Genomic DNA, 72,089 nt, shown 5'->3' with positions numbered 1-72,089 from the left:
GACGGGTCATGTTACGACCCATTACTTATGACTTGGTAAAGATAACGGGTCTCCCTGAGCCGGTCATAAGTAATTGATCGTAATATGACCCGTCACTTATAACAAATAATAAGTGACGGGTATTATTATCACCCGTCACTTATTACTTAGATTTGTTTTAAGACCTGGTCAGCCACTGTGCGAGCAAACAGTTGTTCAATAGTTCCACTCGCACGGTGCTGGCGATTTTCACTAGATCCACTAGAGATTTTCTAATGTCTTGTTGATTTGAAGTTTGAATTGGTGCTAGGTCTTTCAAGATTTGCATCTCCACCTTTCCTCCTCCTTTCATCCTCCTCTAATTCATATTTGGTAAATATGTTATGCTTTGAGTTGTAATCGTTCATTTTGCATCTTTATCCAAAATCTTAGTAGAAGTGAGTTGTATTTATGTTAGATTTCATACTAAGTTTGCCCAATCTACTGTGAGATACCACAGATCTAGTGTATTTGTAGGGGATTTTTAATCGCATGCTTAATCACAAAATTAAGGTAATTGTTAATGGATAATGAATATTTTTTACATCAATTGTAGATGACAAACAGAAGTTGGATGTACCCCGAGACACGAACTTGTCCAGAGTACCTGAGCGGGGTGAAGCATTTCATGATTGTTGCCTTAGTGGATATGAAATATCGTGGTAAAACAGCAATGTATTATCCATGTCGCGACTACAGGAATGAAAAGAAGTTTCCAAAACCAAACAATATCCATAAACACTTGGTCATGCGTGGATTTAAAGATAATTATACATGTTGGAACAAACATGGCGAGGAAGGCCTTAAAGAGGGAGAGATGGATCGGGCCCTTCATGCTGACAGTGTTGATCAGTGACTTACACCCAGTGAAATGATTCATGATCTCAGGGATGAGGACATATTAGGTTTGAATGATAATGATCTTGAGGATTTTGTGGAGAATGTGGACCAGATGGTGTGGGATGTCGAGCAGCACGATGAGTATAATAATGGTGACTTTGCTAAATTCCAGGAATTTGTGCAGGATTCCAAGATGCCCCGTTATCCCAACTGTAAGGAGAGGTACATGTGGATATTTAGGAACCTAAAGCTTCTACAGCCAAAGGCAACCCTTGGTTGGACTGATAAGAGTTTTCAAGCATTGATGGATCTGCTAAGGGACATGCTACCGGAGGGAACTTGGTGCCCGAGGTGTCTATGACGCGAAGAAGATAATTTGTCCTTTAGGACTGGAAATAGAAAAAATACATACATGTAAGTAAGATTGTATCTTGTTTCATGGAGAGTGTGCAGAGCTGGACCAATTCCCCGTGTGTGGAACCCATCGATATAAGCATAGAAATGATGCTGTGATGGGGACAGAAGCAAGAAAAGTAAAGGTGGTCCTAGCAAGGTGGTGTGATATTTTCCTGTAATTCCACGTCTGAAGTGTCTATTTGCCAACAGAAAGGAGGCTCAGTTGGTGTGTTGGCATAAGGAAGGTCGTAAGAATGACACAATGATACGACATATGGTGGATTTCGCTCAATGGCAAATCATTGATTCCACATTTGGTTGGTTCACCAAAGAATTGAGAAATATTAGGTTTGCTATGAGTACAGATGGCATGAATCCATTCGGTAATATGAGTACCTCACATAGCACCTACCCTGTTGTATTGTCAATCTACAACCTTCCATCCTGACTTTATAACAAGCGGAAATACAATATGTTATCGATCTTGATATCAGGATCAAAAATAACCTGACAACGATATTGATATGTACCTCATGCCTTTAGTCGATGATCTTAAGAAACTCTGGTCAGAAGGCGTTGAGGTTTGGGATCAGTACAAGCAAGAGTATTTTACCTTGCAGGCCACGTTGTTCATCACCATCAATGATCTGCTAGCACTTTGAAACTTTTCAGGTCAGAGCAAAAGAAAATGTGAAGCTTGCCCCCATTACTTAGATGACACATGCAGTTTGAGGTATAACAACTCAAAGAAAATAGTGTACATGCGGCATCGGCGTTTCCTTCCCAGGAAGCACCCGTACCAAAATATGGACAAACAGTTCGATGGCACAAGGGAGAAAGTGTTACCTCCGAGGCATTTCAGTGGGGAAGATGTCCACAATCAGGTTAAGAATATCAATGTTGTCCTTGTCAAGCGAAATCAATCCTCTAAGGATGATGAACAGTTAGGAATATGGAACAAGAAATCAATACTATTCGAGCTAGAGTATTGGGAAAAATTAAATGTTCGCCACTCTATCGACAACATGCATGTAAAGAAGAATATTTGTGAGAGTCTGATCGATACATTGCTCCAAATGAAGGGAAAAGGAAAAGATCATGAGAACGCACAAGCTAACCTTAAAGAAATGGGCTTAAGGCCGGAGCTACATGCACAAGATACGGACAAAGGAAAACACCTAACCCCAGCAGCTATCGCTCTCTCCAGGAAGGAGAAAAAAGAATTCTGTGAGTTCTTGCACAGTGTAAAAGTTCCCTCCGGTTACTCGTCCAACATCACAACTTGTTTCGGTGAAAGAGCTTAAAATGAATTTTGCTATGATGAAGTCCCATAATTGCCATGTGATGATGATGTCACTGCTTACGGTAGCTATTAGGAACATCCTCCCAATAAAGGTTTGCGAGGCTATCTTGAGCCTGTGCTTTTTCTTGAATGCAATTGAACAAAAAGTGCTCGATCCAGACTCACTGGAGGAGCTAGAAAGAAGAAACTTTGAGACTCTATGTATTCTTGAGGTGTATTTCCCACCATCCTTTTTCGATATCATAGTACATCTCACTGCTCACTTTGTGAAGGAGATACACTACCTTGGCCTCGTGTTCCTGCATCACATGTTTTCATACGAGAGATATATGGAAGTTCTCAAGTTATACGTAAGGAATTGAGCCTTTTTTAGGGATACATTGTGCAGGGTTACAAGACGAAGGAGGCATTGGAGTGGCCTGTTAATTACATTGACCCAAATAACCCAATTGGCATGCCTAAGTCTTGTCATAAGGGGAGGCTCGCAGCTGTGGGAGTTTTGGAGAAGATAGCAAAAATTCCTTATCTGAAGGCTTACGACCAAGCTCATTTCCTCGTGCTGCAGCAATTGAGCAAGGTGTGCCCATATGTAGATGAGCACAAGCAAATGCCACTTGAAGAGAATTCGGAGAAGATCGAAGCTTGGGTTGTGAAGCAACATATGCGAAGGTTCACGACTTGGTTCCGATATTGAATCAGACAATCGAGTACTGCTACAAGTGCTCTGATAAAAAAACAAGCATCGGGCCGATATACACAATTATGACATATCAAGGGTACGATATAAATGGATACATATTTTACACGGTTGCCTAAGATGAGAAGAGCATATACCAGAACAGTGGTATCCGTATAGATACTTATGACAACGACATGCAGAGGGGCACATACTACAGTCAAATAGAGGAGATCTGGGTACTGAACTACTTGGGATTCAATGTAGTCCCGTTTCGGTGCCGTTTGGTAAATGGGGCAAAGGGCGTCACTAATGACAATTATGGATTCACTAGCGTTAATCTCAAACATGTTGGATGCAAGTCTGAACCCTTCATACTCACAAAAGATGTTCGCCAAGTCTTTTATGTGACTGACACAACAAAGAAGAAACACTATGTGGTTCTCGCTGGGAAAACATGTATCGTCGGAGTTGCAAATGTTGTTGATCAGTAGGAGTTCAATCAATTTGATGAAATCCCCCCTTTTGCTACTGCAATCGTGCCACGCCTTTCGCCAACAGAGGAAGCTCCATACATGCACTCCGACCATAAAAAAGAGATCCATGTCAAGAAAGCACGAAAATGGTGAATTTGAATTTGAGTGTCAAATATTAATGTCAAGTTATTTGAATTTGTAATATTAATGTCAAATTTGAATTTTAGGTTTTAAGTTATTTGATTTTTTAAAATTTAACGGGTGATATTATTAACTCATCACTTTTATAACTAATTGGTGATGGGTAAATAACATAACCCATCACCTATGACTTATATGTACAGGCCGAGTCAAAGTACAAGGTGACGGGTTATATTTTTAACCTGTCACCTTTTACTTACAATAAGTGATGGTTGGTACTCATAGGTGACAGTGACAATTATCACCCATCACCTATGACTTGTATGTATATAACCCTAGCTAGTCCCCGCGCATGCACACTAATATTTTGCCTAAGTCTTTTTGCCTACGCGCGGTAGGGTTCACGGTCTCCGTCGCCCACCACAGAGCCGGTCGCCGTCAATGCCGACCCCATCATTGTCGCCAATGAGCCCGTCACCACCATCGCCCCTGAGCCCTCCCTGCCCCTGTCGAAGCCCCACCGAGCCTATCACCACCGTCGCCCCCGATCCCTCTCTGCCCACGTCGGAGCTCGCTGAACACAGAGCACCTCGCCACGAGCTGCCGGCCCCCATCTCCGTCGAGCTCAGTATCCACCTTCCATCTCTGTGGAGCCTGATGTCTACCCACCCCCATCTCTGTTAGGTACGCTGATGCGCGTTTGCCCAATCTTCCGAAAAGTAATATGATAAGTCGACTGATGGAGCTTCGACGTTGATGATCCAAAGGCTCCGAACATAATAGATCGAGAACCCTCGCCACTACTACACCACTACTCTGTGGTTATCAACTATGCTAAGATGCGGTTAACCTCACCAAGAAGGTTTTTCCTGCAAGCGAATCGAGAACACAAGCAAGAATAGGTAGATGCAATCTGAATATTGCCAATGACCAATGAAGTACTCGAGTGGGGGTTCAACAAACTGATAAACGGTGAAACTGTCTAAAACAAAATAATCTAAGCTAAACTCAAGCCTAAACTATGATGACTATTGTGTATATATAGGAGGGATGCGAGGAGGTCGACCTAGGGTTGTGCAGCCATGAAAAGAGGTGTACACAACCTGGACTCCGACCCCGACACGATTACAAGACCCAATAGGGTCCGATACGGTGATGCAGCACATTATTTCTTTTACGCTAACTAAACTATAAAGAATATTTTATCAAGCTCTTATCCATTGGAAAGGTATCATCAATAGCTTTCCAACGAGTCCAAGAATGCCTCAATTGGACTCTGTATGCCAAAGTTATGCCCGTTTTACTGACGTGTTGTCCTCAGACTCGACCACGATCACGAATTCGATCACAACTAGAGCTCAGCCTCGAGTTTGAGGAGACTTGGCCTTTGAGGGGTGACGTCTGGGTAAGGTTATGGTGCTTCTCCCATGTTCCTAAGTAATAAAACATCACAAGAATTTAGTAGGAATCCATCCAAGGAAGCATGAACAACAAAGAACGAGTTCACCTGGTGGTCTAATTGTTGTTGTGCACGTGCTCTTGTAATTGGACTTTGTATGACTTGAAGATTATTAACGGTATTGTTCGTATCCGAAGGAGACATGGGCTCATCATCCTCCCCCTCTTGAATTGGAGTCATCTTCGACTCAAGCTCATCTTCTTCTCCAAATATGGCTATAAATCTGAAATATTAAATGTGGGACTAACCCCAAAATCTACAGGTAGATCCAATTTGTATGCATTGTCATTGATTTTCTCAATTATCTTAAATGGTCCATCAGCTCTAGACATCGACTTTAACTTTCTTAGTTCTAGAAACCTATCCTTCCTCAAATGCAACCAAACTAAATCACCCGATTCAAATTTTATTTCCTTCCTACCTTTACTTCCAGCAATCCTATACTTTTCAATCATACTCTCTATATTCTTTTTAGTTGTATCATGCAACTTAAGAATAAATTCAGCATATTTCTTAGTATCTAAATTAAGTCTTTCAAAAGTAGGCAAAGGTAGTAAATCAGTAGTAGCACAGGGATTGAATCCATACACTACCTGGAACGGACTTACCTTGGTGATGGAGTGTACCGACCTGTTATAAGAAAATTCAATATGTGGTAAATACTCTTCCCACATCCTCAAATTCTTCTTTAGTACTGCCCGTAACATGGTCGATAATGTGCGGCTGACGACCTATGTTTGACCATCAGTTTGAGGATGACACGTAGTAGAAAACAACAGTTTTGTCCCCAGTTTATTCCAAAATGATCTCCAAAAGTGACTCAAAAACTTTGCATCATGGTCCGAGACAATAGTATTGGGCACTCCATGTAGTCGAACGATTTCCCTAAAAAACAAATCAGCTATGTTGGTAGCATCATTGCTCTTGTGACAATGTATAAAATGTGCCATTTTAGAGAATCGATCCACAACTACAAATATGCTATCCCTCCCTCTCATTGTCCTGGGCACTTCTAAAACAAAATCCATGAAAATATCCTCCCAAGGTATACTAGGAACAGTAAGAGGCATGTAAAGACCATGTGGATTTAAATGAGACTTAGCTTTATTGCAAGTGGTACAACGTGACAAGTAGTGCTTGACGTCACATCTCATCTTTGGCAAAAAGAAGTGGACGGCTAGCACATCTTCAGTCTTCTTTGCTCCAAAATGTGCCATCAATCCTTCTCCATGCGCCTCTTGTAACAACAAAAGACGAACGGAGCTAGCTGAAATGCATAGCTTGTTAGCATGATAGAGCAATCCTTCATTCAACACATATTTATTCCATATTTTCCTTCTTTACAATGTTCAAGCACTTCTTTTAAGTCTAAATCAGCAGCATATAAGTTCTTAATGGTCTCTAAACTAAAAATCTTATGATCAAGTTGAGATAACATGGTATAATGCCTAGAAAGCGCATCAGCAATCACATTGTCCTTTCCTTTCTTATGTTTTATGACATATGGAAATGGCTCAATAAATTCTACTTATTTAGCATGTCGTTTATTCAGTTTAGCTTGACTTCTAATATATTTCAACGATTCATGATCAGAATGTATAACAAATTCTTTGGGTCATAGATAATGGAGCAATGGAGCATGGGTGAGCTTCTCTTTCAACAACTTGAATGCTTGTTCTTGTGCAGGTCCCTATTTGAAAACTACTCCTTTCTTTATCAACTCATTTAATGGAGCAGCAATGGTGCTAAAATACTGCACAAATCACCGATAGAAACCCGTAAGACCATGAAAGCATCTCACTAGTAACAGTCTTAGGGGTTGGCCAGCTCTTAATGGCTTTAATTTTTACTTTATCCACTTTTATTCCCTGTGGAGTAACAATATAGCCAAGAAAAGAAACTCGGTCCATGCAAAAGGTGCACTGTTCGAGGTTACCAAACAAACGTGCATCTCTCAAAACATTAAAAACAGCATGTAAGTGAACAAAGTGTAGTTCATATGACTTACTGTAAATCAAGATGTCATCAAAGTAAACTACCACAAATCTCTCAATGAAAGCACGTAAAACTTCGTTCATCAATCGCATGAAAGTACTAGGTGCATTAGTTAACCCAAAAGGCGTTACTAACCACTCATACAAACCAAATTTAGTTTTAAATGCAGTCTTCCATTCATCTCCAAGTTTCATTCTAATATGGTGGTATCCACTTCGTAAGTCAATTCTAGTGAAAATTATAGAACCACTCAACTCATCAAACATATCATCTAATTTAGGGATAGGGTGACGATATCTTATAGTAATATTATTGATGGCTCTACAATTAACACACATACGCCAACTACCGTCTTTCTTAGGAACCAAAAGAACAGGAACAACACAAGAGCTAAGACATTTTCGTACATGCCCACAGTTCAAAAAGTCTTGGACTTGTCACTGAATTTCCTTAGTCTCTTTCGGGTTGATCCTATATGCAGCATGGTTTGGCAAAGTTGCTCCCGGAATCAAATCAATTGGATGTTCAATCCCTCGAATAGGTGGTAATCCTAGGGGTACCTCAGCTAGAAATATATCCACAAACTCCTGCAAAAGGTTAGCAAGAGCAGGAGGCAAAAAGCTAGATATATCCTCGAGTGAAGCTAAAGCATCTTTGCATATCAAAGCATAGCATGGCAGCTCATTATCCCAAATTTCCGCAAGGTTAGATGTAGTTGCAAGCATAACGCAACCTTTTAGTCTAATTCCATCAGACTTAGAAGTTGTTGTTCTTTCTCCTTTTTGGGTGGAAAAACCTTTTCCGCTACTTGCTGATTTTCAGATTCATTCTCAAGCTCTTTTCTCTTATTTTCAGCTATCTCTTGTTCACATTTCATAATTTCATAAGGGGTTAAAGGTAGAAAAGTTATTATCTTTCCTTTATGCATAAGGGTGTACTTATTACTTCTATCATCATGTGTTGCATCAGTATCAAACTCACATGGTCATCCTAACAAAAGAGAGCATGCTTGCATGGGAACTACATCGAAATTTGCACAATCATGGTATGAACCAATATAAAAATGCACCCTAACAGTTTGCATTACCTTCACCTTACCACTGTTGTTGCATTACCTTCACCTCACGACCATGCTCATCATTTGCATGGTTAGCTGCAAGAGCATAATCATCCTCAACATCACTAGCACTTACATATCCATCGTCTTCTGTTACAATGTACGCTCGCTGACTTGGACAATCCTTCATGATATGGCCCATTCCCTTGCATCGGTGGCATGCAATCCCAGTCGATCGGCCTGTGGAAGCAACCGAAGAAGAGCTCTTGGCTGGATCCTGCACACTTACGGATTTGCTTACCTCAGGAGCGTGTAACAGTGTCGAAGGTACTGCTGAACACGCCCTACTCAAAAAGGGGGAAGTAGACCATGTAGCTGAATGTGGGGCATTTTGACTTGTCCCGGTGTTGATTTTGATGTAGTCGTGCTTCTAAAATTGCTCCTTGGCCTCTATTGTCGTCCCTACAATTCTTTTTCTGCCAGACATGCAAGTTGGAAAAATCTATGAGCACAATTGTATTCTTTGTAATCAACTATGTCCTGAATTTCACGTCTTAACCCTCCATAAATGCGTGCCATTGTAGCCTCTTCATCCTCAATAATATTACAATGCAACATACTAATTTGTAGCTCATGTTAATATTCTTCTACGGATCTATCACTTTGGTTTAAGCGCTCAATTTTTTATGCAAATTATGTTTAAAAGAGGGTGGAACAAATCTGTTAAGCATAGCAACCTTTAAAGCATTCCAAGTAGTAGGAGCTAATCCATCGATGCATACCCTATTCCACTAGATAATTGCAAAAAATTTAAATTCACTAGTGGCTTGCCTAACTCTATGCACTTCGGGAACTAAATAAGCATTAAACTTCTATTCTACCATCATCTCCCAATCTAAATACCTTTCAGCATCATAAGCACCCTCAAAAGATGGTATAGTAAACTTAACCTTAGCAAATGGATCATCTTAATACGTGGGTTATGTTGCTAAAAATTATTACCTCTCATACCTTGATGGTTGAAGTTCAATCGGTTCCTTTGTCGTTCATCAAAGGTGTCATGTTCTTATCTCAAAATTTCATCATCCGCGATAGACTCCTCTTGTTCATAGGCTGCACCATGAGGATCCACTCAACCATTGTTCGGTGGCAGATTAACCAATCGATCAAAGCGTGTATTGAGCATTGCAATGCTTTCATTGAGTCATTGCAATGCGGTATTGGTTTCCACAAACTTCTTGTCAATATCGTCATTAATAGTTTATCGATGATCATCCAACAACATTATGAGTTCTTCCCTCAAAACACACTCTTTCGCATCCGATGCTTCTCCTACCATGGTTAGTCGAAGATAGAAAATAATGAAAGATAAATTATCCCTATCGACTACTAGGTTGTGAAGGTGGAGTCACACACTCTCAAGCATCTTACCACGCTCTTGCAAGTGTTCTTACCAATCACCGCAGTTGGCACAACCGGTGGTTGGTTTGTGATACCTTATCAGGTGTGAGTGAGTTAGTTGCAAGGGAAGAAACCATTATGGTCAAGAGAAGGTGTAGCCTGGACAGGCAATATTTAGTAGTAAGGAATGGTAATAATTGAAATCGGATTAGCAAAGTTGAATAAAAGTCCACAATACTCGTCACAGTTGCTGGCCCGAACACGTTCCTAGAACTAGCTCAAGCAAACTAAAAACTATAACAGACACAAGCACAATGGAACAAAATTTGCAATGCAACTGATTCTCCTCTCTTGTTTTGAATTCTCTCTCATTTTTTGCATTATTTGCTTTCTTTTTTTTGGCACTCTTTGCTTCTTGCTTGCTTTTCTTTTCTTTTTTTTGAATGTGACACAAACTCAAATACTCTGCTACTGCCTTTTCTAAGACTAGTGAGGTACGTGGGTCATAAACTTTTTCTAGGGAGCAGGGGTATAAAGGTAATAAAAAGATTCTCTCTCTCTCTCTCTCTGAACTTCGGCTATTCCGACTAGGTGGTTGGAGTGATTGGTCAGGACCCCGAGTGAGTGGTCGGAATGACTATTCGGGACCCCGAGTGGGTGGTCGGAGTACCTGGTCGGACCCAGAGTGGGTGGCCAAAATGACTAGTCAGGACAAGTGGGTGGTCGGGGTGTCTGGTCAGAACCTGAAGGGGTGGTCGAAGCGACTAGTGGTCAAACTCGAGTAGATGGTTGACTCGACTAGTGATCGAACTCGAGTAAATGGTTGAAGCGACTAGTGGTTGAACACGACTTGATGGTCGAGTCGACTAGTGGTCGAACTCGAGTATATGCTTAAAGAGACTAGTGGTTGAACACGACTTGATGGTCGAGTCGACTAGTTGTCGAACTCGAGTAAATGGTTAAAAAGACTAGTGGTCAAACACGACTTGATGGTCGACTTGACTAGAGACACAATCTCGGCTATTGCAGACAAGGGCAGGCCGAGATACACGATGACTAAACAGCAAGACTCGACACTAGAAACTAGATCACAATGAATGAACCAGCAACAAAGACACCGACGATGAACTCAAACTCAACAACAAGAATACTGGAAAAAAAATTGCGAAGGTACAAAGTGTTTTAGACAGCGGAAAAACTAAGATCTAAATATTTTTGTGGGGCAATTTTCTGGACTCTAGGTAATGAAAAACAACGAAACAAAGAGGAGAACTAAGATTACCTAATGGGCAACCGAGGCTCTAATACCACTTGATGCACGTTTGCCTAATCTTCCGACATGTAATATGATAAGTCAATTGGTGGAGCTTCGACGTTGATGATCCAAAGGCTCCGAACAGAATAGATCAAGAACCCTCACAACCAGTACACCACTACTTCGTGCTTATCTACCGTGCCAAGACGCGGTTGACCTCGCCAAGAAGGCTTTTCCTGCAACCAAATCGAGAACACAAGGAAGAACATAGATGCAATCTGAATATTGCTAAGGACCAATGAAGTACTCGAGTCAGAGTTCAACCAACCGATAAAAGTTGAAACTGTCTAAGATAGAATAATCTAAGCTAAACCCAAGACTAAACTATGATGGCTACTATGTATATATAGGAGAGATGTGAGTAGGTCAACCTAGGGTTGTGCAGCCATGAAAAGAAGCGTACACAACCTGGACTCCGACCCTGACACGATTACAAGACCCAACAGGGTCTGATACGATGGCAGCACCTTATTTCTTTGACTCTGACTAAACTATAAGGAATATTTGGTTGAGCTCTGATCCATTGGAAATTTCTCATCAATAGCTTTCCAACAAGTCCAAGAACGCCTCAATTGGACTCCGTATACAAAAGTTATGCTCATTTTACTGACATGTTGTCCTGAGACTCGACCACGAATCACGACTTCGACCATGACTAGAGCTTAGCCTCGAGTCCGAGTAGACTTGGCCTTCGAGGGGTGACGTTTGGGTAAGGTTATGGTTCTTTTCCCATGTTCTTAAGCAATAAAATATCACAAGAATTTAGTAGTAATTCATCCAAAGAAGCATGAACAGCAAGGAACAAGTTCACCTGATGGTCTAATTGTAGTGCACGTGCTCTTGTAATTGGACCTTGTATGACTTGAAGATTATTGGAGGTATTGTTCATATCCGAAGGAGCCATAGGCTCATCATACACCCCCGCTCATCCCCCTCCATCTCCTCCCCATCTTGTCCTCGATCCGTTGTGTGGTTGATGGCAAATCATGATGTTTGTTGGAGGTTTCACTGGTGGATAGTCTCGGTATACTAATACTTATTGTTGATAGTCTCAGTTCCCTTCTGTGAGCTGATGATATGGCTACAGTGTTTATGCTCTTATGTGTATCAATTGTTTGACTAGTAAATTGTTGGTCGACTGTTAATGAATTTGAGTGTTTTGCTGCTAGATTGTTGGCCCCTGCATTGTTGTCTTGCGGTGGATGATGGTTAGCATCTCAGTTATTTGATATTGTGGCCATGTGCTACCCTGTTATGTTGCTCACAAGTATGGCCAACCATTGATGCTTCTTTCCCCTAATGAGTTGATGGTTTGGTGCATCATCAGTAGTCTACTCAATGCCATTTAGGTGATGATGTTCAGATTCTTAGTTGGCTTTGGTACCTGATACTATTTTTGGTTAAGGCGGGAGCTTGTTGTTACCCTCTGGTGGTCAGTACTGCTGTTAGTAGAATGGTGAATGATTTTTTTCTCTTTGCACTGTGAGTTTTTATTCATTTTGCACTGAACAACAAGGTTGTACATTCTTTAGCTCGATCATGATCAAGTACATTGAAAATTGAACTAGCAAGTTGAGTACAATAGATGAGATCTTGAGTAGTTCTCTGATTATTGGATGATCTGAGCAGTAGCTATTTTCGCACTTTGATTCTTGTTGGTCGGTTCTTACATACCGATTTTTTAGGCTTTGTAGTTAATCAGTTTACTACCTGCTATGTTGATCTCTTGGACATGTGCTATTGTTGTCCATAATTCGAGTTAGATCTAGTTGATTGAGTTATTGAAGAGTAGTATATATTATTGATTCACTAATAGAGGTTTTAGCCCTGTTGGTCTGTTGTGCTACTAGTCTTGTGGTATACAGGTGCTTGATTCTTTTTCTAGTGCTCAAGCACTTGCTCAGTAGTCGTGTCTAGGAAGAAGTAGCATTTTCAGAGAATTTGTGCTCAGGATCTTTATCTAGGTGTGATCTCATTTGCTTGTTCAATTTGTGATTTGATTAGGGATCAGCTTGGGAGCAAACTTATATAGTTTTGGAGCTAGCTGATAGAATTTTCTAAGAGCAAAAAAAACGTTAACTTCACATCCTGTTGTTCAGCTCTACTATTATCTATACATGATTGCTTCTCTATCTGTTTTGCGAGGGCAACTTATATTTCCATGACCATGTATATGATATATGTTCAATTTTGCTCTTGTTATGTTATTTGTGGATTTTTAATATTCATGATATATATATATATATATATATATATGAACTCTGATTCGGCTACCTATGATAGTTAATCTCTGAATTACCATGGCATGGCCTAACCACGATGATTCTTAGGATAGCAAGATTGCAAAGTCCACAACTTCTTGATTTGGCTTATCTATTTGTGTTTTTCCGCAACCTCTTTTGAGTGATGACATCTTATGGTGCAAGTTTATCGTAATATGTGTAGTTTGTAGTACCCTTGGTTCCTTTTCTTATGGTGCAAGTTTATAGTAATATGTGTAGTTTGTAGTACCCTTGGTTCCTTTTCTTTCCTCTATTGAGAACAGAATATACTACATTGATTTCCATGGGGCAGAAGAGGCCCGTCACCCAAGAGAAACCAAAAGCATAGAGGATGCTATCATTAGAGGCCACCCCGGTACAAGATGGGTTGGATAGGAGCCCAAGCCCGCACACGTCATCCTCCTCTAGCCGCAGCGAAAGCCAGGATCACAACCCAAGCCCTGTTTCGTGTGAGCGGGAGAGCCGACGTCGGGCAAGTGACGAAGAATACAATCCCTCCGAAGAGGTTTATAAGCATGTCGTGCAACGAGGATTCTTGCGACAGTATTCCTCAGAGCACTGCATCCTCACATCAAGGTCATCCCTTGATATGCGGCGTCCACACTACCGAGGCTATGCAATGCCTTTCAGGGCACCCTGGCATAATTTGCCCTCTGGGTGACCTAGGCATGCTGCGCTACTATAGGTGTGTGGGCTCCACTGCCTACCAAGGCAAAGCCTACCCTCCGGTAAACCTTTTCAGGTGACTTTAGGTTTAGGCAAGCAATGCTTATAGATGCGTGGGTGTGTCACGCCTCCCGAAGAAATCCTTCGGGGGCGCCACAACTACATTACCAAGGAAGACCCTTGATAACCGACATCTACACACTATCGAGGCTACACAACGCCTTCCAGGAAACCTAGGCTTGATGCTTTTACGGTGACATAGGCTTGTTGTGCCCGCGGTGTGTAGGCATGTCATGCAACGAGGATTCTTGCAATAGCATTCCTCAGAGCACCACTTCTTCGCCTCCGAGGACATCCCCCGAGGTGTGGCTTCAACACTACCGAGGCTATGCAATGCCTTCCAGGACACCCTAGCATAATCTGCCCTCTGGGTGACCTAGGCATGAGGCGCAGCTGCAGGCATGGGTTTTTGTATGGTTATGTACTAGTTAAGTTTTGCAATCTATTGTTGGCAATAAGCAGCTAATTGCAGTATAAGACATAGCTAGTTCAGACGACTATTCATAACTCATGTCAAATGAAGATGTAACTTAAGTTCTAATGCTTACTGCCAAACAGGGACGTAATCTAGATTTACCATTTCTACCTAATGGCTATCTGTTGTAAAAACTTCTACCAGTAAGGTTGGGGGCCTCCAACATATTCTGATCTTACTGTATGAAAGATAGACCAACTAGGTAAACTATCGATAGGGAATAGTGGGTGTACGTTTGCCAGAATAAGGCCTCAAAGCCTACTGCTAGGCTAGGAGAGGTGATCCTCGACCCCCTTGACCCTTAGTCATTTCTCGACTTTGGAGGTAATCCGCCCAGAGCCTGGTGATGGCGCGTGTCGGAGGTGGAGCCAAAGGCTAGTCGGGAGAGGTAGTCCACGACCCCCTCAACCCTTAGTCGTTGCCCAGCTCTAGGGGTAACCCGTTCGGAGCCTGGCAACAGCGCATGTCAGAGGTGGAGCTGAAGGCTAGTCGGGAGAGGTGGTCATCAACCCCTTCGGCCCTTAGCCATTGCCCGGCTCCAGAGGTAATCCGTCCGGAGCCTAGCAATGGAGTTCTCTAACTCAGTCCTCGTCGCTGGGATATTGCACCGTTGGTAGCGGAGTTGGTGGCCACAGAGCGGGGTCGGAGAGCCAAGGATTTGCCCAAGAGTTTTCCCCTGGCTTTTGACCCCTGTGCCGTCTTTCGCCGGTTCCCTCTGTGGCCAGGTATCCTGCTTGTCTTCCGAGGTACTCCTCCCGGAAGGTCGTGAGGGTTCGGCAGTCGTTGGTGTTGTGGCCGCGCTCTGGTCCGTGCAGGATGCACCTGTATGCCTCCAGGGGTACCAGAACTTGTGGTTGACGTTGAGGTCGCTGCTGAGGGCTGCATACCCCGTAGCCCGTGGTTTCCCCAAGGCCTCCTTTCCTTTGGGGAGACCGTCGAGATCGTCTGGTGAACCGGTGTTCGGAGCTGGAGTGGCTCTGACTACGCCTCCCTGGACAAGGTGGACTTGGGGTTCCCTGCGCATGGTTGGTGTCATGAGGGATGTATCGGGGGCGCTAGTGGGGTTTGCGCACTCCGGAGCCTTGCGCCTCCTCAGAACCTTCTTTCACCGAAGGGGCTCAAGGAGGATGCTGGGTGGACAGATTCTCCAAAGAAGTTGGCTCATCCGGGGCATCCCAGGTGCTGTCGAAGGAGATACCTTGGGACCAAGTCCAGGTGGGAACATTCCAAGGTTCGACCGCCCAGAACCACTGGAAAGTGGCCTGCTTGGCTGCGACCTTGGCAGCGACCTCTCCTGGTGAACAAGATTTTCACCATGCAGAGGCTGGAAGGGCTCCATGCCGTACGGAGTTTCTGTACCGACCCAAGGTTCTGGGTCAGTCAAGGCCGGAGGAACACCGTCCCATACGGCAGCGGGGCTGGAGGGTACACGTGGCGTGCATGGCTGAGATAGCCACGCATATGGTTGCATGGTTGCAATGGTGGATATGGTGGCTAGTGCATTGGTGGTTTTTCTGGTGGATTCGTACCTCTCTTTAGCACATCTATGTTCGAGATCCCCACGGACGCCGCCACTCTTGGAGCAAGAGTTCGTCTTGCCCCAGTAAGTATGGCGAGAGTTTCTTCTAAGCAGGATACTCAAGCTTGGAGACGAAGTTTGAGAGGAAGGAACACCACAAATGTATTGATAGTAAAAAAATGGATTGGTCTTGGAGAGTGTATCACAGCGTGGTTTAGCACGTGGGTACCTCTGTGTCCTGTGTGTTTCCTTGAGCGTTCTCCTTGTGACCTCCTCTTTCCAAATGACCATGACCCCCTATTTATAGGGTGGTACATAGCTTAGTGTACAAGTTATCACGATGTACAAATATCTAGGACCTGGCCGAATTACTGCTCCTTATCCTGGATAACTACTTTTTACCCTACATAGAAGATAAATATCTACCGTGGTAACTATTGTGATGCCTGCCCCCTGACGGGTGAGCCAGTTGCCGATTGCAGCCCGGCGCGGCTCTGCCGAGGGTGTCAGGACGACTTTCATTGTGCTGGGGTGTCAGGATAAGCACCACTTGCACCGGCATTAATCGCCTATCAACTCGCATCGGGTCGGCTGCATGGGGGTGTCCTTTCTTCCATGATATTATCTCCGGATGCTGGCTGCATCTTTAGGCTTTGAAAGGTCGCATGGGCACTGGAGGGGTGGCCCAAAGGGGTCCGCAGTCTCCGGGGGCCAGGCCTCCTGCTGAGAGTCCGGAGGCCGAAGGCTCTGGAGGGACTTGCTATAGCTTCAAGATTTCAGAAGGCCACGTACATGCCGGAGAGGTGGTCCGAAGGGGTCTGCAGCCTCTAGGGGCTAGGCCTCTTGCTGAGAGTCCAGAGGCCAAAGGCTCTAGAGGGACTTGCTGTAGCTTCGATTCTTCGGAAGGCCACGTACATGCTGAAGAGGCTGCCTGAAGGGGTTTGTAGCCTCCAGGGCCAGGCCTCCTACTGAGGGTCTAGAGACCAAAGGATGCAGAGGGATCTTTGATAGCGATCGTCAACCATTATCCTCAGGATGGTCTATTTTCCCCCAACAGCAACCGTAGCCAGCCAAGGTTCTTTCACTAAGATTAGGGAACAAGATGTTCTCACAATGGCGCTGGAAAACCCGGAGCACCCAAGTCGAGTGTAAGGTGTATCAAGTTCGCAAGGCTGGAAATACGACTTCTTGAAGACATCGGGATGTACAGGAAGAGGATGTGGTCTGCAGTGGACGTGGATGCAATTACACGGGACATCACCCAGAAAGTTTACGCAAGCATCATGGAGCAGCTTGCATCACAGGGAATACAGATTTCCATGTCGTAGGAAGCTAGCCCCGGAGCTACAAGGGAGTAGCTGCGCCTTTAAGGAGGCCGAGCAACAACTAGATGCTACCATGACTAAGTCAAATACGATTGACTTGCTAAAGGGCCCACATCCTGCAGCCTTGTAATCAGGCCTGGTGGGTATCACATCAAGGTTGCAAGGGGCCAAGTGCTTCCAGGTGTTTGTATCTTACATACGGTCCCGATACGTGCAGGCTATGTTATGGTTACGGTGGACATGGTATATAGCAATGCCACCGATCATGTATTGGAGCTCCCTCAATGATGAAGTCACAACTCTAGGTGAAGCTCTTCATCAAAGGATCCAGTGGAAGAGGGGTGATATCGTTGTCTCCAGTGCATCTCAGTCTCGATGAGCTCCAAGTGCACCGTTGTCGCACCCTCCACTTCTAGGGAAGGCAGCTTCACTGCCTTCTCCTCCTGCAGAGAAGCTGGCTTCACTACCTTCTTCACCACATTCGGCAGCCTCGCTTCCAGATCCAATTTCATCTCCCGCAGAGAGTCCAAAGAAGAAGGAAAAGAAGGCTGAGAAGAAAGGCTCTAAGAAGCACCTGCCGAAGATGTCGAAGGCTATTGTACCAGCAAAGAAGTCCACAGACATTGGAGCAATGTCGACTAGTGTCAACACAAAACTCCAATATGGGAAGCCCATGATGACGATTGATGTCCTAATAAGGGAAGGAAAAGCATGTGTCGACTTGTATAATTACTACATGCAGGCTTCTAGAGACAGCAATGCCATATCCATAGTCGTATGGTGCAAACGATGACACCTCTTAAGTAGTGACAACAGGTACTTCATTGTGGGTTTCAATGACTTATAAGACCTATTCAACCTTGATGGCCTAGATGTTTCGTTATTATAGATCTTCACATTGTAAGTCCCTTGAAATTAAATATTCATGAATTAATACCACTAAGTCTTGAATCTAACTATGTTCTTATCTATAGACACTTGATGAAAGAAACAAAGAAGAACAAGGATTCAATCGCATGTCTTGACCCTAAGGCCATTACAATATGGTCAATAAACTTCACCCTGACTATGTGGACAATGTGGCCAAGGCAATGCAACAATATTCCAAAATGCAGTACCTGATGGGCGCCCACAACACCGGTGGCTATTGGATCTTACTGGTCATTTGCATCAAGTGGAACTGGTGTTCTACCTCGACTCATCAAGACTAGTAGGACCAAAAGGCAAACTTAGACAGCATGATTACATCGCTATAAAAGGAATCATCAACACGTAAGTTCTTATGATGATTTAATTGCTTTATCTAGCTCACCCTTTTGCAATGATATTTGTGTTGAGAATGTTGTTGTAGAATCATCTAACAATCTCATTATATAACATAATGATGAGCTTAAGCAAGAAGTAGAAAAGATCAAGAAGGACTTGGCAAGTTTAAAGGGCAAAGAACATGTCCAATCTCCTCAAGATAACCGTACTTTCATAGTGAAGAAGCTTGCGGAAGGGTCAACCGTGACATACTTCAAATACCATCAAGAAGGTTAAAAGTCCATCCAATGCAAATAAGTGAAGAAGGAGACCAAAGAGCATAATAAGATGGCAAACCTCTCCAACAAGACCTCCAACCTTTCCAACAAGCCCAACTACAAGATCAAGACCAAGAGCAACCACTACAAGCTCAAGAAGAAGGACAATGGTAAGGTGGTTGCACACATGGTTGGGAGAAAGGATTGGAGATGAAACAAACCCATTTGGGTGCCAAGGAAGTCATCACCAACATGAAGGGGCTCAATCAGTTTGGGTTCTAAAGAAGACTTGAAGCCCAAAGTGGCTATGGTAATTTGGAGACTTGGCTCACAAGATGAAGTGAAAGTTCAAACAAAGAAATCAAGTATACAAGTTTGGGCACTTTGATGAAAATCATGATCATCGTATACCCAAATCTCCATCCAAAGGTAAAAGAGGTAAATGGTGCTAGACTTATGTTCATGCATTTTGTTTTTTGCTTGTAGCTTATTTTCCTTATCTAGGATTGCATATGTTCATTTCAATTTATTGCAATGCCTAGTGTAGGTTTCATATGGTAGGTTGCTTGTGTTTATCTCTAACCCAAGAGCAACCTACATGGTTTATTAATTGTAGGTTCATTTCTTGGCATTAGTTTTTACAATTGGTATCTTTCTTGTACCATGATCTAATCTATAAGATAAATACTCATTGTTATCATAATAAGTGCATATATCTCACAAGTGTTCAACACTTGTATACACACTTTTAGGGTGATTATATCCTATAGGTTGTGATTTTGAGACTAATATGTGTTACAAGTTGTATCTTTTGTAGTCTCATGGAGAAATCAACATGTCCTCGGAGGTATACAATACTTAAATGCTTCAATTGATATCATTGTCAAATCTTTTTATTCATTTAAGCTACCTCTATGCATAATATAGCTTAAACTTCCTATCTTGACATATTATCTAGTTGTGTATATGTTTCTTTCTCATCATATGTATGCACACATATAGGGGGTTTCAGACTATATTATGTGAGTTTCATAAATTAAGATCTATGTGTTTTCATAGCCTATAATTGGTATCATTTATTTCTAGTCATATCCATACAATTGGTATACTTTTAATTGGATCCTGATTTGTGAAGCTCTCTCCCATATGCTCTAATATTTTTTTTCCTTTGAGTTCAACATGTGCATATAGACTTTTTGGGAGATTGTTGATAAAGGGAGAGAATTTTGATGATTAAAGCAAGATGTAAGTTGCAAGATGAATATTGTGGAGGAGAGAAGAAGAAGCTTTTGCATGGGTCGATCAAGAGAGATAGTGGCAATGGAGAAAAGAGGAGCCACAACAAAAGGAGACTAAGTGGTAAAAATATGCATCCAAGCAATGTGGTAAGATTTTGTGCTCGTTTATGATCTTTACATTTGGTACCATATATTATTTGTCACTTGCTTTGGTTGTGTTATCATCGATCACCAAAAAAGAGGAGATTGTAGCGAAAATAGCCCTATTATGTCATGATTATTATTTTAGTGATTACTAACAATATAGTCAATGGGACTAACATGTTTGTCAAGAATATATGTTAGTAGGTCTCATGGATGCAATACATGAGGAAGCCACCATAGCCGGAACAAAGTTGGACTGAATTGGAGAAGTCCTAGGAAGATTTGTCTCACCGGATGGTCTGATGCTCTGGGTGTTAAACTCACCGGAGCATATTTGACAAATGGGGAGAGAGGCCTGAAGACCTCACCGGAAGGTCCGGTGATTAGCAAGTGTGCTCATCAGAGCAATTCTTCCAGAGAAGGGTGTCGTGTTGAAGAATGAAGGCTAAGCCTCACCGGATAGTCCAGTGATCAAAGCATGGCAACACCGGAGTGTTTCTGTCCAGAAGGCAGAATGGAGCAACCCATCGAAAAGTCTGGTGATGAAAGAAAGATACACACCAGAGCATTTCCACTAGAGAAGGTTTAAGCCGTGGAAGTCGAAGATCAATACGCCGGAAGGTTCGGTGATGAAGTAAGGCTACACCGGACAATGAATAGTGTAAAGAGGCAAAACAAAATTCAAGGCATCGGATAGTCTGGTGATTAAGTGATGTGCATCGGATACTAACACCAGAGCAATTTACACAAAGAGGATGTAGTTGACTGGATGGCTCAGGATAACTCACCGGATAGTCCGGTGACGGAGATGAAATATACACCGGAGTGTCTGGTATTCACATAGGCCTGAGTGAGGTTCCAACGACTAGTTTGTGATAGTGTACTCACTAGATGATCCGGTGTTAGTACTATTGTTCTCACCGGATCATCCGGTGTTAACAACTTTTCTGAGTCGTTGGGTTAACGGCTAGTGCGCGGGTTTGAGGCTATAAATACCCCTCCACTCAGTCATTTGAAGGGGTGGCATGCTGCTGGAGTCTAGAGGAAGCTCATACACACTTGAGAAGATATCCAAGCCACCAAAGTGCTTAAAATGATTATCTAAGGCAATTAAGCATAAGATCAGAGAGTGTTTAGTGCTTATATACCTAGAGTGAGTTGTAGCTAGGTGCTGCAGCTTGAAGAAGGGATCAAGGAGTGATCCTAGCTTGCACCGAGTGGTACATCGGCACCTTAGAGTCTTGGTGACCTACTGGCATCTTAGGCCTTGGTGGCTCAAGTTTGTTGATCCTCCGACTTGGTGTGGAGCGGCGACGAGAAGCGTGTACGGGGACGCGGAGACCTTTATCTTGGTGGCTCAAGCTCTGAAGTGATCGTGGTGGCAAGGAACTGGAAGAGAAGCTAGTTGTGAGACCTTGCCTTGGTGGCTTGGTGGGTCATCCGGATGGAGGTCTTGTCTTTGTGCCTTGGTGGCTCAAGAACCGTGACCGGGTGCCGATCGGGAGCATATATATCCTTTGTGGAGCTCCAATGTAGACTAGGGGTGGCATTCATGTCATCGATACCACGGGATAAACATCCTTGTGCCGAGTTTGCTCTCTCTACCTTATTTATGTTTCCGCATTTATATTCTTGCAATTTACCTTCTTAGATAGGTTGCAAGCGCTTTGATTGGTAGAGTAGACTCACTACATAAACCTAGAGCACATTTAGATAAAAATTGATATAGGTTTATCTTGTGTAGTTTTTAGAGCCGAATAGATTCTAAGTGTCCTAATTCACCCCCTCCCCCTCCCCCCTCTTAGGATGTCACCAATCCCTTCACTTGTCTAGCGACTTGGAGTAACTCTCCTACCTTCATTGAGCATCCTCGAGATAAGTAAAGTTCTCCCCACATATTTGTGCATGTGTTGCACATAGAGAGGGTCATGAGGCAAGAATCAAGTGCATTTGCATTAGAGATTGAGTTTTAGGCACTTGGTGAGAATCAAGTTTGTCTTGACTCATTACTTTTGGTGTTTGCCAACACCTAGACGGTGTGGTGGTGTTGTGATCTAGGGATCATCCCAAAGAAGCTTGTGAGAGGACCTGGTGTGATTGTGAGAGGCTTTGTGCATGCCTTACCGGAGTGGTAAAGTACAACTCTAGTGGAATTGAGGTAGTGAGTGGTTCATTGGATTAATTCGGCTCAAGATCAAGCTTCTCATTGTGAGAATTGCATACTTGATAGAGGAGCAGTTAATGCTTGAACCCACCCCAACATGGAATACGGGAGACTGGCAAGTCTCTGTGACCATAGTAAAAAATTCGGTGTCTAAGAAACCAAGTTGAAATGTGCGTCCATTTATATGTGACGACTGATTGACAAGGTTGATAATTTGATTTGATGATTTTGGGATTGCATGAGCACGTTTATGTATTGCAATTATGATCATGACTAACCAAACTTGCAGAGAAAAAGGAGCTGGAATTTTTGTCTCAAAGTTCAGGAAAATTTGCCTCATCGGATGATCCGCGTTCAAAAAAGTGAACTCACCGGATGGTCCGGCGCTCAAAAGGTTTCACCTCTGAGTATTTCCATGCAGCAGCAAGATTTGAAGTATTTGCAAAGCATGTCTAGTGAGGATGTACACGTCAGATGGTCCGGCGATTGGATATGTGAATGCCGGAGAACTCACTAGAGCATTTGTTCCAAAGAGGTTGCAAAATGGCTTGTCTAGTGGGTTGCATTCACTAGATGGTCCGGCGTTGAAGAGTTTGCGACACTGGATCATCCGACGTTCATGATTTTTCTGAGATGAGCTTTTCGGCTAAGGATTTCATTTTGACTAATCTATAATGGAGTTGAAGATACGTGTTTGCTTATCTTATGATGTGTAGATGATGGATGCAACTTGGTGGTCAACGGTGCGATGATCGGGGCTAAGCAGGGTACTTAGTGTCAGATGATCAAAGAGGTCGGGCAGAGTCAAGGGTGATCCTAGTTGTACATATGGAGAGCAAACGAAGTATGAAAAGGTGGATGAAGATGGTGTGTTGAAAAAATCAAGGGAAAGGGATACTGGTGCAAGTGACAAGGCGGCCTGAGGGATCGTGAGCCAGAGAGACTTACCGGTAGTCGAGATCGCAAGATGGAGTACACACGTCGATATCGGGTGGCTTGCTTAAGGTGTAAGCAAGTGTTCGAGAATCACGCTTTGAGAAGCGTGCAATACAGTTTCGCAGTTTAGCCTTCAAACCATGGGAAAGTGTAAAGTGCACGTGGCATCATCGTGAAGCTTGTGTCGAGATGAAGCTAAGTTATGAAGACACCACGGTCGTTCGATGAACAAGGTAAAAGATGGACGAATATGCCCTCGGTGGTAGGTAGGAGGAGTGTATTAGAAGGTTGGGGTATTTTGGAAACAATCTAGGAAGCTTAGGGGTCAAGAAACATAAGTTATAAATAGAGGAGGAGGGGTGGTTGATCCTTAACAATGCTAGTCCAACCAGATCTGTAGGCAACCAAACACAAACTTCGCAATTGAGTCACGTCTATACAGGCAAACCAAACACGGGCTCATTGCATTGTGGAAGCATAGGTTAGGCCGGCCTTGGTTAGATCCTATCCGGACCAAAACTAAGTCAGGCAACCAATCACACTCATACTGTAAAAGCAAAGCGGTGGTCGTCTTGAAATACATCAGATGATAGAAAGATTAAAAGAAAGAATTACATTACCTATCATAGACCTGAGTCATCCCTTGACAAGTACTGAATCGTTAATGGTTGCATACCTTGGAAAACGAGCAGCAGGGAACTCTTTATCTATTTGATAGCAAGATTACACCACGGGACTCCAAGTTCAACAAGTCATGGCACCACAACAGAAGCCGGCCGGCCGGCCGGCCGGTCGAGTCGACGCCATTGCCTCCATGGCAGCTAGGCTGCGAAGCTTCGTCGCCAGAGAAACCACATGCCTGTCCTGTCCTGAGAGGTCGCGCACGTCACTTAAAGAGCAGTACCCATCCATCCAATCCATTCATTGCCCGGAATGGGGCTGGTCCAACCCTCCAACTACATAGGCAGGCTATTTCAATTGAGCAGCAACATGCCGGTGCTGCCACATGATATTAAATAGATCATCGATCGCCTGGATGAAAAAAACATGCAATATCCAAAACAGATTTTGCTGGTGATAAGGATACCAGCAGGTTCCTGATGTGCCGATCGATCGCCCTGGGGTTGCTGTCTTGATAACTATGTGAGAATCCCTTGCGTCTTGTGGATGATGATAGATGGTGTCGCTGGCAGGTGAGCCCGTGCGACTGCAACCCCGCCGGTTTTCTCATTCCGGTCCCGAAACAGGATGGTTTCAAGTATAGGATGTGAGGCTTGGACGTGGTAATGAAAAAGGGGCACCAAGGTGTAAGGCCATCTCCAACAGAATCTGTAAAATTTTATCCTTTAAAATACTATTATAGTATCCCTTATCACTATTGCAGTATCCCTCGTTCCCTCCATCTCAAACAGAATCTCCTTATTTCATCCTCTATCTTCTCTTTCCTATATTAAAATATTTTACATCCAACCGACATAACCGCCGTCGCAGCATCCCATTTCACCGGTTCTGGTACGGTCTAACGTTATTAGTACGAAATAATTGAATTTGTCATGGTGTACATGTAAATGTGGTCGGCAATTTTTGGGTGTTTACAATTTTAGACCCGTAAATAAGCAGTACAATGACATTTTTTGCAACATCATCAATTGTGGTGTCTTGCACTAGAAGTAAGCTTGCAAAGGAAGGAAGAAGCCAGCTTGTGGCCGAAGCCTTCGAAGTAGTGGCTTGTAGGGGAAGGCTAAGCAGTGGCTTCCTTCAGAAGGATCGGCCAGTCACTACATATAGGAGGAAGAGGACCTCTCATTTGCAAGCCACGAAATGGATCCTCGTGCAGCCTGGAAGCAGTACATGAGAGACCTGTGTTTCTCCAATGATTCTTCCGATAAGGAAGACGATTTGGTCCTAGCGACTCTTACCGCATGGCATGCGGACGTCGAAGCTTCTCGCCGAGGGCCGTGGGGCGGGTCCGTCCCTGGCCACCACTACATCCACAGGAATCGGATAGAGGACCACAATTGGTTGTACAACGACTACTTTGCAGACTCCTCAGTGTACCCCGACTCTTCACCGCCGGCCACCGAGACTTAGCACTAGCGAGTACGCGCGTCTATCTGTCAAAGCAACTCCACCCAGACTACCCAGTACACGAATGGATCTACCACGGGGGGATGACAGCGCATCGCGACGGCTACGACCTCAACCTACACCTCGCATCCACGCCGCAGCTACCAGAGGGGACCGGGCGGCGACGGACTCACCGCCTACACCTCGCTACCAGGGGGAGGGAAAGAAGGGGATCTGCGGGATGCTTACCACCACCTTGGTCTGCACCACTCGCGCCCCGGTTGAGCCACCCATGTGCACGCCATGGTCTCCAACGTGCGTGCTGCCTGGCCGACCGAGGCACCCGCGCACCCCTTGGTCTCCAACATGCACAAAACAAATGAACTAACCAACCAGCGCGCCACGTCACCTATCATCCCACCCCACCAGTAAAACTTTTGTTGATTCAAATCTTTAAAAACCAATATCTCTCAATCCACAGATCCAATTTACAATCCGTTTAAAGCATATTGTTGAAAAAATGTGCTTAACAAAATGAGATCCATGAAGACTATATTTTTCTAAAATTTTAGGATTAACAGAGTTACATAACATAGTTACAACATGATAGACACTCCAGTTACAATATGGAGAACACTACAGTTACAACATAATAAACTGTATTGTTGAGTGTCGACTAGTTACAACATGGTAGACACTTTAGTAACAACATATTGAACACTACAGTTACAACATGTCTAACAGTATAGTTGCAATATTGTCAAGCAGTGCAGTTGCAACATGGTTAAGCAGTACAGTTGCAAATATAAAAAAATTAAATCAAATCAATTGCATCATGCAACTAAGAGCAGTTATAACATGTTTAGCACTGCAGTTACAATATTGTGTTGTGCTATAAGTATTGTTTCTCGACAGTCCTTCGGACCTTGTTTTTTGTCTCTTTCTTGATTATTTATAGTATTAGCTAGTTCAACAGATCACATAGTTTGTGTTCCTTCTAAATGCTTCAGTGTTGTATGTATGTGGTACAGAGTGCAGTCTTCCAAGTTTTTACTTGCATCTTTCTGTGACTCTGTGTCCCAACACAATTCTTGTTTTTCTTCTCTTTGCATGTGTGAGTTGACTAGCATGAATTATTAACTAGAGCAATTTTTTTTGAATAATTGTGGCAAGTTACAAGAATAGAGTTTATGCATTCCAAAGGGTACTTACACAGGGATATTAAACCAATAAAGTTTCTAATGGGTCATGGTCGTACAGTTGCAACATGAAAAAATAAAATCAATATATTATAACACTACAGCTACAATATGGTAGACAATCTAGTTACAACATACTGAACATTGCAGTTACAACATGGTGACTGTAGTGTTGCATATCGACTAGTTACAACAATGTAGACACTCTAGTTATAATATGGTGAACACTACAATTACCATTGTAACATGATCAAGCAGTACAGTTGCAATATGAAAAAATAAAATCAAATAAATTACATCATGCAACTAAGAGCAGTTACAACATATCTAACACTGCAGTTATAATGTGCATATCAAAACTACATGATCAAGCAATACAATTGCAACATGATGGTAACTACAGTCAGGTTGTCTGGACTGTGCAATGCTCATACACCAGCAACAGCAGCTCAGATGTAGAACGGACGGGTAGCTCAAATGTTAGCTATACCTCATGGTATTCTTTTTATTCTCTAGATAGCGGCAGAACAGACCTTATGGTTCTATTTGAAGGATCACAAGTAGTTTTCTGAATGATTCTTTCCATAGAGCTTATATGATACTATGGTTTTGATATATGCCATCTTGTGTTTTCTATTTCCTCTTTGTAGGAAGTCTCAAAGAAAGCTTATGAGCAAGTCTGTGAGCGAGCCAGAAGCATCAATGAAGAGATGACTAAGTTGAGGTTGTATTTTCTCTTCTTTTTTTTGATCTTGCAGCAGAGCTTGAGCATCATGTTCTTTTTGTGTGTTGTAATCTTGTTTGCTCTTGATCTCTTCCAATTGTATTCCTCACACAATTGATTCGTAGTTCTTAGTTTCTTAGGTGATGATAACTCTTCTTTAATATGCTTCATCTGATTTTTTTTCATACTCCTGAGAATACAAAGGAAGGAAGCTAATTCCATTTCACTCAGAAATGCGGAGTTGATGTATTTGATAGTTCATTACGAAAGAAGACTTCGTGAAGATTCACATTCTAAGCAAATTTTAGAGAACTCAAGGAAGCTGTCAATGGAGGTCTATTGAAATTTAGTACTTCCATTATAACCAATATGGTAGACAATCTAGTTACAACATATTGAATATTACGGTTACAATATGGTGAACTGTAGTGTTGCATGTCGACTAGTTACAACAAGGTAGACACTCTAATTACAATATGGTAAACACTACAATTACAACATGTCTAACAGTACAGTTGTAACATAGTCAAGCAGTACAGTTGCAACATAAAAAAATCAAATCAAATCAATTGCATCATGTAACTAAGAGCAGTTACAACATGTCTAACACTGCAGTTACAAATGTGCATATCAAAACTACATGGTCAAATAGTACAGTTGCAACATAAAAAAAATAAAATCAATATATTGTAACACTACAGTTACAACATTGTAGACAATCTAATTACAACATGGTGAACACCGTAGTTGCAACATGACAAACACTCTATATCTATAGTTGCAACTAATAGTATGCATGTATGCAGAGAATCTTTTGTTGATTCGACTCGTTAAAATGCAATATCTCTAGAACCACATATCCAATTTTCGATCCTTTTGAAGCATATTATTAGAAAAAATGTGCTTAATAAAATGAGATCTATCAAGACTATATTTTGATGAAGTTTTAGGATCATAAAGAAGTTACGTCTATGTAGTTACAATATGGTAGCCTCTCTAGTTACAACATGTAGAACATTACAGTTACAACATGGTGAACTGCAGTGTTGCTTGTCGAAATACAACATGTAGAATTGAGTTACAACATGGTGAACATTACAATTGCAGTGTTGCAATTACAACCACTTTATGTATGTAGTTGCAATCACTCTATACTACATGTTGTAACTTGTCTATGCACGTAGTTATAACTGGTTGCAATCACTGCTCACGGGGTGGGAGCGTGTCTGGTCATCCAATGGGTCCACGGTGGGTGGATGGGATTGAGCTGGGTTAGTGGGGCTACCGCGTGCCAGAGAAGCTTGTTGGTTGCTCGGTTGAATATTATTCTGTGCCTATGTGCAGTGTGCACAGGCACATAATAGCATCTAATTCTTATCCATGAAAGAGAACGAAAGAATTATAAACATCTGCACCAAACTAATTGCCACATCAGTATGGTCTCCAAAGTAGAAAATGTATGCAGGTAGGTGTAGGGGTCTGGATACTGGTAGTAATCAATCCATCGTAGCATCTTGAAACTGACCAAGCAACCAACAATCTCGAACGAAAACAAACAATTTTCACGAAAGTTGATCTGTTTTACAAGGTCCATACATAACAATCAACAACAAAGATAAGTTCAGGAACGGTTGAAGCTAAGAAGATGAATAGGGGACCAACAGAGGAAGACGTTTCAGGAACGTGCGATGCATTAATTCTTAATTATAACCACGATTAATTGTCAAACCACAAGTTTACCATCAAAGCACCAATGTTAATCAGCTGGTCACACGCTGATGAAACTCATTTAAGGCCACTTCCAATGTTAGTTTCTTATATATTAATTAGATATTTATCTAAACAAAAAGATGATGTGATAAGTAATTTAAAGATGTGAGAGAACGAACTTGTTTCTTAAAAAAGAAACTAGCTCTTTTAATAATCATAGATGATTATGAGACAATAAAATATCTTAAAAATCTGTAAGAAACTAACAACACACATACATACGTTACGAAAACAAGTTCTTCTCTTTAAGAGTAATTTCTTACTCTCTCCTTTTAGACATCATCTAATAAACAAACATTTGGAGTGGCCTAATCACGCACACAAGACACAACGAGATCATACTTATTTAGTGGCACTCCACTTAACTTACCATCAAACCTGTTACAGAAGCGTCGAATCAACAGGACGGACGGACGGACGTCTGGACGGAAATTAATAGCGAAAGATGGAGCACCCAAACTTGAATGGATTCATGCGTGCCCCCAACAACCGAAGGGAGTGGCGCCGTTATTTATTGCTGCGGTTGGCGCCGGTGAGATGGAGAAGCCCAACAAGCATGCCTTGGCCATGTACAATGCAAAGATGCTGATACGGATGCTTAAGGAGAGAGAATAATTACTACATCATCAAGAATCTATACAAGAGCCACATTCTATAATAGAAATAATTATTTTGTAGATGCATAAATAGTTGGTTTGCTAGTTGAAATAGTGGTTATATCGCAAGATCGCGTTACTCTCCACTCCAAACGTCCGGGGTCTGGCCAAGCGGCGCCTTCTCCAAGTACATGTATGTGTAGCAATAACCGCACGGAACCTCCTCCAAGCGCCTGGCCAGCTCATTGCGTTGTGCATGGCCTTACTGCATCTGTTTTTTTTTCTAATTTATTTATGCACCAGCACTCTCGATCTCGCCCTGCTTCTTCTTTATGAGAATTCGAGTTGGGGGTGCAAAGGCCATGAATGCCCACCCACAAGAAGCAGTTCACGATTACGACGAAGTTAATGGTGTAGGTATACAAGTATGACGGTCAGATGGTACAAGGGAGAGTTAATAGTATGAGACATGGATCGAGGAGGGGCGCGCTGGCTCTGCCTGCCTTGTAGTTGTAGGTTTCACTCTGGTGTCCATAGCCATGAATGGTGCCACCTTGTACGAGCTCACACGCTAGCGATAGCGAGCGAGTTGTTACACTCCGGCCGGCCGGCCGGTGCTGTTGGGCATCGGCAGAGATGGAGCGGCACTGTTGGAGCAATAGATCAGGGCCTTCGCACGCATCTGCAACCGACGTGACCGGTTTTCCCATTGGGCTATTTCCGTGTACTGTTGGATCCCGCTCCACAGAGATTGCATTGAGTGGAAGGAATGACATGGCAACTGCTTACGGCTTACCATTACCACGCAGGCGATGCAAGTGATGATAAGCAGGTGGATATATATACTCGTCAGATCCTAAATAGAACTCCATAGTCTTCTCCCAAATGCACCAAATATAAGTCTATTAGAGCATCTTCAAAAACCTCTCTATATGGTTCTCTATATGGTTCTCTATAGTCAAATATAGTCAAATTTAGAGAGAGCTCCATCACCTCTCGATATGACTAGCTCCATTTCCTCTCTATATGACTCTGTATCTGCCTCCCCAAACTTACCAACCCCCTATCCAGCTCCTCTCCCTCGCTACTTCTGACGAGTGGGTCTCGGCTCCCTATCCAGGTCCTCTCCCTCTCATGCACGCCCTCGCGCACCCACCCTCGCTCACCCACCCTCGCGCACCCACTGTCCCGTGCTAGCCCAACCGCCCTCTCTCGCGACTACCAGAGTAAGAGCCGTAGCGTTCGACCCCCACCGCTTGCATTTCCAAGCCATAGCACCACCGACGACTCTGTCTTCCTCAACTGTAATGAAATCCACCGTTGCACGCCACCTTCGCAACCGAGCCGCAGCTACCCATCCCGAAGGCACCACTGGCATCGCAAGCCCACCAGGAAGCTCCACCAACCGTTCTCGTCACCGATCCGTGCTGGCACCACCCCCTCCATCGAGCACCGATCGTTGTCACCTAACGCTGTCGACGATCACTTTCCGGTCCGCCCCACCCTTTTTCGACGCTACAGTGAGCTTCCCCTCCATCATCTCTCTGTTTTGTTTACAAAGGAAATTCATGAAGGAACAAACATGGTTAAGGATGCAAAGATTTTTGTTTACAAAGGGAAACTTGGGAAATCCACTATGTTGTCAAACGAAAACATTGTCGAAATGTTCAATCATTTAAACAACATAATAAATGAGCTTAAGGGGCTTGGTATGGATGTATCCGATGTTGATTTCTCTTCTAAGTTTTTAGAGCTTTGTCTAATAAATATGATACAATTGTGACTTTGCTTGTAAGATCTAATTTGAATGATTCAACTCCAATGCAAATCTTGAGTGAAATTCTCATTCATGATATTTTCAAGAAGTCACAAGAAGATCTTCATGATAATGCTATCGATACCAAGAAGAAGAATGTTGCATTCAAGGCTCAAGCATCAAAAGACAAAGATGATCATGAAGAGAGTGATAATGATGATGACGATAATGAAGAAATGGCTCTCTTTGTGAGAAGATTTAAGAAATTCATAAAGAAAAAGAAGTATTAAGGAAGATGTAGCAAAAAGGGACAATCTTCCAAAGGGAATCCCTTCGAAGAGAGAAGATATTTTGAATATAGCGAAAAAGGATACATTGCCACAAATTGCAAGAACAAAGAAGAAAAACATACCAAGAAGAAGAAGAAGAGTAATGGTAAGAAGGTATTCGAGAAATACTATAAGAAAAAGAAAGATAGTCGAGCATGTTATGTTGAATGGGATTCGGATGCAAGTTCAAGCTCTGACTGCGATTATGAGAAGCCATCTCAAAAGGGTCTTGCTGGTGTAGCCATCAAGGAGACACCTTGTCTAATGGTAAAAGATGACTCTAAGGTATTATATGATGAAGATGAATATTCATATGATGATTTAGTTGAGCTAATCAATGGTTTTAATGACTTCATGAGCAAAGAAAGAACAAAGTTTAAGGAATTGAAGAGAAAACACATTTCTCTTCAAGAATCATATGAGGAGCTAAAGACGGTTCATGAGGGTCTAAAAGAAAATCATGAGATGCTTAAGGAAGCTCATAACTCTCTTATTGCTCATGAAACCAACAAAACTAAAGTAGGTATGAGTATATCTTGCAATATCCTAGATGATATGTCTACTTTATCTCTTATGAGTTCATCTATCTTGCATGATGATTTGCCTACTTTGCCTAAGGATTTATCTTGCAATGATACTTTGATTATTAATGAAAATATCAAGTTAAAAGAAAAGGTTGAAAAACTAACTAATAATCTTGCAAGTGCTATATTGGAGAATCCAAAATTAGATAAGTTTTAGATAGTCAAAGATTCTCCATCAAGAAAGAAGGACTTGGGTATGTTCCCAAGATGGGTAAGAAAGATTTCATCCATCAAAAAAATATTTTTGTGAAAGGCAGTGGTTATTGCATGAAATACAAGAAAACTGAGCATGTTGAGAAAGATTGCAAAAATATCAAGGATAATTCATATGCATCTTTTGATTCATGCTATATCCTTAAGAAATGTTCTAATGGTAGTATTAAAGCTAGATTTGTTAACACTCCTATAATTGTTGCTAAAAAGAATATCATTTGAGTGTCTAAAGCTGGTAACTAACATTCAAGGACCCAAACAAATTTGGGTACCTAAAAGACTTTAACTTTATTTTGTAGGTAAACTACAAGTTTGATGGGAGACATCGGATGCTAGATAGTGGATGCACTCAACACATGATCAAAAATCAAATATTGTTCTCTTCTATGAGCAATGATGGATCGGAATATGATAAAATCACTTTTGAAAATAATAGCAAAGGAAAGGTAAAAGGTTTAGGTAAAATTGCTATATCAAATGACTTTTATATCTCAAGTATCTTACTAGTTGAATCTCTAAATTTTAATTTATTATCCGTTACTCAATTATATGATCTTGATCTTTCATGTATTTTTTCTCTGAATGATGTGATAATATCTAACATGAAGGATAATAATATAGTTTTTAAAGGTTTTAGATATGGTAATCTTTATCTAGTTAATTTATTATCTAATGATGCAAGCTTAAGCATAAATTTGTTTACAAAGTCATCAAAAGGTTGGCTTTAGCATAGAAGGTTTGGTCATGTTGGTATGAATCAACTAAATCATTTGTTAAAGCATGATCTCGTATTAGGGTTAAAAGATATGAAATTTGAGAAGAACAAGTTATGTAGCGCTTGTTAAGCTGAAAAGCAAGTAGGAAACTCACATCCTTACAAAATCTCAATGCCAACCTCAAGACCTTTAAAATTATTACACATGAATTTATTCAGTCCAACAACATTTGTAAGTATTGGAGATAATAGCTATTGTCTTATCATTGTTGATGACTTTTCTTTCCCAAGCAGTCCACTTCGGCTGAGGCGGCATGGTCAGCGCAGAGTTACCTTATCTCGTCCAGCCAACATTAATTGTTGCGGGACGGGCACGCAGACGTGACAAGGGGCGCAGCAGGCGCACGTGGGAAGCCTGCAATAGGACAGCACAGGGCAGGCCAGGCGCTTCGGACGCAACAAATAGGGGTGCGATCGATGGACGAGACCGACGCCGCAGGGACCCAGGGCAGGCACAGCGAATGTAGGGTTGTAATGATTGCTTATATCGTTTCTCTAGGACAGACATAGGTCTTCTTGTTGGGCCCACATATAAGACTTCTCCCCACTAGAATATAAAGGGGGATATCTTCTGTAAAAAGAGGGAGGAAGAAAAATACATTGGATGTAGGGCTATTACCTCACGAGGGGCCTGAACCTGGATAACTCTGGTGTTCCTGAGCAACAAACAAGCACACATTCCATAGGTACACCCAGAATGCCGATCACGCACCCATTGTCCAGCATACCTCGGAATCATTATCAGGAATTTACCCTCAACATTTGGCGCACCAGGTAGGGCGCGTTTTCGAGTTCTGGTAAGTGCCGTTAATTTCTTGTGGGCTATCCATGTTCGAATCTCCGATGACCGACGAGTTTCGCTAGGAGGATCCGAGTCGCTGCGAGGTGTTCTTCATGGGATACAACCCAAACAAACCCGATATGTTCCAGAGTCAGCACATTGGACCAAGATTCGAAGGCCTCAGGGTTAACGAAGAGTAGCAGAGGCATCCATATTCAAGGCACCGACGGGGGCTCATAGATCGCAAGTCCCGGGGTAACCAGCCTCATCAACGGCAGCCCCACCCGGAGGAGCACTCACCGCATCGGGACGGTCAACACCTAGCCATGTGGCACAAACCGATACCATCGGCTAGGTATGGTCCGATCAGGTAAAAGAGTACCCCCAAAACTAATCGCCGGTGTTGTTTCTTTGAACAGGTTCAACCCGAGGACGGACGAGGGGTCCACACTTCGCACTTCTGACATGGGTAACAACCACTCCCCGCTTTGGACCAGGACCTCAAAAAGGTAACCCTCTCCTCCCCCGGTACTGACCACCCATTGATAGGAAGGGAGAATCTTTGTCCTACCTTGCAGGATTTCAAGGCGCCACAGGCGCATTACTAGTCCCTAAAGCGAGACACGCTTCTACTGACCACGAACGAGCACAGGACCCTGCATCGTCAGGTACATGGTTCAATTATGTTTTCCAATTAGTAATAGCATTGCGGAGTATGAGGGCCTCTTACCTGTAACGCGAGCAGCACCCACGCGAAGGGAGTAACACCTACTAACGATGAGGGACTCGCTACTGGGTGTGACCCAAGCGCCAAATGGTTTTCCAATGCTCAGACCAGACGATGGCGACATACCACTCCGAAGTAAGAAAGCTAGAGCGACGCACCATCGACCAGGAAGTCACGCACGTCCCTCACAAGGACTACTTCCTTGGCCGATGGGCTAGTCCATCTGGCCTCTTCTTGCGAACCCGCCCCGATCGGAGTCTTTGGGAAAAAGATTCACACGACCACCCACCGTTGTCTCGGGCCAACGTGGAAGGGATGCTCCACTGGGAAACGGAACACCAGAGGCAACGCTTCCCTCGGTGCCATCACAACTAGGTCGGTGGATGTTTGGGGCAGCGATAGGTGATGGCAGGCGGCCCTCACGTTCAATCTCCCGAAAGGCCTCCCCGACCTCGTCGACTATCGGCTATAGGACATCTACCTAGGGGAGATGCTGGAACTAATTCGAGCCATGAGACCACGACCTAGAAAAAGGCTCGAGCGGGAAATTTTGAAAAAATGCTAAACATACCAGTCTCATTCGAGCCCTCTCCAGCAGGGGGAGCTCACACAGGGGGACACAAGGAGAGCCACCCTTCCTGGTGGCCGCCACCATCAGCGACCTGACCCGTAATTCAATGACCTCGTCGGGAAGATCTGATCAAAGGGAATAAGACACCGCTTGACCAAGAGACAATGACACAAGGACGGCCGTGATGTTACTTGCGGAGCTCTCCCGGGTGTCATCATCACTCCCGGTATACAAATATGTTGGGTGGGCTCTCAGTCGCAAGGGACACAGCCGGTGCTTGATGAAGTCACGGACAACGTTCGACCCCGATAGGCCGACTTCCGCAAGCATCTTGACCCGACCGGCAAGGAGCAGCAGTTTGGCGATCGGCTTGGGGGAGCTCCCCCAACTCTTCGCAAGAAGTGCCGGCACCTCTCTCACACGGAGATTGTCCAGGGAGTCATCGGTCGTGAGATAGAACCATTCATCCCTCCAGCCCGACCACGAAGATTTGAGGTTCATCTCTAGATGAGAGCTCGCGACACCGTCACAGAGATGAAAGCCGCAGATCCCAGTGGTTGGCCCGGGCTGCGCTCGGACCATATAGAAAAACCGAAAGAGATCAAGGCATGGCTCGATCCCTATTAAGTTTTCACACATGTGAGGAAAGATGCTCAACATGATGATGGAGTTGGGGTTGAGGTGGAGGTGGCAGATGTCGTAGAAGGAGATAACAGTGGTGAAGAACTCAGAGGAGGGGACGAGACCCGCCAGAAAGACAGGGCGATATCCCGAAGACAGGCAGCGTAGAAGCAGGCGATTCTCGTACATCTACTTCAGCTTCGCAGCGGTGCACTTTGACTGGGGAAGTCAAGCTCCTTTCCGGGGCGCGGCACCATGGGAGCTCAATGGTGGTTTTTGCAAGAAAGACGGGATGTGGTTGGGGGCGATGGGCTTTGACGTAGAAGCTTGGAGTTTGAAGGGGTTTCTGGGGTTTCGGCCTTTCGATTTATAAGATCAGCTCGGTCCTGCCGCCTTGGAAACCGACGGCCATCAAGGTTTCTCTCCCCCACGATCTCTCTCTCTCTCTCTCTCTCTCTCTCTGTGTGTGTGTGTGAGAGAGAGAGAGAGAGATGGTTAACCTCCCCTCGAGATGCGGTTTCCCAAGCCAGACACAGTGGTGGACAATGTCGCCGACCACTCCCTGGGCAAAGCTCTTGTCCACCCAGGGCCCGAATGGTACGACTAGGCCAGGCCTCAACATGACGAAAAATAGCTCAGATCATTACATCCGCGATAGAGCTTGGAGGCTACTATTGATGTAAAGAATATAGGGATGACAGGGATGGCTCGTAAGGGTCAGTTTTGGGCAGTACCCACTTTCGTTCTTTGACCCATGACCCCCGCGCAACCAGTCGACGCTAGCGCGACCATGACCAGGGCCTCCGCAGGGTTCCCCGTGACCAGTCCTTAACTGGTCGCGGGGCAGGTACTCGTCTAGGCCAGTCAACCTCATTTAATGCCGCTACTCATGCCGTTTTCCTTCCCCAGGCAGTCCACTCTGGCTGATGCGGCATGGTCGGTGCAGAGTTACCTTGTCCCGCCCCGCAAACATTAATTGTTGCGGGACGGGCGCGCAGACGTGACAAGGGGCGCAGCAGGCGCGCGTGGGAAGCCTTTGACAAGACAGGGTAGGTCGGGCGCTTCGAGCACGACAAACGGGGGTGCGACCGATGGACGGGACAGCCGCCGCAGGGACCCAAGGTAGGCACAACGAATGTAGGCTTGTAATGATTGCTTATACCGTTTCTCTAGGGCAGGCATGGGTCTTCTTGTTAAGCTCACTTGTAAGACTTCCCCCCTGGAATATAAAGGGGAATATCTTCTGTAAAAAGAGGGAGGAAGAAGAATACACATGATGTAGGCCTATTACCTCACAAGGGGTCTGAACCTAGATAACTCGGTATTCCTGAGCAATAAACACACACATTCTATAGGTACACCCGGAACGTCGATCACGCACCCACTGTCGAGCATACCTCGGAATCATTGTCAGGGATTTACCCTCGACAGTAGTGAAGGCTTGAGAAGAGGTATCAAGAATATGTCAATATGTGAGATCAAGCCAAAAGAGGAAGATGAATAAGAGAATGATCTATCTATCTCAATTCGGGTTATTTCATCTACTTTCACTACAAATGATCAAGTTCAAGCTCATGGAAGACAAGGAAGATCAATCATAACTAGCTACCACTTCATCAACTATATCACAATAAGAGGTAGCTCATCCAAAAGTTCACCATATTATTTGCCAAGGATTATCCCATTGATCAAATTGTTGGTGACCTTAGTAAGGATATTCAAACTCGTTCTTGTATTGCTTCATTTTGTGAACACTATTCCTTTGTATCTTCTATTGAGCTTAACCGTATAGAAGAAGTTCTAAATGATCTGGATTGGATGAATGCATCATATGAAGAGTTAAGCAACTTCACCCATTACGATGTATGGGAATTGTTAGAAAGAACATATCCAAGAGATCACAATGTGATTGGCACAAAATGGGTCTTTCGAAATAAACAAGATGAAGAAGGAATTGTTGTAAAAAACAAAGCAAGATTAGTTGCACAAGGATATACTCAAGTCGAAGTTTTGTATTTCGGTAAAACTTCTGCTCCTGTAGCTAGACTTGAGGCTATTAGAATCTTGCTTTCTTTTGCTTCATCTTATAACACCAAGATATCAAATAAATGTGAAAAATACCTTTTTAAATGGTAAAATTAGTGAACTTATTTTTGTTGAACAACCTCCCAGTTTTAAATATCCTAAAAAGCCTAATTATATGTATAAACTCTCTAAAGCTCTTTATGGCCTTAAATATGTCTCACGTGCGTAGTATGAGAGATTTTAAGATTTTCTTGTTTCGAAAAGCTTCAAAGTTGAGAAAGTTGATACTACCATGTTTATTAAATCTATTGCAAATAATTTTTTTATGTAAAATATATATTGATGATATCATTTTTGGATCTACTAACAAAAATTTTGCGAGAAATTTGAAGAAATGATGTCTAAGAAATTTGAAATATCTATAATTGAATAATTGAGTTTCTTTCTTGGTCTTTAAATTAAGCAAGTCAAAGATAAGACATTTATTAGCTAAACTAAATGTTTGAAGGATCTATTGAAAAAGTTCGGTATGGAATATGCGAAACCTATCAAGACTCCCATGGCAACATATGGTCATCTTGATCTTGATGAGGGAGGTAAACCGATAGATTTAAAGTTTCATAGATCAATGATAGGTAGTTTACTTTATCTTACCGTATCTAGGTCTGATATTATGTTTAGTGTGTGCATGTGTGCTAGGTTTCAAGTATCACCTAAAGTATATCATTTGATAGCCGTTAAGCGTATTTTGAGATATTTAAAATAATCTCTTAGTATATGGCTTTAGTATCCAAAATGTGTTAAGTTTGAGTTAATTGGATATTCGGATTCCGATTATGCAGGTTATAAAGTAGATAGAAAAAGCACTCCCGAAAGTTGCCAATTTCTAGGAAGATCACTAGTTTTATGGTCATCTAAGAAACAAAACTCCATAGCTCTATCTACCACCAAAATGGAATATGTTTCCGTGGTTAGTTGTTATGCTCAATTGCTATGGATGAGGCAAACTTTGTTAGATTATGGAGTTATGTTCAAAATTGTACCTCTTTTGTGCGATAATGAAAGTATCGTTAAAATAGTCACAAATCCGGTCCAACACTATAGAAGCAAGCATATTGATATTCGCCATCATTTTTTTTTAGAAATCAAATGAGTAAAGGCGATATACTAGTAGATAGTGTGAGGACCGAAGATCAATTGGTGGATATCTTCACCAAACTTTTAGATGAGAATCGTTTTCGCAAATTGAGAAATAAACTTAATGTCATTGACTTCTCAAATATTGCATGAAAGATTGAACATGTGATATTTATGCATTTCTATGTTCTAGTATCATATATTGAATTACATGTTCACATTCCTTATGGTTATTTCTTGAATATGCTAATTTGTTACAAAATCTCAATTCAAGTTTCTCCATCCTTGGTTATGGTTGAGTAAATGTTGCATATGGAATCTATCAAAATCTTATCTCAAAAGATCATATCTATCTCAAAATCTCGGTTCCCAGCTCAATTATGAGATTTCTCGAGTTTTCTAGTTCTAGCAGTCTGACCGCCAAGCTACCGATCTGACTACCAGATCTATACAAAGAGATTTTTCTTCTCTGCGCTCCTGCGGTCTGACCGCAACTCCTCCCGGTCTGATCGCCACCGCCTAGGCTGACTAGATCGATCTTTTATCTTTCTCCTCCGGTCCCCATCTCTCAAAACGTCCAAACAAAGCACTTCTTTTCTCTCTCTCAAGAACATGTGCACCCCGTGCCTTCTCAAAGGAGCCCAAATCCTTCGTCCCCGGTCAATCTGAGAGTATCCCCGGTCTCACCGCAAATTCCTTCCTCATGATCTCTTGGTAATCTCTCGTTTCCTTATCCTTTTCCTATGATTTTCGAGAGCTCTTGATGCTTATGGTTTAAAGGGTATGATCTTGTCACTATAGGCATGGATTTGAGATAAAATTGAATGGAATGAGTTGCTATGATCTAAATAAGGATATACTAAAAGTTTGATCAGTTGAAATCATAGTTTCCACGAACCCATCAATTTTTGGATCTGATGCTTGCCAACGATCCGACCACGGTATAAGCCGGTTTGACCGTCAGCACTACAGCATAAAGAATTCATGTTTCACTTTGTATCCTTCGTTATTCTTTTGTCTCATATATTGTGGTGTCTCATATATTCAGTGGAAGTGGTTTTGGGCAAGCATTGAAAAAGATGGTGGCTAGTCAGTCTAAGGCAAAGAGAAGATTGGTGGACTCAAATTCCGATGATGATCATCAGGACTCCGACTGGATGACTCCTCAAGAAAATATTGGTGAGGAATCTTCATCTTTTGCTGAAAATTTTGGTGATAATATCATGGAATATGCTAGTGATGAGGATGAAGAATTTAATTGTCAAACATATAGTAGTCATGGAAAATCTTGGATTGCATCCGAATACACTAAGGCAAGAAATGTCTATTAGTATGACTTGGATAATGATGCAACTTTATCTCGGTTATATACTATGATGAAAAAAGATACCTTGTATGGTCATATTGTGAACAATAAAATCTTTAAACAAAAGTGAATTGATTGGACTTATATGAGAGGACAGCCTAGTATGAATGGTCTTGTTGAAATATTTGAAGAGTTAGGTCATTATGAATTTGTAAATTTCAAATGTAATTATAATGCTGGAGTTATAAAGCAATTTTATGCTACTGTTGAAATATCGCATGAGAGCCAGAAAATTGAGTGGATGATTGGGTCCAGAAAATATGATGCTTCTTTTAGGAATTTTGTAAATGCTGTTCGAATTACTTATGATACTATTTATGGATCCATTAATGTGCATGATGAAGAATGTTTAGCTGAAAATATTTGGAGTGCCTTCTATGAGCCACTAGGGGTTATTCCTAGAGTCACACTTGGTACAGTGATCGGATTGAAGGTGTTGTCCGCTGCTATCAATAAGATTATAAGAGCTACCTTTGCGCTTAAAAGTGGAAATATTGATGCTATTCAGGGTTATTATTGGAATATCATCAACCATGTCATGAACAGGCGCATAATTGATGTGATCAAGTTCATTCTGAAGGCTATTGATGAGATCATTATAAGCATCACTCTAAATCTATATTTTGCTCCATATATCATGTCTATGGTTCTCATGAAGATGAACTTTCGGCAATCCTCTTGTGAGTCTAAACATATGGGATATAGACCATTCAAAGTGAATCCAAGTGTTCTCCATAGAGGTCAAGGAGGATAGGATATTCCTGTAGTATAGGGAGGTCAGCATGAGGAACCTCAAGATTATGTTCCTCCTCAAAAACAACCATCAGAGCAAGTTTGTCCTTATTGGGTTCATCCAGCTAGTTTATTTGATCCTTACATAGCATCCATCTAGCAGTGTTTTTAGCAGAGTTTGAACTCCTCCCAGGCCAATTTTCAGCATAACTTCTATCAACCCTTGATGACAAAGTTCTAGTCTACCCGTTAGTCCATCTCCCTTGCTCGCGAGGATATTGCCGCTCTCAATGCTCAAAATTAAAAGTTGAATGAAATGTTTCGCAACCTCTCTCTTGGACAGCAGCGGCTTGAGTAGCTTCTCCGATCACTTCTATAGTATCTATCCTAGGCCTCCTCCACCTCCGCCTCAGGATGACTAGACTTTTTGGTATTTTGATACCAAAGGGGGAGAAGATAAAAGAAGCGATGTTTATTCTATCATAAACTTTATGTCTATGTCTTCCATACTTTTTATGTTTGCATGTGAATTATGTGTACTTATTTTATTTGTTAAGAACTTTGGGTATTGTGATGGACTATGTTTATTTGCTTATCTCAATATTCATCTCTATATATAGCATTTATGATCTAACATTGTTGTTGGATGCCTTAAGGAAATTATTTCTAGTGATATATTTCAATTGATAATCTCATTGATGATATCTTCTTCCTCGGATCCAAATATATAAGGTAAACTCCGTCACATTTTATTCAAATTTTTGACGTGTGTCATTTGTTTTATTTTAAATCTTATAGGTACATGTGTAGGAGGAGCTTACCTTAACATGAGTTTTTATAGCAATTATTTCTACTTAATTTTATACTCTAACATTCTTGCTATTGAAACTCTAATTCGAGTCTTCTTTATGCTATGCGCTAAAAGTAGGCTCAAACCTTAAAACACATCACTTTTTAGAATTTGTCATCAATTACCAAAAAAGGGGAGATTGAAACATCTAGGTCCTTAATTCGTGTTTTGTAATCAATGACAATATGTAATTTATAGACTAACATGCTTGAGTTAAGTTATGAAAAGATTAGTTCCAAAGGTGTCGCAAAAATAGAAGAAGCATGTATCGAAGATATGCAAATGGCTAGCTCAAGGTAAAAATATAAAATATATGTTTTTTTTTTACCGGTAAAAGGTGATTAGAGAAGAAAATTGACCAGATTTATAAGAAAAATGTCGTACTATAAAGAGGGGTTGATGTGCGTCTATTTGAGTTATCAAAAGTGTCTAAATTGCTCAAACGTGCATTTTATATAGGATTAGAACATTTAGTTTGAGAAGAGCCAAAGAAAACAATGTCTTTCAAAGTTCTGAGTTGTGGCAGTCATACCACTGGGCATGGCCGATCTGACCACTGTATAAACCTAATCGATGTTGAGTTGCTTTCTAACCCTGGTCTGACCGTGTGAATGGCCCGATCAGACCGCTTAGGAACATAGGGATTTGGACCCTCTGCTCGGGTGGCAGTCTAACAACGAGGTCAGTCGGTCTGACCGCCAAGGCCAGACGGTCTGACCACCGTGGCCAACCGGACTGACCACCTGAGAACAGAGAGGTTTGGTACTCTGTTCCTAGCTCGCAGTCTGATCGGGACACTAAGCGGTCTGACCACCAGACACATGTCAGAGCAATCATCACGCCTTTTGTAGCCGTTGTACGGCTGGTGGTCTGACCGCCATATGATCTACAGTATGACTGCCAGAGTCGCAGAGTTGTCAAATCAACAGCAACGACCATATTTCCAATGGTCGGCTATAAATAAAAGCTTGGCTGGTTCAATGGAGGTCTTTAGCACTTCAACACAATACATTTGAGCTCTTGCCCTCCTTCTCTGTTGCATACTTGAGAGTGTAAGAGCATCTAGGGCATAACTTTGAAGAGTTTGAGCATTGAAGCACTAGTGGTCATTCAAGCAAATGGCATCGACTTGTTACTCTTGAAGGTTGACACCTTCTAGATGGCTTGAAGGTGGTTGCGCCATTGAGCCCTTCGAAGAAGATTGTGAAGGAGCCGCGACGGTGTTTGCGAGATGCTTTGAGCACGTCTTGCCGGAGTGGCAAAGTGTTACTGTAGTGGAATCAATGTATTGAGTAATTCACTACTCTATTCTGATTTAAGATCAAGTTGCTCAGTGTGAGCCCTTTCTCCGTGTGAGAATTGGATACTTGATAGAGAAGTTGTTAGAAGCTTGAACTCACCTCAACGTGGATTGTAGGTGATCAGCAAATCACTAATACCACGGGATATACTTCGAGTGTCATGTCTTAAGCTATTTACTTTGTTGTTGAGCTATTTACTTTCATATAATTTACCTTATGTAATTTATTTTTTTAGAATATAAGTTGTTGCATGTCGCCCTAGGATTGCAAACCTTGATATAGCTCTTAGTTGTTTCTTATTGCTTTAGTGATCTTTACTTTATTTTTCGCAAGTTTCTTGATCGCCTAGCAATTAGTTTTAAAACTATCTATTCACCCCCTCTAGTCGATATCCTAGATCTTACATTGGGGTCCACTCGTCGGTTAGATAGAAGAGGGAGCCGTAGGAATATAGAGAGGGAATTTTTTTAAGATGGCTCTCTATATAAGGATATAGAGAGTAAGTTTTAGAGTCTCTTGGAGATGCTCTTACAACTTCATTGCTTCATTTTTTTCATGTATGGCTCTACTTAAATGCACACTAATCAATACAGTAAACTTATCATCCACCTTACCTTCAGCAATAATTAATGGGCAATATGGTCATTGTAACTCTTACCTTAATTATTATGCCAAGTCTAAATAGACTTATATTTGAAATTGGAAGGAGTATAAAGCCTTTCAAGCATATCTTGAACTGATACTAAGTATCTATTGATGAAGTCCTCCATCTACAAGTTGTAAGGCCTTACTAGACCCCTAAACTCCAGTTCAGTCATCGTGGTGTTAATTTTTTTCTGAGCACAGAGCTACTGAAATCAACTAATCAGCTATTTAGGTCATCTCCAGCAGATACTCTAATATTGCTTCTCCTATAACACTATTATAGCATACCCTAACATTATTATAGCATCCCATATTTTTCCATCTCCAGCAGCTACTATATTTTCCATCTTCTATTACTCTCTTACTCTTCTTAGACCCCACAGACATACTCTATAAACAGTGATACGACAGCTCCTAATCTCCCATAAATTTGTTGCACCCATCCCACAAAAAAGTTGCGCCTATATCACCGTATTGCACGAAACGGTCTCCGCTGGAGCTACTTTGCGAGCAACAAGCGACCGCATCACTATAGCGGCGTGAACTATAGCGATAGATACTGCATCCGTTGGAGCTGGCCTTATAGTTGCTACCTATGCACCTACTAATCTTGCTTCATATCCTACCACCACCGTAGCTTATCAAGGAAGCAAGGGCGAGGCTACAGCACAGTATGTACTCCCTCCAGTCATAAATACTTATCGCTTTGATCAAAATCCGATCAAACTTTTAAAACTTCAGACTGTCAATATTTTTTTAAATATCTAATTTAAAAATATAAAAATCATATGTATAGATTTATCTTAAAAAATACTTTTATAATATTATATTTTTTATTAAATATTATAACTATTTTAATATAAAATAATGGTTAAAATTACATATCAAAGACCATAGAAAATAAAAATGAGTATTTATGACACAAAGAGTACTAGATTTTGTGGTGGCTCTCCTGCCTCCTGGGCTGTGCTGGGCTGGCATTCGGGCGAGCCTTAAATGGGGAGGAGGTGGAGAGATTTGAGTCATTTAAGGTCACTCTACTTGTCATCTTCAATGCCCGGCCTGCCCTCCCCTTAATGCGGGTTTGATGAAGGCCATTTAAGAAACCCCCCCCCCCTCCCCTCACGTCCTCCCCTGCATGACCCCATCAATCGGAACCCCAGTGCACTAGCAGCAGTAGGAGAGAAGCAAGTGGCTACTCCTACTCTCTCCCTCCCTCCCTCGCTGAATTCTCCTACTCCGCTTCTTCTTCGTCTTCCTGCTACCACTACAGCCTCACTCGATCCCTGGAGCCACATATAAGTAGAGTGGTGGTGTCACCAGCCAGCCAAGATCGATGACCACCGAGTTCGTCAGGGTGAAGAAGCTCCATCAGAACGGGAGCTTGAGCAAGAGGATGGAGCTGCAGCCGGAGCTATCGCTCGGCCCCACGTGGCCGGCGGCGCCGCCGGGTTTTGCGTCGGCAAAGAGCTCGTCGTCCGAGTCCGACGGCAGCTCCCGGAAGAGGAAGCACTGCGCCTGGGAGGAGCCTCCCGTGTCGCACGCGGGCCTCGAGCTCCAGCTCAACGACCCCGTGCCCTTGGACTGGGAGCAGTGCCTTGACCTGCAAGTGAGTACTCTTCCCTCTCCGTCACACCCATGTCTGCATACACAGGTAACTTGTGAATGACATTACCAGTTGCATCGTCGCATATATGCCATGATCTTTTTTCTTTCTCCAGTAGTTCATGACTCTCATGAGCTAAAACTACAGTGACAAAAATAAGTTAATTGATGATGCACAACTCCTATCTTAGAAGCGTCCTGCCACCGACGTCGACGTGGCGTGTACGTGAAAACTGACGCGACATCGAGCTGGCAGAAATAGCAGAGCAACTACTAGACGACTGCACCCACATGGCCATCGGCGGCAACGCATGCAACGTGCATGCGCTTGTGATAGTTGCCCCTACTATATTTCTGAAGCTCACGAGTCACGAGCTAGATCTTATTTGCATCGCGGCACCACTTGGTCCAAAAGACGAATGAAAGAATGAATGATGTTGTCATGATTGCCTCATCATTATTTTGTAATGGTTTTTTGATGGTACGTTGTGGTTTTTTGGGCAGTCTGGAAGGATGTATTACCTGAACAGGAAGACCTTGAAGAAGAGCTGGATCAGGCCACGGGAGCAGAGCGTGAACCTGGACCTCAACATCTCGACGACCCCGGCGAACGACAGCGGCAGCACCGGCGCTGTTGCTGCTCCCGAAGAGGACGAGCCCAAGAAGCCCGGCACCATGAGCTCAGGAGGCAACATGGTGGCAGTGCCGTGCGCCAACTGCCACCTCCTCGTCATGCTCTGCAAGTCCTTCCCCTCCTGCCCCAACTGCAAGTTCGTGCAGCCGCTGAGGGCGCCCGCGACGACGCAGGCGTCAGTTCATCGCGGGCTCGACACCGTCAAGCCGCTGGAGACCCTGAGCCTTCTCCACTAGGCGCATGCTGGGCAGCCAGTAGATGCTTGTAGAAAGAAACCCTAGTAGTAGTGCATGGTTAGTACCTGGTGAGAGAAGAAATGTCAGTTTCATCATGGTGCCTTGACATAAAATGGTGAGGCGAGTTGCAAGTAAAATTATATAAATGTATTATTAATCGACCAGTCAATCAATTAATCAACAGTAATGGTGATTTATGTGGTAGCTAGCTAGAGATGATGGGTATATACACACGCGTCAGTACTCAGTACACTCACTGTTGCAGTGTGGATCTGCGAGCTCTAGCTGCTGTGGCAAAAGCTTCAATGAAACTGAGGCAATCGGGCAGTGAATGTGACGTCCTTTTGCCTCAGCTTACCCACTGAACAAGGCTGGTGGTTGCCTGTCTTGGCCCTCGGCGCCACCATAAAGGCTTTGACTGCCAGAATTGATCCATCACTCGAGAACGTAAACTGTTAGGGCCGTAGATTTGGGAACATGAATGCCGCACACCTAGTCGATCGATCTCCTCGCTTGCTCGCACATTCTATACCCTTCGCCCTGTCTCCTGTCCCCAAAACACATGGGGTTAAGCACTGGCTGGAGTGAATAATAACCTGAGTGCTACAGGGGCTCTCAGCTGGTCACAAAAGGTGAAGGATCCTAGGGGTGGGGGGGGGGTCATGGATGCATGGCCATGGATCGATGCAAGTGCGAACTGAAAAGCTACCACGCAGCATGATGCACAGCCAGCAGCCCAGCAGGGGGTGCAGAAACACCTCTCCCCATGCTGATCTCTACCATCTGATGACACCAAAAGCACTTCCCCACGCAATGTGTCCAATCCAATCTGCATGTGCATGTGGCCATGCTCATGCATGCCCATCAGCCTTTGCTTGCTGCCTCCTATCCTAGCCCAGGGGATCAGGATGTGCTCTGCTCTTTCATCTTTGGCCACAGGTAGATAAGGGCCTGTGATGACTTCATCACAGAACATTTTAGCTCCCCTTTTTTCCGATAGGACAGAACATTTTAGCTCTCAGATGATGCTAACAGACCACCCTACGAAAAGGATAAATACAACGTGTAACCTGGTCAGTATACTATTCAGCAATTTTTTCACCATTACATATCGTTTTTGTCTTTTTGGTATCTCTCAAATGGGATTGAGTTTGTTCCTAAAATTTTGCATGGGTATAGACCATGCCTTTACCTACACGACAATTTTTTTAGAACTTTTTTTGAAGCAAAGTTTCTTGAGAACTCCTGAAAAGCTTGTACAGTTGATTTTAGCCTAATTTGCACCATTTTTACAGAAGTGGTTATTTGAACTTGATATATCGCGTCCCCTGTTACATAACGGAAGATGGTTCATGAACTAGACGGCGAGAACTGTGAGCATGTGCTGAGTTAAATTGTGCACAGTGACATGTAATTGCACCTATGGACAGTTGATATGTCTATGAGAAGTGGTCCGTGGTGCCACAATGTGCCGGATGGTATAAATCACTACAAAGGAGGCATTCAATTAGGTTGGTGTTTATACCATATTAGTCCTCCGGTAGCCAAGAAAGTTCGGTGGTTTCGGTTGTCCGTCTATGAATTTGGATAGGCCTTCGACTTCAAGTAGCAGTACAATCTAGGTCCTAGCACAGAGAGGACACAGCTAATTAGTACTCCTTCCGATCCCAAATATAAGTCTATTAGGACATTGATATGGTCTCTAATATGTCATTTTGACTAATAATATCCGTAAAATTATATTATTCCAAATAGAAAGAGTTATATACTATAAATATATTTTTCATAATGAATCTAGTAACATCAACCTTATGTTATCAATCTATCTGATTTTTTAACTATTGATGGTCAAAGATAAAATAGTTTAACTTTGGGCAAATCTAAATAGACTTATATTTGGGATCGGAGGAAGTACACATTTATGATAGGGATGAAATTACTTAAGCATAACTAAGTATACTGCAATAGGATTACATTATTGTTAATGCATCTAATGTTCAAAGGAAGACGATGATGATCCATGTAGAACAAGTATAGTTGCATCAAACAGGCCGGTACCACATGTCTACGCTCTACTGGTGTGGCATTGACAAAGGACCAAAACATGAGTCCACCACCTTAAAAGACAATTGTTGGAGGAGTGGTACCATGTCAACCCCCTTTATTGATTTCGGCCGCGTCAGCCAACCCCAAACGTGAGATAGCAATACTAATATCACGATAGAGATATTTTCACTGTGCTCTGCAGGGATAAGGCCGAAGGTCATACAAAGGAGGGCAGGAGGCCTAGAGGTGCAAGCGACAGTCCCGAAGGGAACATATGAAGTGAGGAGCCCGAAGGGCGGAGATGATAGCGAAGCCCGGCCAAACGCGAAGTGAAGGCAGAAGCTCGGGCGCAAAGCAGAGGACGAAGGGATGCGACAAAGAGACCATCTGCTAGATAACAAAGGGCGGCCCTGACAGGAGCATACGAGTCAAAGAGGGTCTAGCGAGAAGACGACCAAAAAAAAGTCGGCGTTAGGCCTAAAGGGAGGCCCAACACGTGTCCTTTGGGACACGTGTCGGGCACGGCTAGGTTAGAGTTTTGCAAATGTACATCGACTGTATTACCCATGAATATTTCGGGGTTATTCATAAGATCAAGGGGAATATTTCTGGGGATAAGAGGTATGAATGTAATGATGATTGGGTGGTTAAGGTATGACTATAAATACCCCCACCCAACTAATGTGATAGCAAGGAACAGTGAATACACCCTTTATTGCTAATCTACTGTGTGAGCAATGTTGCTGTGTTTTGATCAAGATCCCAACAAGAAGACTAGTAGGTAGATACAGAAGCACATATGTAGTTGTGTGATGAGTTGAACGATATGCAAAATACAAACTTTTGTTCCCTAGATATATCTGAGATAAATTTTTATCAGTTTGTTCTGCAATTCTAAACCAGCTCTAAATTGACCTGTTGCATGTATTGGATGAGACACTAGTAAAGGGAAATGTTTGGATGAATATATCTTAAGTTAGGATCAGAGTTAATTGACTGTTAATTGTGTATAATTAGCTCACGTGTTTGTAAGAACTATAGAAGAAATTGAACTACATTAGAGCTGCTAGTTCCATGAAGTCGTACTTTCTGGACACTTGAATTTGTTGTACTTTCCTAGTCCAGTAGTTACTAGAATATACATTTCAGACTTTCAGTGGAGGTATTTCACTTCATACTGTAACAAAAATGGAGGCAAAAAAGAGCATATGGTAGCATTGGTTCTATACTTCCTTACTAACAAGTACGAGACTCAATGATGCTGTGTACCTGAATCATCTATAGAAAGGCCTTCTGCCGATGCAGCAGTTGGGATAATAACAAGCGACACATTCCACCTAAGATAAGCTCCGCAGCTTGCCATTCACACCTGTTCGCAAATTGCAAGACAATTAAAGCATTTACATGATAAAAAGTTAAAACACATATAAGCAAAGTTTTAGGAAGGACTTACAGGTTGTTGATCAATTCGAATGGAAAGTCGGGGTCTAATCAAGTTCATTAAAAGAACAACAATCTTTTCCACATGGCAGTCTGAACGTAATCAAGATTATTGTGTAACAGTTACCACGATTCTCCATGGGATGTGGAGTACTCTGCTTTGTCTGCCCATATACTCTACTTTTAACAGTACAAACACATCTGACTTTTGGACCATGATGCATGAACCAAATCCAAAACAGTAGGACGTCAAAGAAACTATGTTCATCAGCAAGCTGAGTTTTTAATATGTAAAATACTGTCTGCTGCTAACTTCTCCTTTTCATTCTACAGTCAAAGTTAATTATGAGGTGCATGAACTGGGGACAAGAACACAAGAATTTTCAGCACAGTCATGTCAAGAAAAAGGAATATAACCTTCTGATTTTAAATGAATGTAAATATTCTTCAATGCAGCATATATATCTTCTGAACGAACATGTGAAACATCTGCCACCAAAAACTCATGAAATTTTCCATCCACTTCAATAGAACTATAGCCAGGATTCTTTTTTACACCTCTATCTCTCATCACCGTCCTCAGCATCTTCACCAGGTCCCATTTGCTTTTACTTGCATATATTTGGCTCATAAGTATATATATTCCACTGTCTGCAGGATCTAGCCCTACAAGCTTATCTGCAGCACATTCACCAATTTCTACATTACCATGCATTCTGCATGCATTTAAAAGAGCGCCCCAACCAGCCTCATCAGCTCCCATTGGCATACTCCTTGCAACTTCAAACGCCTCTTCAAGAAGCCCAACTTTACCCAAAAGGTCAATCAAGCATGCATAATGTTCGGCCCTAGGTTCAATCCCGTAAACCATCTTCATTTCTTTGAAACGGCACCGCCCTTCCGAAACTAACCCACTATGACTGCATGCAGAAAGTACCCCAATGTACGTGATCTCGTCAGGCACAATACCGGTTTCTTTGAACTGCTGAAAGAGACGAAGTGCTTCTTCAGACTGACTATGCAAAGCATGGGCCATGATCATCGAGTTCCAACTTACTAAATTCCTCTCTTCCATATTACCAAATAATCTGGATGCTGCGCCCACATCTCCACATTTTGCAAACATATCGATGAGCGCATTGCCTAAATTCACTGTAAACCTTACCTTATTACCGACAATGTAGTGGTCGTATATCCACCTACCAAGATCCAAGCAACCCAATTGAGCACATGCCGATAGAACACTCACAAGAGTAGCATCAATCGGCTCCATGCCTGTCGCAATCATGTCGTTGAACATCCTCACAGCTTCCTCAGGTTGATTTGCCAGTAAATAAGTGGCAATCATGCAACTCCAAGAAACAGCATTCCTCAAAGGCATATCCTCGAACATCTGCACTGCACTCTCCAAATCACCACATTTGGCATAGGCACTCATCATGCTTGTCCAGGAGTACACATCCTTGACCGCTATTCCGTCGAAAACCTCCTTGGCGGAGGCCACACACCCACACTTCCCAAACATATCCACCAGCGCGTTCTCCAAGTTAAGGCTCGCGCTGACACCACTCTCCGCAACATAGCGACGTACCGTCCTCCCCAGCCCAAGCAGCCCCATCTGACCAACCGCCGAGGCCGCGGCGACCAGCGTCACCCCATTCGGCCGCCCGCCCCCCGCCACCACCATCCTGCAGAACACCCGCCACGCCTCTTCGGGCACCCCGCCCCGCGCGTACCCGTCCACCAGCGTCGTCCACGAGACCACGTCCCTGTCGGGCATTTCGTCGAACACCTTCCTCGCGTTTGACAGTGACACGCCGCTGGCGTACAAGTGCATCAGCGCATTCCCCACGAGCGCGCTCTGGCCGAGGAACCCTCGCTTGAGGGCGACGCAGTGGACGGCCTCGCCGGGGGAAGAAGCGGCGGCGGCGGCCTTGAGAGCGAAGACAAAGGTGCGCGCGTCGGCGGGGAGGCGGTCGCGGAGGACGCGGCGGAAGAGCGCGAGTGCGCGGCGGGGGAGCCCGGCGCGGAGGAAGGCGCGCATCATGGTGGCGAGCATGTAGGCGTTGGGCCCCGGCGGGGTTGCGGCGGCTTGGGCGAGGACGGCGGCGGCGTGGGCGAGGCGCGGCGGGTCGGAGAGCGCGCAGAAGGCGAGGAGGCGGGAGGCCGGGAAGCGGTGCGCGGCGAGGCCAGAGACGGTGAGCAGCGCGTGGAGCTGGAGGAGGCGGCGGAAGGAGGCGCAGGACTCGAGGAGGGAGAGCAGCGGGTGGGTCACCACCAGGTTGTGGTTCGTGTTCCACGCCGGCCGGGGAGCAGGCGGCGCCGCCGGAGTGGGGAGGGGAGGCGGCATCCTCGTTGGAACACCCACGCGGGCACGAAGATTTGACGCCCGTTCGTGGAGCAGCAACGGTCCAGCTGCAGTTGGTTTTCTCATCGAATTGGTGGACGCCTACAAAAATTCACTTGAATAGCGGTGTTTCAGAGGGGTTTCGTACAAAAGTTTCAGGAGAGTTTATTTGAATTCAAGTTCCACGGAGGTTTCCGGAAGAGTTCATTTGAATTCAAGTTCCGGAAGAGTGGCATTTTCTATTTTGCTAAAGTATCAATGACTTGTTTATCTTTCCCGATTAATTCAAAGTTTTTAGGATCAATTACATGGTGCGCGCGAGCTATTTCCAGCCACTGCTGGATGTGACTCTCATGAACCGAACAAGAATGAACACCACACATAAAAGTGACCTCGCTCCCTAACAATCAATCAGCTGGTGCACAATGATCAATTTGCTGGTGCATAGTACCTTAACAGTTTGTTCCAGTAGCATACACACAATCCGTTTTGCTCTACTAATTGTTATTTGTTTGAGATATAGAGAGGTGTCGCATTGCAAGGAATTTCTCGTAGAAACACAAGCATTGCAACTTTCATCTAGTGAAATCGATTTGACCGTCAACGTGGTACAAAATCGAACAAATAGCCTGCCTATAAAGATGTCAAGAACGACTACCTCTAGCCAAACCAAACCAAACGAACTAGGGATCTAACTTACTTTTAAAAACCGAACACCCCCACGCCTCATTGCCAAGGGGGAAAAATGCAAAAAAAAACCCCCAAAATTCACTTGGATTTTAACTTTCTCCCCCAAAAATTGTTTGGTTGCAAAAAAAAACCCCTAAAAGTTCGACTTTGTTGAAAAAATTCCCAAAAATTCAAATAAAATAAAAAAAAAATCTAAAACAAACTAGAGACAATTCTAAGACCTTCTATGAAATTTGTTTTCAAAAATAATATCCTTTACATCATATTTCATGGAGAGGAAGTTTGGAAAAAAAAAGAAAAATATGCAGCTCATTTATTAACTCATGTTATTTTAACTTTGTCATGTCTACCATTATTTTTTCTACACAAATAATTGTTTAAGTAAACTAATAAAAGTAGTTTCACTAATTTTGAGGGTGTTATGGATTAGTTATGAATTAATCTATCTGCAACACATTTACTCAATCCTGCATGTTACAATAACTATTTCAAGATTTCATGTATTTTTACAAGATAGAGGATCATGTAAGAAGACTAAAAAAATTTGTTTCATGATTTTTGGATTAGTAAATAATTAAATATGCATTTAACTCGAATTAATAAATGAGCTGCATGTTTTTCTTTTTTTTCAAACTTACTCTCCATGAAATATGATGCAAAGGATATTATTTTTTGAAAAAAAAATCACAAAAGGTCTTAGAATTTTTTCTGGTTTTTTAATAATTTTTTTGATTTTTTTTTAATTGTTTTTGAATTTTTAGGGGTGTTTTGCAATAAAACCAAACCTTTGGGGTGTTTTTTGCAACAAAACAATTTTTGGAGGGGAAAGTCAAAATCCAAGTGACTTTTGGGGGATTTTGCATTTTTCCCTTGCCAAGGAGAATAAATACTCTCCTTATCACCAAGGAGAATAAATGAGAAGATGCGAAGGGGCCAATACTAGAGATCTTTTGTTGTAGGCTTGTAGCTGGCAATAATGGCAACTAGGGTTCCATTCCTTCAAATCCCAATCTTTGGAGTATTAGAATTTCTTTTTTACCATGGAAAGAATTTAAGATTAGTAAAAACTAATAAATTAAGCCAACTTTGCCAATCTATCCTTAATATAGAAATCAAAAGGTTAAAATAAGAAGAAAAAAGGTCCAATTTTGGAAGATTGGGAAAACTTTTTCCAGTAAAAGTCTATCAGAATCAATCGTTCATACTTGATTTCTATAGAAGAGTGAAATGCTTTATCAAGGAAATAAGAAAAAAAGAAAAGGTATGTTTCTACTCTTTTGAAAGAAAAAAGAATATGAATTCTCGAAGTAATATCTAAATCTAAGGACTTCACAAATAAAGATAAAGGATTTTAGAACAAGTAAACACGATTTTCAATTCTTGATGAAATGTATATGAGGATGCGGGAAACAGATCTCTGCTAGAATTACCGTGACGACTGACAACTACATTACTCATGTTTCTGAATTGTTTTTTTTTTTTCTTAAATGACATGCACGCGAACCTGGACGTACATATTGTTCACATAATACAGGGGCTAAACCAAAAAATAACCATCACCATATTAAACCATGTGATCAATAAAAACTACAGGGATAAACTGTAAAAATGACGCACACAAAAATTATTTCGCAAATAACCTGACCCGTTCATGAACAAATACGTCGCTGGCATGAATATGCGCAACTTTCAAAACTTTAGGGGTGCACATGAAAAATTCCACAGCAGAAAAGCTATGCTTGATTATCATAAACTTTAGGGGATTGAACATAAAATTTCCACAACACAAAAGTTCACGTGCCGGTTTTCAAATTTAGCCCAACAAAGTTCGCGGCCTGAATTCAGCCCGAACTGTTTCATTTTGGGCTTAACATTTTTTTCGGATGTAGTTATAGGAGTTTTTTTTATTTTTATATTTTTTCGAGTTTAAATTTAAATAAATAGATTTCCGACGAAAAGATTTGCAAAAGTAGGCGCCTACCGCCCTCTCAGAGGGCTGCAGCCCTCTCAGAGGGCGGGTACGGGTGGTAACCGCCGCCCTCTGAGGGGGCGGTTAGGGGATTTTTTCATGTAAAATTATTTTTTTTTCATTTTATCCTATAAAAATGTATTATTTTTATAATTGAAGAAAAAAAAAGAAGGGGTGTAAGGAAATTAAGAAATTAAATTTGGAGTAGGTTATGTAATAACAGGAGAAAAAAATCAGTAATTAGTAGTTGCAGCATTTTACGTGGGTATGGGGTGCGAACGAGGACAAACATAGTATTGAACACATGGTGAAAACATTACAATACACTGTAACCGCGACGACACGATGAGAAAACAAAGGTGGCATGTACGGTTCGCACTAAGACCTTATTAGTGCGCCGATCCTAATCATAACATGCCTTAGGGAAGGAAAGTATGTCGGGTTACATTAGGTACTCTCTACTGCGTGCATCTAGGATACTTTCCCTTTCGGAGGGCATCGGGACCTGCCGCCTTAGCACGGCGGGCTCTCTCCCGCTTCCTTTCCCTCTCAACCTCTCGAGCCTGAGCCACGGTACGGTCGTGCGCCGCCTTCCTCATGCGCTCTTCTTCCTCCCGCTTGAGACGAAGTTCCTCTTGCTGTTGCTCGTACTCCCGATGTGCGTACGCTTCCCTTCACCTCATGTTCATGTCGACCCACAGCTTCTGTGAGTCATTTTGCTCATTGTCGAGCCACTGAATAAAATCACAGAGCGGTGGAGGGGACTGAACAAATGGAACAAGATGAGCGGTTAGTAAAAGAGGGTGCGTAATCGGAAGAGATGAGGCGGACATCTATTACCGTACCGGTCGATAACCAGTTGTTGCATTGCGAGGCTTGTCATACTCGTAGTTGGCACACATAAAGAAGCGTAGTCCATAGGTGTATGAGATGTCCTGCAACTCGCGGAGCTTACAAAGGTCACCACAGAAGCACATTGGTGGTTCGAGACCTTCAGGTACGGTAGTCCCCCAATGTTTCTTTGGTGGGCTCGATAGAGCTGAGGAAGACATTGCACTTGAGAGATATGAGAAATGAGCGATGCTTCTCCGTAAGGAGGTTTGGCTACTTATAGTTGGGGGAGGCAGGAGCATTGGATTCGCTCTTAAAGAAAGGAATTAGGGCATGGGCGTAGCTGGCGGGAGGAGCATCGGATTCTATCTTGAAGAATGTGACAGTTTTGTCGTTGCCCATGGTCAGAGATTCCACGTTTATTGGTACCCGTGTTGTCATTTACTGATTTGAAAAGGCTGGGTAGTATTGTCACATCTTGTTTAAAGCCTGCGGCAGGAGGCATGTGTTGTCAAGTCATGGTTAAAGTTTAGTGGTGTGGTCACTTGTTCATTGAACGTGTCTGAATATGAAATGTATTTACGAAATGCTAAGTCGACCATACAAAGTGAACGTGTCTTAATACATATGAGCACATCACGAAGCGAATACGCATATGTTAGTTACAAAAAATGTAAAATGCTACTCATGCCTCCCTTGTTGCTGTCGTTCGTGCGCCCCATCGTGGTCCCGATGTCGCTGGTTAACCCTCATGTGACCCCCGGAGTAGGTGAGGGGGTCAGGTGGGCCGACGTGTCTGATAGGCCTAGTAGGGACCACCGGTGTCGAGGGCTCGTCGTGCGTGGGCTGGGTCCGAAGCGGTGCACTGGAAACCTGGGACCGCTGAAGGACGTCGTACTCAAGTGTGCCCCCGAAGAAGTCACGGACGATGTCGTATGTGGTGTCGGGGCCAGCCTCATCCTCCTGACTAGGGTAGGAGGACTGTGAAGGCTCGGCAGGCGTCCATGTGTACTAGCTGGAGGGGCCCGTGAACAAATAATCACGTTAGATACGAACAATATGGTATTGAAAGTAGTAGTAAAAAATGTATAATTGTACCTGCGTGGTACGACGGTGCAGCAGAAGAAGGCCACGCTGACGTGCCGTAGTACGTTGCGGGGGGGGGGGGTAGGGTGTGGGGCCGCCGAAGACGGACCGGCCTCGTCACCGAAGTAACCTGAGCACAGTTGTATATTTTACTGAAAGTACTAGAAATTAGGAAGAAGGGTTCCCGGAGTACCTGATTGTGGACGTACAGGGCTCAATCTGCGAGGCTGCGTCGAGACTTGTGCAGACGGACCTAATGAATGTTTAATAACAATAAGTAAAGGATATTGAGCAATAATTTTCAAAAGTATAATTCGTACCATGTTGCTCGGACCCTCCAAGACGTGATAGAAGGGGTTGTGTGGGTGCCGACACTGAAGAACGTCGGTGCACGTCTAACGGCCGAGACGACTCGGCGTGTACACCACTCGTCCTGGGAGGCGGCCCTGCAACATCTGTGGTAGATCGGCAGGAGGTGAGTTTCAGGGCGCGCGTCGTCTTGTCGAAAACCCGTCTAATGAAGCTCGCAACATCCGACGCACTTAGGTGATGCCCTTGCCGGACGCGGTCCATGGCAGCAGCTGCATCCCTATTTACATCATAAATGATATCTGTCTGCGGATACGAACAATAGTGAACAATTAAAGTATACGGTTATGTTCATTCAATATGTAGTACGGACTTCAAAAAATGACTTACTGCTAAAGCGGCGTCCTCGTCCCAATGCACCGGGTATGTCTCCGTTGTCGATGCGACGTGGCCCCGGACATCATCAGGGGTGTAGGTGACACGAGTCTGCGTACGAGGTACGTACCACCGTAGGTACTCCCTAAAGTTTCCCTCGGTGTGGGGACGCGCCTCATCAATGACGTCCTATAGCGCTTGGGCCCATGTTGCCACGTAAGGGGCCAAGCGGTCCGCCCAGAGGTGGCTAGCTGGCTGGCCTTTCCGCGTGTACCTGCATTGAAATCACGGTAAATGTAAGGCAAACTGAAACGGAGGTTACTCAAACTACAATTTATCAAATGTACCTATGGACGTGCAAGGGGACTGTACGGATGGGGACGAGCGGGAATGCCTGGTGACGGCCAAACTGCCGCATGACGCGCTGCGGTGAGTACTCTTCGACGTAGATGTCGAAGACAAGGGGCGCCTTGGTGAGCCAGTACTCCTCGTCACGGGTGCACAAGGGTGACAATCCCGACCCTGCACGTGTATGAACGGACCGAACGTTGTATGGCTCCCATACCACATCATTAGGACGTAGCCTGTCAAACTGGGTACGACAATGCTCATACGCGCTGCGAGGCTGCTTGTGGGCCCAGTGTGGCTGAGTGACAAACATCAATACAGATATTTAGAGAGTAACATAGTACGAATGAAACTGTTAATGTAAATTACGTACCCATCGACGACACCACAGCGAGGCCATTGTCGGCGCGTCCTCTTCCATCTCGCTGTACCACTCCTCTGGGTACGGAGAGCGATCCACCACCGACCTACCTATGGCGAAATGCTCGTACGACCATAGCTGAAGAAGAAGTGGACACCTGGCAAAAGTGGCTAGCGCCTCCTTCTTCGTGCATGCGTCGCAGAGCGCCCGATACGTCGCAGCAAGAACAGCTGATGCCCAGCTGAACTGCGGTACATCCTCTGCATGCGCGTCCGCTTCTGACAACTACATATGCATGTCCCACTCCTTAGCACACACTCTTGAACATGCCGCTCACGTCTACCCCCCCCCCCTCCGACCCTTATCCCGACACAGGACACTGAACCTGTGCTCTGCTGTGCCCTCTTGATTTGCGCGATGCATGTGGGCCTTCCTATTTGCCTTCTCCATGTACTCACATAGCATCCGGCCATTAAGCATACAATTGTCCTCCATTACAACCTTAGCAGCTGCAAACCGATCAATGAAGTACTTGCAGGTGCCATGCAAAATGCCTTCTACAATTCCAACTAGTGGTAGGGACCTCATTCCTCGCATGACCTAGTTATAAACCTCTGAAAGGTTTGTAGTCATTACTCCATACCTGGCACTACCACTGTCGTACAGTAGAGCCCATTTTTCATTGGGCTCATAGCGTATCCACTGTGAAAAGCTCCTAATAGATGAGCCAGATCTCCGTACAATCTGCGGAGTATCGGTTGGGAGCCGACCGAGAGCTATTGGTTCCTCATGGTTAGGTGCGGCCTCCGCAGTTTGTTTAAGAGTCAGTTCATCAAGTCTTGCCCATAATGCATTGAACTTACGTTGTTGGTTCTAACTGCACAACTTCTTGAAGAGCTTCATTAACTCTTTGTTTTTAAACTGTCTGTAGAAGTTCGCACCCATATGGCGCATGCACCACCTGCTTTTGAGATCTGGCCACTGTACTGGTACACCCCGTCGCACGCTACCATGTTGCATATCCAGCAAAGCCTGCAACAATCCTGCATGTCTATCATGAATGAGACACACATCTAGTCGGTTAAGAACAATTGCATGCTTCACCCGCTCTAGGAACCAATACCAGCTGTCCCCATTCTCACTCTCCACGAACGCAAACCCTAGTGGCAACACTTGGTTGTTACCGTCGACCCCCATTGCAGACAATATCTGCCCTTTGTACTTCCCAGTTAGGAATGTTCCATCTAGGCATATGATGGGTCGGCAATATCTAAATGCTTTGATAGTTGCACCGAATGCAAAGAAAGCACGCTGCAACACTCTTTTTCCGTTGTACTCCACATCAGTAGAGGGGTAATGCTTGATATCATAGTAGCTGCCTGGATTTCTTGCACAAATTGTGGCTAATTGACGAGGTAGATTGTGATACGAATCTTCATATGTACCGAACCTAATCTCAATAGCCTTTTGTTTCGCCCTCCATGCCTTCGCATAATTTATTGTGTACTGGAACCTTTGGTCAATAGCACGGATTATTGATCGTGGCTCATACCTTAGGTTGTCCACAATCTCTTCGTACATAACATTTGCAATGAAAGCAAAAGACAGGTTCCGATGGGCGAACTCTATTTCCTCAATATGACAATTATGTTCCTTAACTATTGAGCATTGCCAGTAGTCTGCCCATTTCCCTTTAAATGCGTGCACCCGCCAAGGGCACTCAGGAACCAAGCACTTCACATCGTACTCTCTTTTACTTGATTTAACAACCTTGAATTGCCTACGAAAAGACAACGACCAGAATTTCACAGCATCAATAACTGCCTCTTTTGTAGGGTACATAGCATCCTGTGACACCTCATTCTCATGGTATGGCCACGGTGTCTGGTCAGCCTCGCTAACCACCAACTTCGAAATTTTTTGATCCCACCACTCTGCAGGAACTGCAGCATTACCCTCCTCATCAGAAGAATCCCCATCGGTAAGGCCTTCCTCCAACTCTTCATCCTCCAAATCCATATCTTCAATGATGCTAGGGATGTGCTCCCCTTCATCAGCTACACCCATCGGCTGCAGGTCTGGAATATCACCAACCTCCTCTCTGGACCCTACATTAGCTGACTCTGACTCATCTTCCACTGCCTCACTTGGTCCTGCTACTGCTTCTTCAGAGTTCACCTCATTTTGATCTTTCAGGTACGCCGCAGCTAATAAAACAAGCGGCATGCCACGTTCACAGCATATATCTACATACTGCCTCCAAGTTGATGTGGCTTCGATGGGAACAAGCTCACCAAAGTATCCATGACTAGCACGGCTCAGAACACCTTTCAACTTCAGCTCATATTGCTGCGGATCCAGTTGGAAAAACCGCATGAGCTATTTGCACACCCCCACAATAGTCCTCTCATTAGCCTTACTAAGCCCCTTCATAACATGGCGAAATCCAGAGAGATCTACACCGTTGAGACCGTACATAATTTCACCCTCACCATAATATATCTGAAAAATTAATTTATCTCCCATTCCTGGAAACACCCGCAAACATAACACATGTTAAGACAACAAACTATATTTCTGATTATCGGATAAAATAGTTTTTAAATGTTACCCTAGGTTCGCAAATTATCATCTACTGTTGACTCATACGTCCGCATGTACAAGTAATATACTATAAACTATATACTACTAACAACATACTGAAAATAATATACTACAAATAATATACTACAGGTAACAAATTGAAAATAATATACTAAAAATAATATTCTATATTCAACTATTATCGTGCAATTTTCTAACTAAATTTTACAATTTTCTAAACCCTAGATCTAAATATCTAAAATCTATGTTATATACTGCTACTGCACTAATTAACAACAATAAAAAGGATAAAAAGATTGACCTGAATTTTTTTTTCAAATCTGCAGCCCAAATGCAGCAGGGCTTCGCCGATCTCTCTTCCTCTCCTCTCTTCTCCTCTCTTCTCCTCTCTCTTCTCAACTTTTCTTTTTTTTCCGAATTTTATGGTTTTTTCTCCAATTTTTGGGGTTTTTATAGACTCAGGGCGCAGGGGGCCGGCGCGGGGCGGCGGGCGGAAGGAGCCCTTACCGCCCCCTGAGAGGGTGGTAAGGACCTCTACCCGCCCCCTGAAGGGGCGGTAAGCTATGGGGCCCGGGCGGGAAGGCCTACCGCCCTCTCAGGGGGCGGTTAGCACCCGTACCCGCCTTCTGAGAGGGCTGCAGCCCTCTGAGAGGGCAGTGGGCGCCTACTTTTGTAAATCTTTTCGCCGGGAATCTATTTATTTAAATTTAAACTCGAAAAAAATATAAAAATAAAAAACTCTAGTTATAGGGCCTCAATAGAATGATTGCGTGGTGTTGCCGTGTGGCCCTGCTTGTGTTCTGTGGCTGCCAACGCGAACCACCTAAACATGTTTGTCTATTTAAAAGAGAAGTTCACAAGAGTATTCACATAAAGCAGTTCAACTCAGCAGGTACACACGAATTGTCACACAGGAGAAGAAAGTAGAGTCTAGTGCATTCAGGAGCTGTACATATTGTTTTTTACATATTATTTAACAGATCGTATATGGGAACTTCTATTACATATACGTATATACGTAGAAGAGAAGTTGTTTTGTAGCTGTTCAAAATATACGCTGAGAAAAAGAAGTTTGTAGTGGCACAAAAATACTCTGATCAAATGTCCTTATCGGTCACCAAAAGTCATGGTCCTCACTCGTGGCAGCAAAAGTCTTGCACCAAAACACTGTTTTCATCTTGATCTGCAGCTGCAAATAAACTACATAAGGCATAGTAACTATGCTGTTCTATGACCAAGAAAACATCGATCACCAAGAAAGATGGGTATGTTGGATCATTAGGAAGGTCTGAAATAAATTTTACCAGCTAAATTCTATGATCACAAAATACATAGCCTTGTGAAATCGAAGAACTTGTTTGGATATCAAAGTTATCTATTTTTGTCATGTAAGTGAAATAGCCACATGTAAATAAGAATTGAATAATTAGTAAGGGCTGTTGTACATACTTATTCATCAATAGGTATGAGGTCAATTTGTGGTAGTAAAAAGCAGAGTATTATTAAAGAGGGTTGCATTAACCTGTTCATCCACAAGCAGGAGATTAATATGGAGAGCACAGGATTCTCATACCCTTCACACTTTCACGTATATTGTGCAGTGAATATCACCATGATTTATCTCTACTATGGAAATATCTATGCATTAAGGTCATCTTCAACAGATACTCTAAAAATTTATCCCCTATAACACTATTACAATATCCCCTAACACTATTACAGCATCCCTATTTTTTTTTATCTTCAGCAGCTACACTATTTCCTAACTTCCATTACTCTCCTTCTTCCATCGGGCCCGCAGTCATACACACGCCACAGTGATGCAGATCGTCCAGCTCGGCAGAAAATTTGCCTCCGTTCCGGTGCTACAGTGTCGCGGCCGCAACACTGTAGCACCGGATACGGTATCCATTGGAGAGCGATGCAGCCCTACCCGAGCGGCAAAACTGGAGCACAGTAGATGCCGATTCCAAAAGCCGGCTCTGTTGGAGCCGGCCTAAGGGACATACCTCCTCCATCTCTCGGAGGATCACATCGTGCTTCTGGTCAATGCGGGCTTAGTCGAGATTAGAGTTCTACAGGATGTCAACCAGGACCTCCATTGTACGGGGCATGTCCTTGTCGAGCACCTTGGTGGAGTAGGTCATCCGCTCCTGCGACGTGTAGGCGTTTAGGTGGCCGCCCATGTCCTCGATCTCCTGCTCCAGCTGCGTTGCGCTGCGCTTCCCGTGCCCTTGAACAGCATGTGCTCGACGAAATGCACGACGCCAGTGGCCTCCTCCGTCTCGTACCTACTGCCCGTGTCAATCCACACACCGAGTGATGACTCTGTGGCGACGCGTAGGCTATTGGGCAGCATTGTGACGTGGGTCTCCAGTGCAGTGAGGATGGCCGTGTGGTCGGCATGGGCGGGCATGGGGCTCGCGTAGTAGAGGAAGCGTGGGTCCGAGGGCTCGAGCCGCCGGAGTGGGGCGTTCACGGCCTCGGCGATGCGGTCGTACGGCATCACCGGGGTGCGCACCAAGGTCACGTCTGGGGCGATAATGCGGGGGCCGCGATGACGGTGGTGGAGGCCTCGCGCACGTTTCCTGTCAGGAGAGGAAGCGACAGCTGGGAGGCGGCTGATAGCATCGCGGCGATGGCAATCAAATCGCGGCGACGGCTGCTGGTAATTCCTCGGCGGTGGTGGTGAAGGCTGCCCTTGCTGCTGGTGGTTCCTCGGCGACAGTGGAAGGGGGATATCCCTGCGGGGACCACTAGGAAGGAAGGGTACTAGGGGCAGGAGAGTGACGTGGTGGCACCCAATGCGGTTTCTAGGGTTGGTGGACATGGTTGGGCAGCGGTGGTGACAGAGGAAGGGTGGTAGGCGTAGGACGACTGTGACGAGGAGAGGGGGCGGGCGAGGAGGTCGAGGGAGCAGGACCTGGAGGAAGGTGGAGGCGGGCGTCATGTATGCAGGGCGGCGGTGCTGGTGGGGAAGGCGGACGGCAGAAGCTTGCATGGGGCGGACGCGGGCGACACCTGGGAATGCCGAATAGGAAGGGGATAGGGAAAGATCGCGAGTGACTACACGATGGGAGGACTGGGTTGCAGGTCTTGGTATTTGACATTTCTGGAAGGACCTAGATGTAAATGTCGCACAGAGCACATTTGACAGCCATTTTTTTCTCCATGGAGAGATCTGACGACTGACGTTTTGATGATGATGTGGCTTCACGAGAGGGCGAGAACACCACGGCGTTTCAGAGTACATAGAAAAAAGAACCAATGTAAGCCTATATGGTCGTCAAATTTCTTAAAGAAAGTCACTAGTTTAGTCTCCATTTTGTTCAAGTTTGTATAATCAAGCCCTTCTAGCTCACTAGAAACAAAGTGACAGATATCCATCAATTTAGGAAAAATCTGAGTCAATTTAGGCATAATACGATGGCTGGGCATCACAACAACACGATGGCCGGGCATCACAGCGGCACGATGGTCGGCATCACACAGAGAACGCCGTTCGCTCATTTGCTCTGAACGGTGCCTGAAGCTATGGGTCCAAGCACGGGGCAGACCATCCGATTGCAATCCAACAGCCGTCGATTTCTTGCCGACGTGGCTCAACGTAATTGCGAGAAAGTGACACCAAGCATTGAGCACGAGCACGAAAGTGTGGCTGGTCGGTGCCATGCACTCCTTCATCAGCTTGAACATCCACAACGCCCCATCTCCAAGCCCGTGCACGGAGTAGCTGTCGATCATGGTGTGCCATGAGTCCATGTCCCGTTCAGGCATATTGTTGAACGTCCTGTGGGCATGGGGCATGGCGGCGCACTTGGGTACATTTTGAGCAACTTGCTGTTGACCTTGAGGGCACCGTGAAAGGGAGAGCGGAGGAAGAAGTCGTGCACCTTCCTCAGCTCCTCAAGCAGCTTGTTGTCGGGGGCATTACTTCGCATGTGCTCACCAGACGTGTGTGAGCTGGGGGAGGAGGGCTGCAGCAGAGGCCGATGGGTTGTGGATCTGGCGTGCCGATGGAGGTACCTGCCAGCAATCACCTTTGCGTGGTGGCGCTGTGGGGGCACGCCTTGTCCTCGCCAGTCCTAGCAGCAGCGCTTGCAACCGCGGAGCAAGCACCGTGGGCGGAGGAGTCAGGGTAGGCGCGTTTAGAGGTGGTGGCAGTCTTGGGGGAGCCGGTAGGGGGCCGAGGGAGAGAGGGGTGGTGACATCCTCAGAGCAGTCACGGTCGCGGTCGGGGCACTCGGAGCCCAGGAGGCCAAGGTGGAGGGTGAGGAAGGGGATGGGGGAGGACGATGACGAGGAGGTCGGGATCCTTTTGCCGTCGGGGAGGAAGGAGAGCACTGGAGAGGCTGGGCGAGCGAAGAAATGGGTGAGCGGGGTATTTTCTCAGTGGCCGAGCGAGCGGAAAAGTGTGTCGAAGCCTGTGACACGGTGCGGGGCAATAGGCCGTATCGAACGATCCTGATCTGTTGCTGAAGAAATTCGATGGTTCGCAATCAAAAGCCGATGTGGACATCCTCACCAGCTCTGAACGTGATGGCGTTGAGATGGAAAAGAGCACTAGAGAGGTCGGGCGAGCGATGAAACTGGTGAGCGGGGTATTTTCTGAGCGAATGGAGAAGTGTGTCGAAGCCTTCAGAAGCCTGTGACACGGTGCAGGGCGAACAAGCCATATCGGACGATCCTGATCTAATGTTGAAGTAATTCGACGGTTCGCAATCAAAAGCCGACGTGGACATCCTCACCAGCTCCAAACGCGAGGCCATATGTACATATTCTTTGTGCAAGTAGCTCGTTCTGCGTGAAGATGGCGTCCTTGAGGCGCTGGATCTTGAGCTGAGGGTCAGAGAGCTTGGACTTGGCGATGGCGGCGGAGGGAGCTCAAAATGCGAGAGAACGTCGTTCGCTCATTTGCTCTGAACGGTGCCTGAAGCTACGGGTCCAAGCACGGGGCATACCATCCGATTGCAATCCGACAACCATCGATTTCTTGCCGACGTGGCTCAACGTGGTTGTGAGAAAGTGACGCGCCTGAAGCTACGGGTCCAAGCACGGGGCATACCATCCGATTGCAATCCGACAACCATCGATTTCTTGCTGATGTGGCTCAACGTGGTTGTGAGAAAGCGACGCACTTTAGTATAATAAGATAAGATTTGATGGCCATTTTTTCTCCGTGGAGAGATCTGACAGCTGACGTTTTGATGATGTTGTTGCTTTACGAGAGGGCCAGAACGCCACAACGTTTAGAATATAGAGACTAGTGGCTTGAGGATAGTAATGTTTGATATATATGTATAATGAAAATTTGTGAGACATTAACACACAGACTACTATCCGTACAACACCGACGCTCTTAGGTGAATCTCGCTCTTGTCCCATAAGCCATATAGCTGCCTAGTGCTCTCCCCAACAAAGTGGGTTGGTGCGGTAGTTGGAAAGCCCATAGGACGGACAGCCCAGCCCAGCCCAACCTAGCAAGTATGGGCCTAGCATTGCATCCAAATGTTTTTTTGGGAGTTTTTTTTTTATATATTTTTTTGAGTTTAAATTTAAATAAATAGATTCCCGGTGAAAAGATTTACAAAAGTAGGCGCCCACCGCCCTCTCAGAGGGCTGCAGCCCTCTCAGAGGGCGGGTATGGTGCTAACCGCCCCCTGAGAGGGCAGTAGGCCTAACCGCCCCCTCAGAGGGCGGCAAGAGGGGCTAACCGCCCTCTCAGGGGGCGGTTAGGCCCTGAGGGGGGCGGTTAGCCCCTAGCCGCCCTCTGAGAGGGCGGTTAGGGGCTTTTTTCATGTGAAATTAATTTTTTTCCATTTTATCATATAAAAATGTATTATTTTTGTAATTGAAGAAAAAAAAAGGGGTGTAAGGAAATTAAGAAATTAAATTTGGAGTAGGTTATGTAATAACGGGAAGAAAAAATCAGTAATTAGTAGTTGCAACATTTTACGTTGGTATGGGGTGCGAACGAGGACAAACATAGTATTGAACACATGGTGAAAACATTACAATACACTGTAACCGCGACGACACGATGAGGAAACAAAGGTGGCATGTACGGTTCGCACTAAGACCTTATTAGTGCACCGATCCTAATCATAACATGCCTTAGGGAAGGAAAGTATGTCGGGTTACATTAGGTACTCTCTACTGCGTGCATCTAGGATACTTTCCCTTTCGGAGGGCATCGGGACCTGCCGCCTTAGCACGGCGGGCTCTCTCCCACTTCCGTTCCCTCTCAGCCTCTCGAGCCTGAGCCACGGTACGGTCGTGCGCCGCCTTCCTCATGCGCTCTTCTTCCTCCCGCTTGAGAGCCGACTGAGAGCTATTGGTCCCTCACGGTTAGGTGCGGCCTCCGCAGTTTGTTTAAGAGTCAGTTCATCAAGTCTTGCCCATAATGCATTGAACTTACGTTGTTGGTTCTGACTGCACAACTTCTTGAAGAGCTTCATTAACTTTTTGTTTTTAAACTGTATGTAGAAGTTCGCACCCATATGGCGCATGCACCACCTGCTTTTGAGATCTGGCCACTGTACTGGTACACCCCGTCGCACGCTACCGTGTTGCATATCCAGCAAAGCCTGCAACAATCCTGCATGTCTATCATGAATGAGACACATCTGGTCGGTCAAGAACAATTGCATGCTTCACCCGCTCTAGGAACCAATACCAGCTGTCCCCATTCTCACTCTCCACGAACGCAAACCCTAGTGGCAGCACTTGGTTGTTACTGTCGACCCCTATTGCAGACAATATCTGCCCTTTGTACTTCTCAGTTAGGAATGTTCCATCTAGGCATATGATGGGTCGGTAATATCTAAATGCTTTGATAGTTGCACCGAATGCAAAGAAAGCACGCTGCAACACTCTTTTTCCGTTGTACTCCACATCAGTAGAGGGGTAATGCTTGATATCATAGTAGCTGCCTGGATTTCTTGCACAAATTGTGGCTAATTGACGAGGTAGATTGTGATACGAATCTTCATATGTACCGAACCTAATCTCAATAGCCTTTTGTTTCGCCCTCCATACCTTCGCATAATTTATTGTGTACTGGAACCTTTGGTCAATAGCACGGATTATTGATCGTGGCTCATACCTTAGGTTGTCCACAATCTCTCCGTACATAATATTTGCAATGAAAGCAGAAGACAGGTTCCGATGGGCGAACTCTATTTCCTCAATATGACAATTATGTTCCTTAACTATTGAGCATTGCCAGTAGTCTGCCCATTTCCCTCTAAATGCGTGCACCCGCCAAGGGCACTCAAGAACCAAGCACTTCACATCGTACTCTCTTTTACTTGATTTAACAACCTTGAATTGCCTACGAAGAGACAACGACCAGAATTTCACAGCATCAATAACTGCCTCTTTTGTAGGGTACATAGCAGCCTGTGACACCTCATTCTCATGGTATGGCCACGGTGTCTGGTCAGCCTCGCTAACCACCAACTTCGAAAATTCTTGATCCCGCCACTCTGCAGGAACTGCAGCATTACCCTCCTCATCAGAAGAATCCCCATCGGCAAGGCCTTCCTCCAACTCTTCATCCTCCAAATCCATATCTTCAATGATGCTAGGGATGTGCTCCCCTTCATCAGCTACACCCATCGGCTGCAGGTCTGGAACATCACCAACCTCCTCTCTGGACCCTACATTAGCCGCCTCTGACTCATCTTCCACTGCCTCACTTGGTCCTGCTACTGCTTCTTCAGAGTTCACCTCATTTTGATCTTTCAGGTACACCGCAGCTAATAAAATAAGCGGCATGCCACGTTCACAGCATATATCTACATACTGCCTCCAAGTTGATGTGGCTTCGATGGGAACAAGCTCACCAAAGTATCCATGACTAGCACGGCTCAGAACACCTTTCAACTTCAGCTCATATTGCTGCGGATCCAGTTGAAAAAACCGCATGAGCCATTTGCACACCCCCACAATAGTCCTCTCATTAGCCTTACTAAGCCCCTTCATAACATGGCGAAATCCAGAGAGATCTACACCGTTGGGACCGTACATAATTTCACCCTCACCATAATATATCTGAAAAATTAATTTATCTCCCATTCCTGGAAACACCCGCAAACATAACACATGTTAAGATAACAAACTATATTTCTGATTATCGGATAAAATAGTTTTTAAATGCTACCCTAGGTTCGCAAATTATCATCTACTGTTGACTCATACGCCCGCATGTACAAGTAATATACTATAAACTATATACTACAAACAACATACTGAAAATAATATACTACAAATAATATACTACAGGTAACAAATTGAAAATAATATACTAAAAATAATATTCTATACTCAACTATTATCGTGCAATTTTCTAACTAATTTTTTTTTCCAAATCCGCAGCCCAAATGCAGCAGGGCTTCGCCGATCTCTCTTCCTCCCCTCTCCTCTCCTCTCTTCTCCTCTCTCTTATCAACTTTTCTTTTTTTCCGAATTTTATGGTTTTTTCTCCAATTTTCGGGGTTTTTATAGACTCAGGGCGCAGGGGGCCGGCGCGGGGCGGCGGGTGGGAGGAGCCCTTACCGCCCTCTCAGGGGACGGTAAGGACCTCTACCCGCCCCCTGAGGGGGCGGTAGGCTGTGGGCACCGGGCGGGAAGGCCTACCGCCCTCTCAGGGGGCGGTTAGCACCCGTACCCGCCCTCTGAGAGGGTTGCAGCCCTCTGAGAGGGCGGTGGGCGCCTACTTTTGCAAATCTTTTCGCCGGGAATCTATTTATTTAAATTTAAACTTGAAAAAATATAAAAATGAAAAAACTCTTTTTTTGGTACCAAGCAGGTTTTACAATTCAGTTTCCTATACGAAAATAAGAATATGAATAAGTACCTTAGCTGTGAAGTATATAGACATATATTATCTAAATGCTAAAGAGGCATGATTCGTAGCCATGGATAGAATTAAACAGAATAATTTGACATGAGCTCACTATTTTCCCCTGTAGATGATTTCTATGTTACCATTGAAGGAAAATAAGTGTGTAACTACGTAGGCTTGTTAAGGAAATTATTCATCTATCCAAAACGACAATAACAAAAAACTTTTACTGTGGACAACAATTAATATGGAGCATCCAATTTCTTGATCGGACGGTTTATTTCAATTTAATAATATTCTTTATCATCTTTTGTATCATGATATCATTTATGAGTATCATAGAGGTACTATTAGAAATACAATGAGTGACAAACTTGTTATATGTGCGTCTATCTTATTTGTCAAAGGTTAGGTTGCAATAGAAGTCTCCCACCTCCCCCGTCGTCGTCGCGGCAGCCGCCCGCACTGCACCGACGCCAGCCGCAGTGCTCGTGCTCTTCAAGTTGGCGTTGTCTGCCGATCGGGCCCTCTACCCACTCTTCGTGCTCCCGCACCTCGCCGCCACCCCGTCGCTGCCCCCATCTCCTCCTTATCGCCTCCGCCGCTGCGTGCCCCCAAGAAACCTCCCTCGACCTCTACACGAAGCTCAAGTCTCTCTCCGTCCCCATCCCAATCGCCTCGCTCCACCCACTCCTCTCCTCCCTTCCCTCCCCTCTGCCCTGGCCTTCGTCCTCTTCGCCGACATCTTCTGCCTCCACCTCCTACTCTACACTACCACCTTCAACATCATGCTCCGCCACCGCGTCTCCCTTAGACTCCAGCATCTCGTCCTCCCCTCCCGCCGCCGTGTGCTTTATCCTATTCTGCCTCTACCCCCCTGCGCCCAACAGATGCACACCGATGCCACAACGATAGCGACAGCCGCCAGCCATGTAGCCGATGACCATGCCGACGATGCCACGGGAGCTGAGCCCGGAAGCCGACATGCACTGGCGCAACTGCGGGCCACACGGTGTGGGGTCATTGCCAAGAAATGACTCCGCGGTGAAGCCAGACTTGGCGAATCCCAGGGGTAGCTGGTCGGAGAAGTTGTAGGAGAGGTTGTTCCCGCCGAGGTTGAGGCGCTGAAAGCCATGAAACACTATGAGGAAGGAGGGGAAGTCATTGGATAAGCAGATGGTGCCGAGGTCAAGGACGCGGAGGCAACCACCGGTGGTGTTGGGCTCGGCCAGCGAGGGGATGGCTCCGGTGAGTGCGTTGCCATGGAGGTGGAGCTCGGTGATTCGGTCGCAAAGGTTTCATATGGAGGTTGAGAGAGCAGCAGAGTGGGTGTTGCCGGCGAAGTCGAGAGTGGGTGCGTTGCCAAGCTCGAGCGAGAGTGGATCGGAGAGTGTGTTGGCAGCGAGGTAGAGGGAGTCAAGGGCGGAGAAGGCGATGAGCTCCAACGGGAAGCGTCCAGCAAGTGACGACAGGGAGTCGGATGGAGGCGAGGAGGGGGGGGGTCGGAAGCGAGGGAGAGGTTGGTGTGCACGGTGGTGGTGTTGCAGCGGAGCTTCTGAGTCTTCACGCCGCTGCTGGCGTTGTGCATGCTCCCGGAGGATGGTCGCAGCCAGCGAGGATGGGCGCGCAGGTGCTGTAGTGGTCTCTCGCCATGGCGCTCCCGACGAGTATGGCGAGATTAGCCCTTAAGGGCAGTGGTCGTAATTTAATTAATTAATGAAACAATGACAAAAATACTCAGACTAATAAACAGTTGGATTTAATCTATGATACCTCAAAGCATCTTCAATCGAGCCCTCTTCTCACCCCCTATCCTATATTTGAGGAAAAAACGATGAAAATCGGTCTCCAACCGACCCCCTATCCGACCCCCTTTATTTGAGGAACCCTCAAATCTCCTCCCTCATCCCCTACATCTAGGGACTCCTCATCCAACCCCTCATTTGGGAGAGAGGGGAGAGAGAGAGAGGGAGAGAGGGGAGAGAGAGAGGAGAGAGAGTTACCAAATATTAATAAAATAGAGGTGATTCGAATATAGGGGGTCAAATATGAGGGGTCGGTTGGAACGCATTGAGAAATAGGGGATAAAATCTGGATGAGGAATCCCTAAATAAGAGGAATAGGGGGTCAAATATGAGTAGTCGGTTGGAGATGCTCTTAAGCTGTGGGTATCATTTTCCAC

At 44.2% G+C, this 72,089-nt stretch overlaps 2 protein-coding genes across 3 annotated transcripts; one reads left to right on the top strand and one right to left on the bottom strand.

The window, feature by feature from the left end:
* Nucleotides 1-45,307: 45,307 nt before the first annotated feature.
* On the top strand, nucleotides 45,308-46,653 carry LOC133906774 (protein CURLY FLAG LEAF 1-like). The gene is made up of 2 exons (XM_062348782.1): nucleotides 45,308-45,787; nucleotides 46,288-46,653. Exons 1-2 carry the CDS (start codon nucleotides 45,515-45,517, stop codon nucleotides 46,651-46,653), a joined length of 639 nt encoding a protein of 212 aa, XP_062204766.1. The 5' UTR covers nucleotides 45,308-45,514.
* On the bottom strand, nucleotides 46,575-52,765 carry LOC133906773 (pentatricopeptide repeat-containing protein At2g22410, mitochondrial-like). Of its 2 annotated transcripts, none has more exons than XM_062348779.1 (3): nucleotides 50,153-52,765; nucleotides 49,969-50,068; nucleotides 46,575-46,718 (listed from the first exon to the last, which is right to left on the bottom strand). In XM_062348779.1, the coding sequence occupies exon 1, from the start codon at nucleotides 52,571-52,573 to the stop codon at nucleotides 50,537-50,539; it is 2,037 nt and encodes a 678-aa protein (XP_062204763.1). In that variant the 5' UTR covers nucleotides 52,574-52,765; the 3' UTR covers nucleotides 46,575-46,718; nucleotides 49,969-50,068; nucleotides 50,153-50,536. The 2 variants fall into 2 exon arrangements, with proteins under 2 accessions (XP_062204763.1, XP_062204764.1); XM_062348780.1 differs by lacking the exon at nucleotides 46,575-46,718 and adding an exon at nucleotides 47,604-47,694.
* Nucleotides 52,766-72,089: the final 19,324 nt, after the last annotated feature.

Source organism: Phragmites australis, chromosome 23 (assembly GCF_958298935.1).
Source record: "Phragmites australis chromosome 23, lpPhrAust1.1, whole genome shotgun sequence".
In the NCBI taxonomy this organism is placed as follows: domain Eukaryota; kingdom Viridiplantae; phylum Streptophyta; class Magnoliopsida; order Poales; family Poaceae; genus Phragmites; species Phragmites australis.
Note: the sequence above shows the minus strand (reverse complement) of the source record. Positions and strands in the feature narration are given on the sequence as shown.

Coding starts and splice junctions, on each gene's coding strand:
- LOC133906774 (XM_062348782.1), top strand. CDS start 45,515: ATGACCACCGAGTTCGTCAGGGTGAAGAAGCTCCATCAGAACGGGAGC. Junction 45,788..46,287: donor AGCAGTGCCTTGACCTGCAA/GTGAGTACTCTT, acceptor TTTTTTGGGCAG/TCTGGAAGGATGTATTACCT.
- LOC133906773 (XM_062348779.1), bottom strand. CDS start 52,573: ATGAGAAAACCAACTGCAGCTGGACCGTTGCTGCTCCACGAACGGGCG.